Source organism: Puma concolor, chromosome F2, assembly GCF_028749965.1.
Source record: "Puma concolor isolate L17-30 chromosome F2, mPumCon1.1.hap2, whole genome shotgun sequence".
NCBI classification, from domain to species: Eukaryota; Metazoa; Chordata; class Mammalia; order Carnivora; family Felidae; genus Puma; species Puma concolor.
The window spans coordinates 14,432,886-14,504,581 of NC_141684.1; the positions used below are offsets into that span (position 1 = coordinate 14,432,886).

Genomic DNA, 71,696 nt, shown 5'->3' on the forward strand with positions numbered 1-71,696 from the left:
AGACTAGAAAATTCAGCTTGAAAGCCTTATTAATATCAAAATACAAGAGTTTTACAGGTAAAATACATCCATGTTCATCTCAGGAACAAAAATCACATAATGATGGAAATATTTTTAAACATATATTTTCAAAACTCTTTCTCCAAAGCATGAATTTCTTTCAAAAAGCTGCCATTTCCTCATTTATTGTCAAAAAATTACTTTTACCTCGAAGGGATCAATTACGTTGACATTATTTTGTCATAAGGTCATTGTCAGATTATCTATCACCAATAGCCATTGTTTTCAATCCCATGGTATGTCTGGAAAAGAGTCCAAAATAGAAGAACGAGGCTTGCTATTCCTTCATTTTCTTGTTGTTATCTTGGGCTTGAATTGTTGGTATCATTTTTTTTTAAGTACAGCTCTATGCCCAATGTGGGGCTTGAACTCATAACCCTGAGATCAAGAGTCCCGTGCTATCCTGACTGAGCCAGCCAGGTGCCCCTGTTAGTGTCATTTCGACCTGCAGTTTCTTTGCAGGAAATAGTTTAAGTCACCTGTATGTTTTAAGAGGGTTAGTATATTAAAATCAGTAATACAGGGACGCCTGGGTGGCTCAGTCGGTTGGGCGTCTGACTTCGGCTCAGGTCACGATCTTGCGGTCCGTGAGTTCAAGCCCCGTGTAGGGCTCTGGGCTGACGGCTCAGAGCCTGGAGCCTGCTTCTGATTCTGTGTCTCCCTCTCTCTCTGCCCCTCCCCCGTTCATGCTCTGTCTCTCTCTGTCTCAAAAATAAATAAACGTTAAAAAAAAATTTTTAAAAATCGGTAATACAGTGTATAAACACATTTCATCAAGAATATGCAAACTGTAATATGTCACCATACATTCAGAGCAAATTAATGAATGGTGGCTGGCCACCACCAACCTCTAACTTAGGGTCCCCGTTCTTGGAGTGTCCTTGCAGACTGTGTGACACAGAATCATCTGACTTACTGATTCGGTGATGGAACCAGTACGAGGCCATATATCAAACATTAGTAAAGTTCAGTATATTTCCATTTCTGAAGAGAAAATCTAGACAGAAATTGAAGTTGTACTATTTTCTTCAGGGATATTCTTGCACATCCCTAGAATGTATACACCCCTCTTTGGAGAGGACAGCACTAAGCTGTCTCATGCCAACAGCGCCACCACGTGGTCACCAAAGAAAACCAAGATGCCTGCTTTTCCTCCTACCTCTGTTCCCATTAAAGGGAGCCAAGCACTCACCCCCTCTTCTGTCTTTCCCTGTCTTTACTGGGAAACTCAAATTAAGACAAACATATCATTTTAAATGACATCTCTCTCTTGTTTCATATATATTCCCCGTAAATGTTCCCCCTTCTCACTCTTTTTTTCCTGTGAGCTGAAAATTTATCATCGCTTATAAGCATAAAGATAGTATTAGCTATATGTCAGCATTCAAGAAAATAGAAACCATCCATTTTTATCTAAAATGAAACAGTAAGTTCCAGTATTCTCAATTTCAAAAGCCTTCACAGATTTTTAGACATCTCCTTCAGAACTCCTATTCTTCACTTAAACTACCCATCTCTTCATCTTCCCCTAATTACATCTATTTGCCTTAAGCATTAGCATCCTGTCTTTTTCTTACTCAAGTTTAATATTGTTCTGTTTCAGGAGTTTCCAGTTCCTAGTAAGATGAGTGAGCACAATCCACTCTTTCTCTTTCCCCGGGCACAGCTACAAACGGTCAGAATACACGAAAGAGCTACTCGGAGGCTCTAAGAAGTGAATAGTAGCAGGACGACTGGGAAACAAGGTCAGAATTTGAGCTACCACCCATCCATGTTGAGTTTTTTCATTTGTTTTCCCTTAGGTATCCCTCCACCTGGGTACGGTGGAGCCTGAAACCAGGAAGTGAGTATCAGTACAGAGAGCTCCAGAAGAAGCCCTCAATTTGGTGTCGAGACGTGAAAAGAGAACTCTAGTTCCGGAATAAGAGCGTATATAAAGCTCTCACATTTCTTTCCCCTTCTGTTTTGCATCCCGGTCCCCAAGCAACACACCATGGTAGTGGTGGCAGAGACCCTCCACGGGAGCCCACTGAATGGCGAGGGCCCTGGGGTGCCCTACTCCTCTGGTGGAGGTGGAATTCCAACAAGTTCCAACAAGGTTGGAATGCCAACAATTCCATTCTCCCTCTCTCTCTCTGTCCTCCCAGAAGTTGGCCCAGGCCATGGGCATAGTCGCAGAAATGTGTGGTGGTGGGGGGGGGGGGGGATTAACAAAAACCTCACTTTCCAGCTAAAAGAGCAAAGGGAACAAATAAACACCAGTAGATTGCAAAAAGGAAACACATGAAGAAAATCACCCCCATGAAGTTACTTATAAACTCGAATGCATTCCCTCGACCTGCACATGCATGGAGGTGATCCTGACCTGCATATCAAAGAATTTGAGAACTGAACACACAGGACTCTGCCCACATCTCAGCCTGATCCCTGAATGCCACACACATGGGACTGATCTAATTAGACCTGCAAAAGCTTTTCTTTTTTTTTTTTTTAATTTTTTAAAATGTTTCTTTAATTTATTTTTGAGAGAGGGAGAGAGGAGGGGCAGAGAGAGAGGGAGACACAGAATCCAAAGCTGGTTCCAGGCTCTGAACCATCAGCACAGAGCCTGACACGGGACTCAAGACCACAAACCGTGAGATCATGACCTGAGCTGAAGTCGGATGCTCAACTGACTGAGCCCCCCAGGGGCCCCAGACCTGAAAAAAACTTTAAAAACTGAACTGACACTGGAAAGATAGCCCACAGAATAAAGGTTGGAACCTGTAGCCTGAACCTAACAGGACAATTACCTGATTTAAAAAAAAAAAAAAAAAAAAACTCTCAATCCACATAGGAGAACATAATCAACACACAGCAACCTCAAGATGACACAGTGTTATGGGATGAACTGTGTCCCCACAAAATTCTTATATGGAAGCCTTGACCCCTAGTATCTCAGAATGTGACTGTATTGGGAGATAGGGCCTTTTACGTGTGATTAAATTAAAATGAGGCCCTTAGGGTGGGCTCTGATCCAATCTGACTGGTCCTTATAGGAAGAAGAAACGACACACAGAGGCACAGGGATACATGTGCACAGAAGAAAGAGTGCCTGAGCCACCATTAGAACACAGCCACATGCAAGCCAGGGGGAGAGGCCTTGGAAGATCCTAAACCTGCCGGCACCTTAGTCTTGGACTTCCAGCTTCCAAAACTGTGACAAAATAAATGTGTGCTGTCCAAGCCCCTAGTCCGTGGTGATTGTTATGGCAGCCTTGGTAGACTAATACACACAGATAGTATAATTTTCTGACTAGAGGCACCTGCATGGCTCAGTCGGTTGGGCGTCCAACTTCAGCTCAGGTCATGATCTCGCGGTCCGTGAGTTTGAGCCCCGCGTCGGGCTCTGGGCTGATGGCTCGGAGCCTGGAGCCTGTTTTGGATTCTGTGTCTCCCTCTCCCTGACCCTCCCCCGTTCATGTTCTGTCTCTCTCTGTCTCAAAAATAAATAAACATTAAAAAAATAAATAAATAAATGCCACAAGCAATAGCAAACATTCTTGAAACAATTGAAAACTAGAAAATCTCAGCCAAGAAACAAAATATCACAAGAAACAAATGGAAATTTTAGGAATAAAAAGTACAATAGCCAAAAACTGTATCAATAAGCTCACTGGATGGGCTCTGAGACGACAGACAAAATATTCGGTGAACCTGATGACAGATCCATAAAAATCACCCAATCTGAACAACAAAGAGAAAGGAGATTGAGCAAAACAGAGTCATAGGGACCTGCAGGGCCATAAAAAACAGGTCACTGGAGTCCCAAGACAGCATGGTGCCAAAAAAATATTTCAGGAAATGATGACTGACTATTTCCTCAATCTGGCAAGAGACTGAAACCTACAGATTTAAGAAAACTAAGCAAAACCCATAAAGGATAAGCCCTCAAAAATCCAGGTACTTTGTGGGGGACCTGAGTGGCTCAGCGGTTGAGCATTCCACTTCGGCTCAGGTCATGATCTCCTGGTTTCGGGAGTTCGAGCCCTGAGTCAGGCCCTCTGCTGTCAGCACAGAGCCTGCTTCAGATCCTCTGTCCCTCAATCTCTGCCCCTCCCCCAGCTGTTCTCTCTCTCTTTCTGTCTCTCTCTCTCTCAAAAATAAATAAAAATTTAAAAAAAAAACTATAAAAAAAATCCAGGCACATCATCATCGAACTTTGAGAAACTAACATAAAGAAAAAAATATTTAAAGCAGCCAGAGAGAAATAATGCCTTACCTACGGGGGAACAATTTGAATGACAGATTTCTCATCAGAAACCAAAGAAGAGACAAGAAGTGGAGCTCTCAGAAACGAGACCCAAAGCACAACTCATAAAAAAAATTATAAACCAAACTTCATTAAAATTAAAAACTTCTGTTCCACAAAAGACATTGTTAAGTGATTGAAGAGACAAGCTACAGACTAGAAGAAACTAATTAGATATCTGACAAGGGACATGTATATGTAGGTATAGAAAGAACTCTCTCAACACAACAGAAAGAAAACAGAAACCCAATTTTAAAAATGGGCAAAAGGACAGAGGATAGCGGGATGGCAGATACGCATATAAAAAGATGTTCCAGGGGCGCCTGGGTGGCGCAGTCGGTTAAGCGTCCGACTTCAGCCAGGTCACGATCTCGCGGTCCGTGAGTTCGAGCCCCGCGTCGGGCTCTGGGCTGATGGCTCAGAGCCTGGAGCCTGTTTCTGATTCTGTGTCTCCCTCTCTCTCTGCCCCTCGCCCATTCATGCTCTGTCTCTCTCTGTCCCAAAAAAAAAAAAAAAATAAATAAATAAACGTTAAAAAGATGTTCCACATAACTAGCCAGCAGAGAAATATAAATTAACAGCATCAGAAAGATGCCACTACATGTCTATTAGAATGGCTTAAAAAACAACGGTAATTATTTTGAATTATTTTGAATTAATTTTAATTACGTGGGATAACTGAAATGCTCGTTTGGTGCTTGTGGAAGTGTTAAAATGGTACAGCCACTCCGGAAGACAGTTTGGCAGTTTCTTACACACATACGTGCGTCATACGACTCAACAGCAATTTCACTCCTGGGCATTTTCCCTTGAGAAATGAGACCTTGTAATTCAGGCAAAAACCCTGTACCTGAATGTTTACATCAGCTCTATTTCAAATTGCTAAAAACTGGGAAGAAACCAAATGTCCTTCAGTGGTCATGCAGATAAATAGACTGTTGTATGTTCATATAACGGGATATGATGCAACATTCAAAAGGAATAAACCGGGGGCTCCTGGGTGGCTCAGTCGGTTAAGCGGCCGACTTCAGCTCAGGTCATGATCTCGCGGTCCGTGAGTTCGAGCCCCGCGTCGGGCTCTGTGCTGACAGCTCAGAGCCTGGAGCCTGTTTCAGATTCTGTGTCTCCCTCTCTCTGACCCTCCCCCATTCATGCTCTGTCTCTCTCTGTCTCAAAAATAAATAAACGTTAAAAAAAAAAAAAAGGAATAAACTGTTGAGATATTTAATAACATGGATAGACCTCAGTAGGATTATGCTGAACAGAAAAAAACCAACCTCAAAAGATTCTATTTACACAATATTCTTGAGGTGACAAAATGATGGTAATGCAGTGATTGGTCCTTTGCCAGGATTAGGGGTGGGGGAAGCTATTTGAAAGGAGGGCATGAGATAGTTTTGGGGGCACCATAACTGTTTGGTAACCTGACTGGGGAGATGGCTACATCAATCATACATGTGTTCAAATTCAAAGAACTATGTACCCCAAAACAGTCCATTTTCCTCTGTGATAATTTAAGAAATAAAATTAATAAATGAAAAAATATATTCTTCTGTTTTATGTAGTTATTCGTTTGGTAACATCACCACTTTTCCAAAAATGTCCATTGTCAGATATGACTTACAGTGTTGGAGAAATGAGCCTTTGGCAACTGGCCTGGAAATGTAAATACAACTTACCACAATATTTTCAGCAAATAATAATAATAATAGTAATAATAATACATTTTGGGTTTCCACCTTTACTTGACAAAGAAGGACGACTTCAATTCAAAGTCAAAGAAGCAAGATGGGGCCAAATTAAGACTAACATGGCGGGGTGGGGCCAAAAAGAAAGCTGTGGGCAGAAAACATGTTCAGCGCCAGTGAGTGGGGGGGGTGGGTCCTCAGGGAGACAGGAAAGGACAGATGTCCTAAGAGGGAAAACATTGGGCCTGCAGGGAGGTTGAGCTCTTAATCAGTGGCTTATTTACCGGGCCTGCAGGGAGGCCTTAAAGAGTCTGAAGAAACTGTTTCAAAAAGAAAGAGATTGATATTTTCAGTCACCAAATGTTAGTATGGCTACTCTAGGCCAGCTGTCTCCCTCTGCTGGGGCTGTCTTAACAGACCACCACAGACTGGAGGACTTAGAAACGATGGAAACCCATTTCTCATAGTTCTGGAGGCTGGGAGGTCCAAGATCAAGGCCCCAGCAGATCCTGTGTCTGGTGAGAACCACTTCCTGGTTCATGGACGGCATCTTCTCGCCTGGACTTCACGTGGCAGACGGGGCGAGGGGGCTCTCTGGGGTCTGTTTTATAAGGGCACTAATCCATTCCTGATGGTACTACCCTCATGACCGAATCGCCTCCCCAAAGCCCCACCTCCTCCTACCATCACATTGAGGGTTAGGATACGAACACAGGAATTTGGGGGACAACATAAGCATTCAGTCCATTGCACCACCACTCAGTAGTTAAGGGCTTACCAGAGCAAGATGCAGTAAATTCCAGGTGTAACATCTTTTTATTTTTCTTTTTACCGCAAATACTGACACAGTATGTGTGCCCAGTGGATGAGGACTCCAGGGAAGTACCCAAGCAGCTGCTACCACTGAGGCTTGGCTATGAGCAGAATGTGTCAAGGACAAGGGCAGCCTACCTGTTGTGGTGATCCTTCTGCAGAGACTGTTTCAAGGTGCTTCCTGTCCACAAGGTCAGAGCCAGGCTTGGGAAAACCAGCCGATCTTTCCTGGCAAGAAGTTTCCACGTGGGGGCCGGGCGCGGAGGTTGGCTTTGTCCAGCTCCGTGAACCCGGAGGTCCTGGAGGGCCTGAGGGCAGATTCCGCCAAAAGACTGCACTTTGTGCCGGGGTTAGCCCTGTCCACGAGAGAGCAGCCTGGAGCCAGAGCTGGAGGCCAGAGGGAAAGCCCTGGAGGAAATGAAGCTAATCCTGCAGGCTGCCGGCTTCCCACGCAGGCGCAGGCGTTGTCGGAAGAGGTCATCCGGAGGACACGACTTCCGGTTGACCCTCGAGCAATCAGAGGTTCTTACCCCCTCCTCTGTCCTTGAAATACACACTCAGCCCACCATTGCCACACTAGGAGCCACTCAAGGATGCAGCTGGAGGGAGGGAGGTGCTGGCGGGTACCATGACTGAACCCCGTTAAGGCCTCCGTGTAAACCGCTAAGATTCTGGCTGGCAGGTGCAGAGATCTACGCTCTTGGCACCTGGGATGATCCCCTGCCTGCCTCCTAAGTTCCCCTGCTATTTAAACCCATCACCTACTGATCTGGAGTGGCCTGCCTCTTTCTTCCTTCCCCGTGCCCTCCCTGTGCAGAGTCTGGTTTCGAATTTTACCTGGAGATCTGAAGTTTCAAACCACCCCAAAATCAACACACATTAGAAGAGATATTTGGCCTGGGGCGCCTGGCTGGCTCAGTCAGTTAAGCGTCCACCTTCAGCTCAGGTCGTGATCTCACGGCTTGTGGGTTTGAATCCCCAGCTGGGCTCTGTGCGGATAGCTCAGAGCCTGGAGCCTGCTTCGGATTCTGTATCTCCCTCTCTCTCCGCTGCTCCCCCCGCTCACGCTCTGTCTCTCTCTCCTTCAAAAATTAATAAACATTAAAAAAAATTTAGAAGAGGTGTTTGGCCTGCTGTGGTGTCCTGGTGCTTTGGCCAGGAGCAGGTGGGGACCAAGCGGGCCAACAAGGCACCTGCCTGTGAACTGTTTTCCTCTAGCAGCAGCAGGTGCTGAAGGCAGAGGGGCCAGGGAGAGCCCAGGCCTGGCCCCGACAGAGGAGCTGCTGCCCAGACCGGGACTCTGTCCAGACTGTTTGACTCAGTGCAGACACCCACGGACCAGGGTGAGCTTCTGCAGACCCCGTGGACACATTTGATTCTGTAAGTGGCCTGGACACTCCTCCATTGAAATAGTAGAGTTTAAATCCCTTCATGTGGGGGCGCTGAGTGGCTCAGTCGGTTAAGCCTCTGATTCTTGGTTTTGGCTCAGGTCATGATCTCACAGTTTGTATGTTCAAACCCTGTGTTGGGCTGCACGCTGATAGCACAGAGCCTTTTTGGGGATTCTCTCTCTCTCTCTGTCTCTGTCCCTCCCTGCCCATCTCTCTCTCAAAAATAAATAAATAAACTGAAAAAAAAAAATAATAATAAATCCCTTAGTCTTGAATGTGAGCTGAAGTTAGTAACTTCGTGACTCCTTTTCAACAAATAGATGTGGTGTAGGTGATGGTATATGACTTAAGATCCTAGGTCATAAAAAACATACACCCCTGTGCCTCTCTCTGCTCCCCCCACATTGTGCTGGGGAGGAGACAGCCACCGTGCCATAAGGCTTTTCAAAAGCCCTACAGAGAGGCTTACACAGATACGCATCGAGGCTTTCCATCAACAACCAGCGCCACTGTGAGTGGAGTGGACAACGTGGAAGGGCCACTCTCCAAGTGGATTCTCCAGCTACAGCCAAGCCTTCAAATGACCACAGGTCCAGCTAATATCTTATTGCACCCTCATGAGAAACCCCAAGCCAGTGGGGCACCTGGGTGGCTCAGTTAATCATCTGACTCCTGATTTCAGCTCAGGTCACGATCTTACAGTTCATGGGTTCGAGCCCCGCATTGGGGTCTGTGCTGACAGCGTGGAGCCTGCTTAGGATTCTGTCTCTCCCCCTCTCTCTGCCCCTCCCCCCGCAAGGTAAATAAACCTTTTAAAAAAACAAAGGAAAAACAACAACAAAAAAGAAACCCCCAGCCAGAGCAGCCCAGCCAAGCTGCTCCTGAATTTCTGAGCCACAGAAATGGTGAGGGATAATAAATGAGTATTGCTGCTTTTAGTTCGTAAGTTACACAGCATTAGCTAACCAGAGCCTGTCTGCATCAGCCTGCCTATGTGCTACCTTAGTTAACTCTCTTAAAGCGCAACATCTCATTTTACAGATGAGCAACCTGCTGCCTGGAATTATTGAAGAACTTATCACATGGTCATGGAGCTAATTTACAGCCACGCTGGATTTCACACTCAAGGCGTACCGTACAGGTCATACGACTGAGTGCCAGGCACGGGACAGAAACACAGACACGAAAACAGGTAAGTGGGGCGTCGATCGGAGAAAGAGGGTATGGAACAGGAGGAGAAGGGTCATGGAGCTCAGCTGGAAGAAATGGAAGTGTTAAATGAGCAAATCCAGTAGGGTGAGGAGTAAGATCTCAGGCAAAGAGAAAACCACAGCAAGAGGAGAAAAAGGAGAACAAGGGAATGGTTTGTTTTCTTTTAATGGCAAATGAGGGGACAGCAGAGACCACAGCAGGAACCAAAGTGGAGAAAGAGGCTCTGGCAAAGCTAGCCTGCTTATTTTCTGTTACTCATTTTCTGTCACCCCTGGCAATAGGACCTCCCCCCTATAGTAATGGCATTTAAATGAGAAAAGTGTATGCAAACGAAGTAACTTGTTATTTTATTGGTGCTAATGTTCACATTCCTCAAGTTAGCTCCACCTTATCCAGAGACAGGAGTAGGAATCTGAGAGTTTTGTCCCAGAAAAAGAATGAAACCAAAAAAGGGAACATGGAGACTATGACAAGGGCCTCCCAGGAAGGTCTCCAGAAGCCACGGATCTGATTCTTTCCCCCATAACCCTGGTAAGGAATCAGGGTTAAGTAATAAATTTTGCAGTTGTCCATGCGTGATCCATTCTGGCGTTAATGCTGAGGGAAATCCTAGAACTGAGGCCCCGGGCTGGCCAGCCAGTCACTCCCAGCGCTCTGTGTAAGGGGTCAGAATCTTGTAGGTGCCCTGCCTGCTTTGGCCATTTCTACAGAGAATTAGGCTGCCCATGAAGAATGTATTAGTTTCCTAGGGCTGCCTTGCCAAGTGGCACAAACTGAATGGCTTAAAAGAACAGAAATTTATTATCTTAGTTCTGGAGCCCTGACATCCGAGATCAAGGGGTGATCAGGGCCATGCTGTCTCTGAAGGCTCATGTGGGAGGATCCTTCCTTGACTCTCCCTCGCTTCTGGTGGTCCGCTGGAAATATTGGCTTGTAGTTATAGTCCTTCAGCCTCCATTATCACGTGACCATCTTCTCCATGTGTGTCTCTGTGTCATCTTATTAGGACGTCAATCGTGTTAGATTTGAGACCACCCTAGTGACCTCACCTGCAGAGATTACATCTGCAGAGATCTTTGTGCATAGTAAAGATCGCATTCTGAGGCGTTGTGGGTTAGGATTTCAATATAAGAATTGGCTGGGGGGAAGCATTCAACCCATGACAGAAAGGGAGCAGAATCCAGAGTCAATGAAAATAGACCAACGGAGAAATGACCCCAAATGAATAGCCCAAGTTGACTCACACCTTATATGTACCCACCTGCACTCCCGTGACAGTCCTTCCTCTGTCTCTTCACATCACTTGCAGTCCCCACAATATCACAGTTAATCTGCGAGATAAGGTGCCAGGCATCGAATGAGAAGATTTGGCTCAGCATGACTCTGCTGCTGACTGAGTGTGTGACTTTTCCAAGCTGCCCACCTGATCAGTGACCTTCAAGTGAGTGTCCCTCAAACACGTAGCAGCTCATGGGTCACTTGAGCTTTGGTGAGGCATTCACACTGGGCAGGAATTTCAACATGGGAGACACCTACTCCTTAAACGGGTGCTGGTTCCAAGATGTATCTCTTAGCTCCCATCATGGCATCTGCCACTCAACCTTACAGAAAAGAACGGGCAAAGGGAGCATCCACCCACAAATAGTTACAGGACAATCTAGAAATGGCACACACCCTCCTGGGAATATTCCATTGTCCAGAACCCAGCTATGTGGTCACACTTGGAAACCAGGAAGGCTGAGAAATGAGGTTTCTAGCTGGGTGGCCATGTATTCAGCTAAAAATCAAGAGCTTTGGGGCACCTGAATGGCTAGGTCAGTTAAGCATCTGACTCTTAATTTTGGTTCAGGTCATGATTTCATGGTTCATGGGAGCCTTCACATAAGGCTCTGTGTTGACAGTGTGGAGCCCGCTTGGGATTCTCTCTCTTTCCCGCACTGTCTTCCGATCCCCCATTCTTGCTCACATGCTCTCTCTCTCTCTGTCTCTCAAAACAAAAAAATAAACTCCAAATAAAATTTTTTAATAATAAGGATAAAAATCAGAAGTTTATTATTAAAAGTAAAAAGGCCGAATGGATATTAGTGGAAAACTGTCACATACTTTATATATATTTTTTATATTGTGAACATTTTTTGTGTCGTCATCTTTAAAAATATTTTAATATTTTCATAGTTTAAACCACTGTTACATAGTCGTATAAAAATTTACATCATTATTTCCTTCTTGTTGGACATTTATAATGTTAATTTTTTCACAGTATAAATGCTGTCGGAAAGAACAAACTCACTTATCTTTTTTTTAATTTTTTTTAATGTTTATTTATTTTTGAGAGAGAGAGAGAGAGAGACTGAGTGCAAATGGGGGATGGGCAGAGACAGAGGGAGACACAGAATCCCAAGAAGGCTGTGCTTTGTCAGCAGTGCTGACCACTCAGAGCCTGACACAGGTCTCGAACCCACAAACTGGGAGATCATGGACTGACCCAAAGCCGGACACTTAACCAACTGAGCCACCCAGGCACCCCCAAATTCACTAATCTTTGTGCAATTGTTTGATCATCTCCTTAGGATGAGCTTCTAAAAGGCTTCCTTGAGGCCCCACGACCCAAGTATTTGTTACAGGGACCAAATTAGCCTGAAAAACTGCTGATCCAAGTTCTGAGAGAAGTGAATCTTCCACGTTCTTGGTACACCTCGTGCCTCCCCCATGCCGCCTAGCTTTGGCCAGCTCTTCTAGGCCCAGAGCTGGTTAGGAGCACCAAGGTACTTGGGAGATAATTTGTTTGTAGCTGGAGGTGCCATTGCTGGATGTGTTGAAGGAGTCTGATGTGAAGGACTTGCTTTGAAATTGTGTGCCAGGCACGTCTAGGCCGTTGGTATGTGTTCTCTTACTCATCAACTCTATTTGATTTTGTTTAACATTTATTTATTTTTGAGAGACAGAGAGAGACAGAGGGTGAGCGGGGGACAGGCAGAGAGAGAAGGAGACACAGAATCCGCAGCAGGCTCCAGGCTCCAAGCTGTCAGCACAGAGCCCGACGCGGGGCTCGAACCCACAAACCGTGAGATGGTGACCTGAGCCGAAGTTGGCGCTTAACCAACTGAGCCACCCAGGCGCCCCCCGCCCCCGTCCCCCCTCCCCCCCCATCAACTATATTTATATACTGCTCTACAATTTGTAAATACTTAACCACACATGATCTCATTGGCTGGCTCCAACAGTGACTTTTCTGAGACACAAATCTGATAACTACCACTTCCGTGGCTCACACACTTTGAACTAACCATGGCACTCTCAGATTCAAGTCCAAATTCCTTAACATGATTTATACATCCCTATGACTGCTGTATCAATTAGTTTTTACTAAAGAAAAAAAAACACTCAAAATTTAGCTGATTAAAATAATAGCCATTTATTTAGCTCATGATTTTATGAGGCAGCCACTCGGGCTGGGCTCAGCTGGGTAGTTCTTCTCATGAGCTTTGCTGGGCTCACTCGTGCATCTGTGGGTAACTGTAGGAAGCTTATATGCAGGCATTTTTCAAGCCTCTTCTTTGCATCATATTTATTAATTTCTCATTGGCCGAAGCAAGTCCCATAGGTGATTCAGATTCAAGGGATGAGATGGGAAAGTCGATGACCCCTGTTGATAAGAGGAAAAGAACATGTGGCCATTTTGCCCTCTACCACGACTTCCTTTTCTTTCTTTCTTTTTTTTTAATTTTTTTTTTTAACGTTTATTTATCATTGAGAGACAGAGTATGAGCAGGGGAGGGGAAGAGAGAGAAGGAGACACAAAATCTGAAGCAGGTTCCAGGCTCTGAGCTGGCAGCACAGAGCCCAATGTGGGGCTGGAACTCACAAACCGAGATCATGACCTGAGCCGAAGTCTGACGCTTAACTGACTGAGCCATGCAGGCGCCCCAACTTCCTTTTCTAGTCTCCTCTCTTTGGGTCCCTTTTTTCATCTCCACAGACTGCTCCAGCCAAGCTGACCGGCTTATAGCTCCCCATCCTGCCTTGTTCTTCTAGGCTTCCAGGCTATGGTTCAGGCTAATGCCTTGCCTACTATGCTCCTGCATTATTCACCTAGCTTAGTCCAGCCGGGCCCCATCCCAGATGTCCCTTCCTCCAGGACGCCTTCTCTCATCTCTAGATAAGAGTAGGTCTTCTTTTTTGGCATTCTGTGTGCTTCCTCTTCCAACCCTTACCAGGCTCTGTTACAAACGTCTGTTTTCTTGTCCCTTCCTCCCACAAGACGGTAAGGGACTTGAGAGCAAGGTTTGTTTACTGTTGCATACTTGATACTTAGTACCAGATAGTAGGAGCACAGTAGCTATCCATTGGTCTACTGACTAACTGCATATGAATGAGCAGAAGAAAAACAGATACAGGAAAGCCTTTTGCACATCTGTAAGCACCAGACGTATCATGAGGATAGAATCTTTGAGTTGGAGGGGACCTTAGTTACCTTCTTGTCTCTGCATAAACCCTTGGCACAACATGGTTAAAAACTGCTCTTCAGTCCATCGGGCACAACCATAGGGAGGAGAAAGTCGCCTGTTCATCAGAGCTCATTCTATTGCGAGCTGCTTTCAGGCTTAAAACTCCCTCTTTCGGGTTGAACCCAAATCTAGTGCCTCCTGCCTGTTGCACGAGAGGAGCCTCATGGTAAAGATGAGGCTTCTGTCTGAAGCCTCAAAGGTAAAGATAAATCCATCTCCCACACATCAGGCCTCTTCATCTGAGATCTAGCAACTGTTGCTCTTAGCCCGTTCTTACAGCCCTCACCGTCCTGCCGGCCCCCCTCTGGACATGCCCAAAGTGTCTCTGCTTCTCTTGGAAAGTGACATCCAGGGCTGGTCAAGATCTGCCCCGGGGATTGAGAGACGCATCTCTCTGTGAACCAGTCATCAAGACCGTGATGGCAGCAGCAAAGTCTAGGAGTGCTGGGAATCGCAGCTCCCATAGAAACGGAACTCAGGCGCAAATCAAAATATTAGGATGACATTTCTAAAAAGCACGGTTTCATCTGGCACCGGCATGAGGACAACCTGAGTCTTTTTTCCCCCCTTTTTTCACGCGTTCTTACCATTTGTATCCAGGTCAACCCCCCCCCCCCCCAAAACTCAAACCTGCCAGATTTCGAATACGTGTTTCTGGTAGAAAGTGGCAAGGGATATTGAGGTACATTTCATTATGAACAGATTGTAAGCTTTGGAATGAAGCAAACAGGGGATCGGACAACTAGGTCCAAAATGCAGTAGGTGTGTGCATTAAGGAAGGGACTGAAACTTCCTAAGGCTATGCCTTTCCTCATCACCCCCCCCCCCATAATTGTTAGGACCGCGTGCATATTTAGAGCTCGTCAAGGGTCACGCTGAGTACACTCATGCATTTTATGCATTTTAACATGTACCCCACTCTAGGAAGAAGGCTCCAGTATTATGCTCGATTCGTAGAAGAGGAAATGGAGACTCAGAATGTTCGTAGAAAGTCATTTGCTAGACTCTGCAGAGCTCGTAAGGGGCAGTTCTGGGCCGTAATCCCCAGCTTCTCCAGCTCCAGATCCCCTGCAGCCGTGGAGTACTCTAGCAGCCTTCGCACCTGCATCCCCACCTTGAAAGTCAGAGCCGTGGGTGATTCCTGCCAGTGACGGTGACGGAGAGGAGCTGCCACGGCTCCGTGACCACGGGGCTCCCACGGCAGCTTTGCGCCACCCTCAGTGGTGAAGGCCTGGCAAAGGCTCCGCTCTGCGTAATACTACGTCCGTCTCTTGAGGGTTTTGCAGCAGTGACCAGCTTTGTTGCTATATTGGCACACTTTCCCAGAAATAGATTAGAAAGCAGGGAAAATTTTAAAAACGGGGGTGGGCGGGGGAGAAAACCCACTCTGATGTGTTAGTTTGCTACCGGCCTTAACTCCGTAATAAATAAAGACTGCAAATGGGAAGCAAAGGCATGAACTGAAAATAAGCTGGGTGAATCATGGCGTGCAGTTTGTACAGTGTATAAATATTCATGTTAAATTACCTTTTACTCCGACACCATGGTTCTCCTGTGTGCACTTAGGGCTGAGTGGTTTCCGTAGGCCTTAGTTACTGACACAAATGCGTGTGACTTTTGTGAGAGCTCAAGGAGTAACTAAGGACTATTAGCACAGGCCTGAAGAATGTAGGATCCCGGTGTAAGCCCCAGAAGCTCAAGCACCCTCTCTGCTTTTGGCAAGAGAACAGTAATCCATCTCTTGGTCTTTCCTAGTCAACGGAAACTGAGCTGGGGGAAAAAATCCTTAATCTTAGCAACAGCGGGATCTGGTATTTGAGCTGCAGAGCTTAAAGAAAAAAAAAAAAAAAAAGCCTTGTTGAAAAGTTCAAATCTAGGTAACTAGTTTCTGAAAGAGTCTTTTGTACGAATTGGAGACAGGCTGCATGGGGGAGGAGGAGTGAGGGCCATGCAGGGAGGTCCCCACGCTTTCCTGACTGCTGGGTCTGTTCCCTTCCTGCGAGGAGAAGCATGGCGGCCCCAGGAAGGGCTGGTACCGACTGTCACAGCACTCCGTGGAAAAGCCAACAGGGGGAGTGAGAGTGCCAGAGGTTCAGCTGGCTCAGAGGCCCACATTCCTTCCCTTGTTCTCCTCTGGCCTCCCAGTGACCTTGGGGTTAAACTCCAGTCAAGTCCAATGGCCATGATAACACTTATCTCACTCTGTGCAGCGTGAGCGGCTTCCCACCAAAGGCCACACTCTCCGTGTGAGCTGTTGGAATTTCCTTACAAGGACACAGAGAGATGTGTCGCAGTCTTACTCCCCCCCAGCCATCCCCAAGCGTCCCTACCTAGGAAAGGGAAGTGTGCGGCATACGTAGTTCGTGAGTGATGTGTATGTTTATATCATGCTGGCTAAGTGTCTTCGTGGAAAAAGATTCTACACAGATTGTGTTATACGGACCGGCAGGGTGACTTTCACGTGTTAAACCTGCCTTTCTCCTTTGCCTCATGGGTGCAAATTCATTACATCGGCATTTCCTTCAAATAAGGGTATAGAATCCATGAAGTTAAAACTTTCTAAGTATAGCTTTGGATGTTTGTTCCAGTTAATTCAACAAGCACTTCCCGAATACCTAGGATGAGGCAGGGATTACATTCAGAGCCAGGAGTGTGAGCATATCTGGTGCGGAGAAGAGAGGAGACTCTCGAGTCGGACCTGATTCACATTTGGGCTCTGCTACTTGGACCTTGGAGACCTGAGGTAAAAATGCTGAAACTTTTGGTGTCTAAAGTTTCTTCACCCATAAAGTGTGTTCACAATGCCCTAGAAGGCAGATGGGAGGATTCAACGAGAGAGCATGTCTGGAACCGAAGAGACTTTCTGCATTTTGCTGGTATTAAATCCCAGGTGCTACCTGCACAGAGGGCACAGCCTAACAGGGGGCCTTTTGGGCAGATCGGAGCATCTCAGGGTGCGAGTCTTGAATAGAGCGTGACTGCAGTTCTAGGGAAGGACAGACACAGGGAAACTAAAGAGAGAGATGCTGGTGTGGGGCAGAAGGGCAGCCTTCCAAAGAAAGGACCGGCAGGAACAAGCGGAAGGAGGTGGGAACCTGAAGGCTATGTTCAGAGAAGTCGTGTCAATCCGTGACACTTGGATATAGGAGGATTGGGAAATATTTCTATTTCCTGTTGGTGTTAGAGAACCTTCGTGGAGTATCTCTTGCTCCCTATGACTGGAGCATTTATGGATGTTTATAATAAAATATATAATTAATAAAAGTAAATAAAACATAAAATAAAATAGATTTCAAGAGACAGAGTCATATATTGAGTACCCACGGGTCTTTTGCATACATGATTTCCTTTCATTCACTCCAAATAATGCATGAGAAAAATATTGTTATCTCACCTTAACAAATGAGGAAACTGAGGCTCACCCAAGTTCACACCATCAGTGAGAGGTGGAACTGGGGTGCCAAACCACCTTGACTAATGAACTCTGGCTGTAGGCAGAAGCAGGGCGGGCAACCTTCTCCGTGCAAAAAAAGACTCACCTGTTTTCTGCATGTTTGTTAATCTATAGAATATTCCTGGGAGGTAAGACACAGAATTCACAGAAATCTTAGGTACCACGGCTTGTTCATGCTCACACAGAAAGTTAAGGCAGAAGAAGGACCATATGTAGGGTGCCTGGGTGGCTCAGTCATTAAGCATCCAACATTGGTTGAGGTCATGATATCATGGCTTGTGGGTCTGATCCCCACATCAGGCTCTCTGCAGTCAGCACAGAGCCTGCTTAGGATCCTCTGCCCTCTCTCTCTCTGTCCTTTCCCTGCTTGTGCTCTCTCTCAATCTCTCTCAAAAATAAATAAACACTTAAAAAAAAAAAAAAAAAAAGGACCATGTGGAAGGTCTGTGAATACCAAGACCGGAGATGGATGTATCTCTATGAGTCAGCCTCTTTGATGATAAGAGCTCGTATCATCTTCATACATTACATTCCACACATTCTGCACCTTGGCAAGTGAAGTCCCCATGTTCTGCCCCTCCAATAACCCAAATAACCCTTATTCTCTTGAGAACCATTGCTTTAGTGATTAGTAGCTTAAATCACATTTTCTCTGTAACAGCACATTTCCACACAACCTGAAACGGCAAAGAAAAAGATGAGAGAAGCACAGAAAGTGGGGTGGGTTCAAAGAAGTGTTTGAGCATCCCTCAGCACAGGAGACACAACACTTAAATTTTCCTTTTAGACCCACAGAAGCACAAACTCATCATTCCTTGGGCTTGGGGAGGGACCACATGCCTAACCCCAAGTATTCCAGTTGGGCCCTGCTTCGTGCACTTAGCCCTAAAACGTCACCAACTCTTGAACCTTTGATAGAGAAAACAGAAATACTAACAGTCATGGTTAACTGTCCATAAATACTGAGTGCCAGGAACGGTGCCGAAGGCCTGAAGGTCATTGCATGATGTAATCAGCTCAGCCATGCTGCGAATTGCTTTGTGCTGGACATCTTCCCTTCACCCACCACGGCCACCCTCCCCACCCCCCCCTCCACTTTGCTCTCCGCCCTGGGAGGCTGGTGGGTACAGCTAGTATCACCTGCTCTCAATGCCCTCAGCTTCTCCTTGGGTTTGGCCAATAGGCAGCCTCGGGAGAACAGGGTTTTGGAGAAAGGAAAGTAGAAAGGTCAGGTTCTCTTCCTGTGAGGCCATTTCTGGTAGACTAAGGTCTTGGCTTTTCTCAAAGAGGCCTTTTCTAAGCACCTCTTCCTCCTTCTGATTCCTGTCACTTGTCTCTTCCCTCTTTCCTACTAGCTTGTGTGTAGCCACAGCTTTATGCAACTAACCTGAGTTACCTCACTAGCTTGTGTGGCTTCCACGTATTTATAGCTTCTCTTTTTGTAAATAAGCCCTGTTTGAATGACCCTAACTTGAGGGTGGCGCCTATTTCCCATCAGGATCCTGATAAAGGTACTATTATTACACCCATTTTACAGACAGGTCTCAGAGAAGTAAAGCAACTTGTCCAAGACCTCACAGAACTGGGTATCAAAACCAGATCTACCTAAGTCCAGAGCCCACGTTCTTAACTGCTCTACTAGAACAGCAACAAGTGGTTCTGGACAACGCAGGCCAGCTGGGAACCCTGGGGGATGTGGCCTTGAGCACCTCCTCATGGGAAAGTGCGGTGGGCAGAATGGCACAGGGCAGACAGTGCGTACTTGCCAGCCTCCTTACCAGGCAGGGAGGAAAAGAAAGTGGGCAAAAGACAGACATCCTCACTGGGCCTGCTGCCCCCGGAATCCCAGACTCACTCTACGATGCCGGGACAGACCACATCTGCTGGTGCAGAGAGGCTATGAGGGGACAGCAGACACATTTAAATCCTGGTTGGGAATCGTATTCCAGACCCCCATCAGCCTTTCTCTAAGGGTCCTGGCTGAACCAAGAGAGGCTCCCACTGGGGCCCTTGGACGAGGACAGGCTATGGTTGATTCTTTATTCCAAAAGGAAAATCAGGGGCTACATTTGATCCCCAACATCTCATTCATTCACTAGTCCCTGGGAGAATTCATAGCCAGAACTAACTAAAGATGCTGCTTGCATCTGAGCAGGTCTGACCTCAGCGTGCTGGTTTCTGTCTTCCACCCCAGGAAGCCAAATGATCTTTATTTAATTCTGCAACATTGAGCCTCCCTCTGCAGAGTGAGGAATTTATCATCTCAGGCCTCAGATTAAGTGAAAAGAATGTTTTAGCCAAAATAGTTACATATATGCATTTCCATAAATTACTTTACCATAACTTAGGAAGAAGTCTACTTCCTCTGACTAAAGCCAAAAAGATTTTAAGTGAGGATTCTCAACAGTGCCTTCTTCCAAGTAGTTCTGTTACCTCTGACACCTATCTTGGCAGCCGCTGCCCTCAATTACATTGATAGGTCATCTCCTGCACTAGAAAGTGAGGTACAGATCATGTACCTCCTTCTTCTCTCCATCCCTCGCCCAACACAACGCCTGGCATACAGCAGGCACTCAATACATATTACAGGAGGAACACACACGGATGCCTCAGAACACCCTGCAAGAGCTGCCGTTGGAGTGCATTCTGCGATTATATGTTGACTCATCAGCCTCATCGACGAAGGGAGACACCATATTCTATTTATTTTTATAACTTCCCTGTTTGGAATACCATGACTGCTCAAAATACATTTTGCAGGAAGAATGGAGACGGAAGACGCAGCACGCAAGAAATAAAGCTTCATTGTCTTTGACCCTCTTGCATTGCGTGGAGATACTTAGACAGCCCTTGGGGTTGGGGTCAGAGAGTCATATCCACCGTATGCCCCCATCATTCCAAAAAGGGCTACATTTCCATCACGGGGTTGCCTTATGGGGAGGACAGTGGAAAAGAAGAGTCTGATAAGCAGGATTCGGGTGGAGCTGGTCACAAGAGTAGCAGTTTTTTCCCTCACCCAAGTCTACTCCGACTTATTCCTGAGATCTCGGGTCAAGTGCCCCTTCCTATAGGCAACTATCCCTGGCTCTCCAATAGCAGTCGTGTTGCCCTCCTGCAGAACACGTCGTTCTGTAGGGAACTGTGTATTCCCTGGCATGACCTGTTTGGTGACCGCCTGACTCTCCTGAAAGTTCCATCAGTTGCAGCTGTTTTGTTCATTATTCTAGTCCCAGTGTGAAGCGTGACATCTTCCAACAAGGTGTCTAGTAAATAAGTGCTGAATTAATATATGAATGAATGAATGAATGAATGAATGAACAAATTGTCACTCTGTGCTCAACTCCTATTGGACCACGTTTTCTCATTCCTGTCCAATGTTCTTCCTCTTAATACTAGCCATTTTAAATATTGTCTTTTATGTGCGTGTAGGAATTGAGGTTTTCTGTGAACCAATCATTCTTGCCCACCCTCACATCTGTTTACATGGGTGGCCTCCCCAACATCTTGGCCGCCTCATAAAATAAAACCATAAAAATCAACAAATCAGGAGACTACAGATGCTGGCAAGGATGTGGAGAAATGGGAACCCTCTTACACTGTTGGTGGGAATGCAAACTGGTGCAGCCGCTCTGGAAAACTGTGGAGGTTCCTCAAAAAGTTAAAAATAGATCTACCCTATGACCCAGGAATAGCCCTGCTAGGAATTTACCCAAGGGATACAGGAGTGCTGATGCATAGGGGCACTTGTACCCCAATGTTTATAGCAGCACTTTCAACGATAGCCAAAGTATGGAAAGAACCTAAATGTCCATTAACTGATAAATGGATAAAGAAGTTGTGGTTTATAGATACACTGGAATACTACTTGGCAATGAGAAAGAATGAAATATGGCCTTTTGTAGCAACATGGATGGAACTGGAGAGTGTTATGCTAAGTGAAATAAGTCATACAGAGAAAGACAGATACCATATGTTTTCACTCCTATGTGGATCCTGAGAAACTTAACAGAAGACCATGGGGGAGGGGAAAGGGGGAAAAAATGTTACAGAGAGGGAAGGAGGCAAACCGTAAGAGACTCTTAAATTCTGAGAACAAACTGAGGGTTGATGGGGGTTGGGAGGGAGGGGAAAGTGGGTGATGGGCATTGAGGAGGGCACCTGTTGGGGATGAGCACTGGCTGTTGTATGGAAAACAATTTGACGATAAATTATATAAAAAGAAATAAAAAGAAGAAAAAATTACAAAATAACAATAAAGAAATAAAAATTCTGGGGCGCCTGGGTGGCGCAGTCAGCTAAGCGTCCGACTTCAGCCAGTTCACAACCTCGCGGTCCGTGAGTTCGAGCCCCGCATCGGGCTCTGGGCTGATGGCTCAGAGCCTGGAGCCTGTTTCCGATTCTGTGTCTCTCTCTCTCTCTCTCTGCCCCTCCCCCGTTCATGCTCTGTCTCTCTCTGTCCCAAAAATAAATAAACGTTGAAAAAAAAAAAAAAAGAAAGAAAAATTCTTATCCTTTAGGGAAAATAAATAAATAAATAAATAAATGGGGGGGAAGGCATAAACTCTAAACTAGTGTTGTTGTTGTTTTCTAAAGCAGTGGTTTTTAAACACGCTTTCCCTAGAAGACCTCTTTTAAAGTCTGCACCCAACAAACTGTACTATATCCATTCAATGGAATATTATCCAGTGATAACAAGAAATGAGCTATCAAGCCACAAAAAGACATGGCAAAAAACTTAAGTGCATAGTGCTCAGTAAAAGAAGCCGATCGGAAAAGTCTACATGTTGTATGATTGCCACGGTATGACACAGGGAATGCTATGGGGACAGCAAAAAAGGCGGGGTTTCCAGGAGTTCGGGGAGGGCTGACTAGATGGAGCACAGGGCACTTGTAGGACGGTGGAACTATTCTCTATGACACTATAATGTGGAAACATGACATTATGAGTTTGTCAACACTCATAGAATGTACAGTAATGAGTGAACCCTAATTTAAACCATGGGCTTTAATAATAATGTATCAGTATTAGTTCATCAGTTGTAACCAATGTACCGCACTAATGCCAGATGTTAATAATAGAGGAAACGGGGGAGTGGAGAGGAAAGGGATTATGGGAACTCCGATTTCTGCTCAGTGTTTGCATACATCTAAAACTGCTCTAAAAAAGTCTACTAATTTTTAAAAATCTGCATCCTGGCTGGTCACTCAATATATAAAATATAAGAACAGGCGGATCCTGGCTGAGGTAGGAGTGCAGTCCTGCCTACTTTATACCCACAGGCACATCTCAGATCTTACTCTCCTCCTTGTGGGTCCCTGAGATACCACTGTGGAAAAATCCCCATTGTACTAGGCAGTTACGTGAACTCTTCCCTGGCTTTGCCTACCCCCCGGCTGCCATCCCCATCCCCAGCACCACAAGTGTGCCCTAAATAGTCTGAACTGGCTCCTTGCTCCGTAGCCCAGCCTGGAAACCCACCTCAGGCCCACGGTGCTGTTTTAGAAAGGCACGTGGTTCTCCTGTGGCTTCTCACAGGCCATAGCACAATTTGCCTGATTGAAACTCCGTTCTTCTCATTTTGGCTCTTCCATTGCATGGGCTGAGAAATCCCAGTTTGGGCCCAGCCATCTCCCAGAAAAGGTCTATCCAGGACCCGTGGGTATGGGAGACCACGGAGGAGTGTGGAGAGAGGATACATGGATTGTAAACTGGGTGTGCGTGAAGCCAGACAGTTTTCATGTTCCAAAGTCACCGCCAAGACTCCTCAGCAGTCCTACTTATAAACACACTCTAACTGCTAACAAAGAGTCCAAAAGATTTGAACTCAACAACCCCTTGAAGGCAAACCAGAGCCTGTTAACTAGAAGCGGTGACACCACAATTACTGGCAAATGTTTGCTGGGCAGAAGGGGAGGCCGTGAGATGCCGCAGGGCACCGAGACCGTTAGGGCCCGGTTCCACCAATTAATGGAGTGCTTCTGAGTAGTGGTTGTGTCTGGGAGAGTCTCTGAGATGAGCCCCCGGCTGCACCAGCTAAGTAAGGCCCCTGGAAAGAGGAGAGCAAGCTCATGCCGTTCTGCAGCAGGGAAGCAGGCGACACAGCATCTCTATGGCTACCCAGCAGAGCCTGCCACAAAGCCTTTCAGGAATCTCCGCTATTTCTGGAAACTGGATCGCATTCCCCAAAGGCCAGCATTCCCACACTGCATGTGCCCTCAGTGGTTGCTTCTCTTGATTGTCCCTCACTCCAATTAAAAAGGCCAGAGTGGGCCCTGACACTCCGCTCCTGCTGGGGCCCCTCAGTGACACTCACCTGGAAAGCCATGCAAAGCAGAGGCAATCCCAGCAATTTTCATGCCCATATACTCACAGATCATAATGTGAAACGTCATTAGCATACTCTCGAATTCTTGACGGGAATGGAGGGGGAAAAAAATAGACCCTCACTGATATGACCAATGGGCCACTTAAGGACTCAGGTCTTTCTTCTTTTGCTCTTCTGGGTTCTGTTATGCCAACACAATCTCAGGGGCAGGTGAGTGACAAGACAATGTACTTGCTATTGTATATTTGCCACAAAGAACACCCAGTTAGAAAGAAACCTTCCCACTGGGGCCAGCAGTGGATGTTGGTCTGCATTTTTTCAAAGAAAATAGGGGAAATGCGTAGATTGGTTTAGTGTGTTTGGAAAACGATAGAAACTGCATTTATTACAACCAACCCCCCCTCCTGACCAGCTAACAAAACAAACAAAAAAATATCCACAGAAGAGTCCGTGAGGCTTTCTGTTCAAATGGCCCCTAAAATTGTCTGTGCAACTATAGCGGTCTTTTCTGGACAGCAGACCTCTATTATTCTGGAAGAGACACCACTTTGTTTCTAGGGTAGCGTCTCCAAAATTGCTCTATCAGCACCCCCTGTCCAAATATGCCATTTAGAGGCAACTGCCAGAAATGGTACCCTTATTGCTTAGCCAGAGGAAGGGCATTTCACCGAAAGTAGATCAATCAGAGTTCTTCCCAGTGGCATTCAGAATGGCGCTGAAAGGGGAAAGACCGTTTTCCCTTTGCTGGGAAATTGAGAAAAGTGATTCCTGGAGCTGAGGGCAGGTGTGGCTCCAGGCTGAGGGGAAGGCTTTTGCCTAAAGGAATGAGGAAGACAAGTAGAGAAGAGCAAGAACGTGATAGAGAGAACCCTGTGGATACCCAAGTCTTCGGCTTAAGGTCCACGTGGGAGACTTAAATCCTGTCTCCTCGTATACACAACCTGCACAGTCCCCTCCCATGCTGATACGCATCTTGGCCACAGGACTCGCTGAGGCTGGTGGGACACCAGCAAATGTGATACGAGAGAGGCTTGAAACGCATTTACATGTTGGGACCTACTCTCTCCCTTGCTGCTTTTAGAACTTGGTCAGCATGTGAAGAAGCCCAGGCTAGCCTAAGGAGACAAGCGGCTCAGCCAATAGACAGCACCATTTGCTGGACATAAAAGGAAGACCCTCGTGGATCATCTGGCCCCAGTTTTGTCACATGAGCGATACCAGAGATCAGCAGAAGAAGTATCAAGTTGAGCCCAGACCAAAATGATGGTTCACGGAGCTATGAGCAAATGAAAGGGTGGTTGTGTATTTCTCCGTGTTTTAGAGTGGTTGTGTTGCTCAACAATAAATAACTTGTGACTCTCTGGGACCTTCCTGCCACCATGTGAAGAAGGTGACAGTAGGACCAGAAACCATGTAGACAAAAGATCGCAGGTATCTCAAAGATCTCAGCTACGCCAGCCATCTGGCTAAGGTCACAGATGCAACACTAAGCCCAGCTGACACCATATGGAGCACAGGTGAGTCTCTCAGATGAGTTGCCAATCTACAGATTCATAAACAAATAGATGCTTACTTAAACTTTATAGGACAGCAAATTTTGGAGTGGCTTGGTTTTCAGCAAAAGCTAACTCGTATAACTTTCTCGAAGCCACCCATTTTTGCCTTTCTCCTAAAGCTACTGTCTTCTCCATTTTGCCCAATCTGCTGTGCAAGACTGTTCAGTGCATTCTTCATATCCAATCACTCCTCCTCCTTTGTCTGAAAAATTGATTTTGTGTAGGGGAGGCAATGTATCGCCTCTAAATACTCTGTCCATTTCCCTTGCAGCTAGAAGTAGTTATATGACACACAGTTGAAGCCTTTAAGAGGGATATAACAATTGAGGAGGTAGACCATATCCCTTCCACTTTCCCACTTCCTTACTAGAATATAGATGTGATGACTGGAGCCACAGCAGCTCTTCTAAGACCAGGTGTTTTTACAAAAAGGGAAAAAAATCCCAAAGATACCAGACCTGATATTGTTGAGCCACTAAAGCAATGACAGTGACCATCTACCTCCAGAATTGTTGTCCGAGAAAAACAGAAAATTGGTTTCAAGACACTGTTTAAAGTGAGCTGCTGTTTCACACAGCCAAATCTGATTGTAAGAGAAAGGAGTTAGATTTCTGTCACTTGTGACCTGACCAGTCCTGATCAGGTCTTTCCCCTACGGAGTCCTGTGGTCGGCTCTCCAGGTACCTTTAAGGTACATTGCTCCCCCTTCTCTCTGGCTCATGTGCCAACACAGTCATTTCCCTCTTTCACCTTAAAACAGGAAAAATAGGTAAATATTTTCAGAAAGTACTTCATTAAAACCCAAAGAAAAACACAAATAATTGCAAGAAATATAAACAGCATGAAATTGCCCTGTTCCTATCACATCTGATCCTCAGCTCAACAGTTAAGCTTTATGAGCCCCCTACTCTAGTCTCTTTATGGCAGTGGTTCTCAAAGAGGAGTCACCAAACTAGAAGCATCAGCATCACCTGAGAACTTGTTAGAGATGCAGATTCCCAGGCCCTACCCCAAACCTACGGAACACAAAGCTCTGGGGATAGGGGCTAGCAACAAGTGTTCGAACAATGCTTGCAGGTGATTGTGATGTAGCCAGGGTTGAGAGCCATGACCTCATGATAAATATTTGCCAATATAATAAGACAATAGCCCGAGCTCCTTTATTTTCTCTTTTTTAAATTTTTTCAATGTTTATTTACTTTTTCAACGTTTTTTTTTTTTTTTTTTTTATTTATTTATGGGACAGACAGAGACAGAGCATGAACGGGGGAGGGGCAGAGAGAGAGGGAGACACAGAATCGGAAACAGGCTCCAGGCTCTGAGCCATCAGCCCAGAGCCTGACGCGGGGCTCGAACTCGCGGACCGCGAGATGGTGACCTGGCTGAAGTCGGACGCTTAACCGACTGCGCCACCCAGGCGCCCCAATGTTTATTTACTTTTTGAGAGAGAGAGAGAGGGAGCACAAGCGGGGGAGGGACAGAGGGAGAGGGAGACAGAATCCGAAGCAGGCTCCAGGCTCTGAGCTGTCAGCACAGATCCTAATGTGGGGCCTGAATCCATACAACATCATGACCTGAACGGAAGTCAGACGCTCAACTGACTGAGCCACCCAGGAGCCCCCCCACCCCCACCCCAAGCTCCTTTTCTTTAGACAGTATCGGGTAAAGCCTAGGGTTTGGAATCAAAGAGAATCTGGTGTCAAATTGTGAGTCTGCCATATTAGCTGTGACATCCGGGGCCAGCTGATTAACCCCTAACTTCGTTATGGTCTCAAGTTCATTCGCAGGTAAAATTCACTACTTGTTAGGATTGTTTAAGACCTGCAAAATGCCTACCCACCATCCGGCCCAGGGCAGGTATTAAATAAAGTCAGGTAACTCTGCCTTTAAAGCCTGCACCTTGGTTCTGTGGCCACAGGTCAGTCCAGCAACAAATGTTTGGTACCTGCAGCCAAATTACTTTCAAAACTAAAAAAGAAGTTCCATAAGTCCAGTTCAAATCTCCCAATGCTCCTACTAAATACTCCCCTTCCAGCCACGTGCCAAGACGGAGAGTCCACCTCATTTCTTAACTGATTTTCTGGAATTACCGGCACTCATCACGCCCCAGTGGTCTGGTCTTTCCTGGCTGAGGTTGGAGAAACAGCCCCCCTCTAGGGCATTTCCATCCTCCACACCTCAGGGGCCTTCCTTCAGTCTACTTCTTTCTGATGAACCCTAAACAGCCTTTAACTGTATTATAAATACTTTGCGAGTTAATCACATTCAGAAACAATCATCTGCTCGGAGGAACCAATTCAGGAACAGTGGAGTGTAAGAGAGACACTTGACCACTGTTTATTTTTTTTAATTTATTTTTTCTTTAAGTTTACTGTTTTGAATAAGGAATCCATACCCATGATTAAAAGATTCAAAAAATATAAAATTAAAACATTCAAAAAATATTATGCAAAATTATTCTCTTTCGTACCTCTGGCACTCAGATCCCTACCCAGAGGCAACTATGCTTCCCAGCTTTGTGAATGAACTTTCAGAATAGTCTACGTAAGGAAAAATCATAGGGAAAAATATGTAGTGATATATATATATATGCGCATATATATACGTATATATACACACACATATACATTACTCTGTTTTCCAAAAAAGTAATATATCGTACATACCGTCTGCACCAAGAATATGGAAAGCATGGGCAGAGGAAGACTGAGTAACAGAAGACAGTCGTAATCTTCAAAGTCCTCTATGGGGATGCCGGAGAGTTTGGATGATATCATCTGCAACGTAAAAGAATCTTATCCTATGTCTCTTGTGTTTCTGGCTACACACACTCTCTTGATGATTGTATCTGTGTGTGCATGAGTGTGCACGTATGTGTGCCTTACTCTGCAAACCCACAAACACGACCACGCCATCTTTAGGATCAGCGTTGTCAATGACGCCGGCCTGGTCACTCATCCATTGCAGGTTAGACTTCTAGGCTCCGGGATGAATTGCCTCTTGAAGGCCCTGTGCTACTGACTGGCTCCCTATTCACTTTTCTCACACCCAAGGCTGTGTACTGGGGACTCACACGTGACATTGCTCAAGCCTTAAAGCCCAGTCTGCCTGACTGCACACCTCCTCCTCCTGCACCTCTGACGCCACTGAGGAGCAGCTGATGGGATCTTAATCTGTCTCTCCCCATGTTTTACAGTTGGGGAAAATGAGAGGCAGGCCCAGGCCCAGGGAAATGCCCAAAGGCACACGGATAGCAATATACCCTGGCTCAGGACACTGGGATCAGCTTGGGCTTTGCTACACAAGAGCTGTGTTTTCTTGGTTCTGGGGCCTCAGTCTGAGTATCTGGGAAGGGGATGATAATAATTACATACAGAATAATTAAGATTATAAAAAATATATATGCAAAACACTAAATAATGTACACTCTAGAATAATAAGCTTTCCAAATTTTAAGTTGCACCCCGATATTTTTTAAAGAGGTTCAAAAACAAACAGAAAAAATTGGGGTGCTTGGGTGGCTCAATCAATCAGTTAAGCAGCAGACTCTTGATTTTGGCTCAGGTCATGATCTCCCGGTCGTGAGATGGAGCCCCGCGTTGGGCTCCATGCCGGGCATGGAAGCTGCTTAAGATTCTCTTTCTCCCTGTCCCCAACTCGTGCATGCACACTCTCTCTCTCTCTGTAAAAAATAAACAAAGGGGCATCTGAGTGGCTCAGTCGGTTGAGCATCCGACTTCGGCTCGGGTCATGATCTCACGGTCTATGAGTTCAAGCCCTGCATCGGGCTCTGTGCTGACAGCTCAGAGCCTGGAGCCTGCTTCAGATTCTGTGTCTCCCTCTCTCTCTGCCACTCCCCCGCTCATGCTCTGTCTCTCAAAAATAAACTTAAAAAAAAAAAAAAAAAAAGAAGTGGAAGGTATGGGAGAGACAGCCAACTAGTTCCTGGAGCCCAGTGAAGGCTTCCTTCCCTGGAGGTGTGATGAGCAACTAGGAACACCGGACACTTACCTACTTGCCGTTGACGGTGTAAAGGGAGAGCCAGGGCGTACGTGACTGCTGCCCCAAGGCCAAGCACGAGGTGAAACAGAAACTCACATTTCCAGGCATGTCTCCTCAATCATGCCCAGGGATCCCACGGAGCTACTCAATGCCACCGCGTGCTGTGGTCACTTTCATTTCTGGGCTTCCAGATGCACAGGAACACAAGAGTCCCCCTCCTCTGCACCCAGGCCGGTCCTTCCACCTTTCATACTCAGGCCCGGGCATGACCACTAGATGAAGTCTCCAGAGAAATAAGCCTCTGAGGATAATTTGTCAAGCACGCGATTTGGCGGCAGGGCAGGGAATCTTTCCTGACTTCTGCAGATAGGGGCTTACATCACAGCATGAAATTTGTTTACCCTTATCTTAGCACACAAGAACAAATTATCTCACCCTTGTTATAAATCCAGCAGCACTGCCTCTGTGAGGACGTTTCCACGTAAATCTCCAGCAAACTCTACTTGGCTGACTGTTCCCTTTGTCTGCTGCCTTTTCCTGGCCCCAGCTCACAGGAACGTTAGCCTCACCAGTGGACACGCTGGTTTTCATCTGTAGAGATAACAGAAGAAAAGAAGGCAATCCAGCCATGACTCTGAAACCCGACAGAAACCCCACCAGGCAGAGCAGAGCGTGTGTCCTCTCTCCCAGCTGAACTGCCATGGGTCCCTGACCCAGAGAGTGCCACCAAGCCCCAGTGAGATCTGCCCTCAACCTTCTGGGAAACCAGAATTTCCCAGTTTGCAGGGCCCCTTGTAGTCTTACTTGTTCAGGACGGGGGCTAGTATGAACAGATGGTCCTGAGTGGGGTGAAGAACCTGTCCAAGTGGGTTTTAAATGGCCTCAGCAGCCATTTAAATAACGTGGATCAAACAGGGGAAGGGGGCCATACAGCTAAAAAAAAAAAATGTGACCGTTGACGGGGTTTTGGGGTGATGGTGGGATTCGGAGCCGATGGTCAAGAAAGAATGCTTGAAGATGTCTTTGGTGCAAAAGGTGACTTTATTAAAGCATGGGGACAGGACCTGTGGACAGAAAGAGCCGCTTTCTTTCTTCTATACAGCTTCAGGTTCAGAGGGGGTTAGGGACAGTGTAAGTCTCTAAGGAATTTTGGAAGCAAGGTTTCTAGCACCTTGAGAAGCTAGCTGTTGGTAGGAAAACATCATTTATTACTGTTTAGTAAAACCTCAGTCATGAGACCCTTCAGATGTATATCAGGGGCCATATGCATGGAGTATAATTGCCAGCATATACTTGGGAGTTAAAGATAAAGGAGGTTTGCAAAGGAATTTTTATGTGTTTGAGGAGACTCACTGGATCCTGGGAGGGGTCAGGATAATGTTAAGCTAAAATTCCCTTTTGCCCCTAGCAAAGTGTCATCATCGAGGCAGCTGAGCTCCTAGAGGAAGGTCACTCTGCCTGTTTCAAGGACTTGTCAATGGGCTGTAGGCAGTAAGGAAATTTAATTTTTCATTTGCCTTTGTTTCTGCATCACCATGGCCAGCACTCACACCCCCTTACATCTTGATGAGGGTGTTATTAGGGCTCCAGGAAACGGAGTCTATAGGTTGCTGGAGATTAGGCTATGGATAAGATTGCCTTTTTCTTGCCCTTTACTCAATTATCCGTAAACTGAAAGAGACTCCTATCAGTTTAACCATTCATTTTCTGTCCTTTCCTTTGTTCTTAGGCAGCGGGAGTGCCTGAGGAATATCACATATATTTCACCCTCGGGGGGTTGGCGGGGGAGGCGGGTAGGCAGCGGTGCTGGCTTGTGCTTTGCCCTCTGCTTGCCTTATGCTCCCTTATCAACCATCAAAGTAAACGTCCTTGGCCTGGATGCTTAGGCCTCAAAGACAATAGGCTGGCTTAGAAAAAAAAAAAATTTTTTTTAATCATTAACAATAACAATAGCTCAGAGCCATTACCTTACAATGCAGGGCTCAATAGGACTCAGCTCATCTGGCTTTAACTCTCCACGTGTATTACCTGGCAGGGCTCACAGTAGCCCAGAGAGGGGTGCACTGTTCACACTAGGGAACTGAAGCACAGAGAGGTTAAGTGAGATGCCCAGGGTCACACAGAAGTAAGAGATAAGAGCTTGATGAAAGCAGGTGGTCAGACTTCAGAGCCTATGTTCTGAGACAGTGCTTCCTACATGCTAACGTGCACAAGAATCGCCTTGCTAAGCTGCAGGTTCTGATTCAGTAGGTTGACTAGGAAGTGGGGGCCTGGGGGCCTGAGAGCCTGCATTTCCAATGAGCTCAGCTCCCAGGTGAGGATCATGCTGCCAGGTGAAAGACCACACACTGGGAGGAGGGGCAGTCTGACCCAGCACTGATGAGGGAGCAGAGGCAAGCTAGGGGCAAAGCACAAGCTAATAACACCCCACACCCAGGTGTGGTATATGTGATATTCCTCTGGCACTCCCGCTGCCCAAGAACAAAGGAAAGGGGAAAAAACCCAAATGATTAACTGATCGAGATCACAGTCTTGCAAGACAGGAGTCTCCATCAGTTTATAAATATCTTAGTGAATTACAAGAAAAAGACAATCTTATCAATAGCCTAATCTCTAGAAACCTGTAGACTCAGTTTCTGGAGCCCCAACACCACCTTCCCCTCCCTAGTGATATGGGGGAAAAGGCAAGAAGGAAGGGTCAGGTAAAATTAAATTTCCTTATAACTGCAGCCCATTGACAAATACTCGAGGCAAATACAGAGTATAACATTTCTCCGGGAACTCCCTACCGTCATAATGTTAAAGCCTTACTAGAGGAAAAACACACTTAGCTTCACAATAGCTAGGCCTCTGATATCTTATGAGTCTCCTGTAGCATAAGAAAGTCCCCCTAGGGGCTCCTGAGTGGCTCAGTCGGTTGAGCGTCCGACTTTGGCTCAGGTCATGATCTCACGGTTTGTGAGCTCGAGCCCCACGTCGGGCTCTGTGCTGACAGCTCAGAGCCTGGAGCCTCCTTCAGATTCTGTGTCTCCCTCTCCTTCTGCCCCTAACCTGTTCGTACTCTGTCCCCATCTCTCTCAAAAATTAAATAAACATTAAAAAAAAAAAGTCCCTCTGGAGGCCTCCCTTTTGACCTCACCTCCCCCAACTCCATAAGATATAAACAGTGCAGCCCTTCCTGCCCACAGGTCCTGTCCCCTGCTCTAATAAAATCACCTTTGGGGCGCCTGGGTGGCGCAGTCGGTTAAGCGTCCGACTTCAGCCAGGTCACGATCTCGCGGTCCGTGAGTTCGAGCCCCGCGTCAGGCTCTGGGCTGATGGCTCAGAGCCTGGAGCCTGTTTCCAATTCTGTGTCTCCCTCTCTCTCTGCCCCTCCCCCGTTCATGCTCTGTCTCTCTCTGTCCCAAAAAAAATAAATAAATGTTAAAAAAAAATTTTTTTTAATAAAAAAAAAAAATAAAATAAAATCACCTTTTTTGCACCAAAGATGTCTCAAGAATTCTTTCTTGGCCATCAGGTCCGGACCCCCATCACCCCAAAACCCCATCGGCACTCTAAAGTGGAATGGGAGTAGGTCCACCAACTGTTACCTGTCCACAGGGAAAGAACAAAAACTGGGAGTGAACCACTCGAAATTCTGTAACCATTTGACAACTATTGCATATCTGTAAATCTAATAATCACTTTTTAAAAATTAGGGCGTGTACTCCTGTTATTATTTTTACTTCATTCTTCTGGTAATTGGTATCTATGTTCTTTTGCAAAGGTACCACGCACAAAAAGTTAGAAATTATAAACAAAGCAAGCCAACAAAACAAACAGCCTGGTCCTTCCCCACAGATAATGGGAAAATTCCTTCTCGCAATTACAAAACTGTACTGACTCCCCAATCGATGGGAAGTCTAGGACCATGGGATAAATGTCTGTCTTCCCCACCTCAATTTCGCTCCTCATACGTTCCATTTTCTTGTGGTTTTTGGAGCAGTTCTGGCATATCTAGCCTCTCATGCAGAGGAAAACTGCCATCCATAAATAAAACCCCTCAAGTAATGTGAATTCTGTTTTGTGCCTTCCTACTAGTTTTAGAACATATGCCCAGTCACTCAACCTCTCTGAGGCTCCTTTTCCTCATCTGTAGAAGAAAGCCCACCCACCGTGTGGCAAAACGGGGTGAAATGCTGTAAAGCGCGCACAGGGCTTAGTGCAACACCTGGAACTACCATTAGCAATCAATAAAGACCAGATACAATTATTATGGGGGGGGGGGGGAGAATCTGCACGAAATAAATTCATAGCGGGTAGTCAATGACTCCACCAGCATTTTTGAGAAAAATACCCCTGACACTCTGCTAGGCACCGGGAAGGCAAGATGCTGTGTTTCTCTTAATAAAACTAAATTAATTTCTTTTCAACTAAGGAGAGTTGGCACCCAATTTCTCACAAAAGTCTACAACTACATGGAGATTTTAATCCTAACCACGAGGCAAGAAGAGTGCCCCGAGGCACTGCAAGATGTGCGATCACCAAGCAAAAATGTAATTATTTGTATTCTACTCCAGAAACTTAGGCAGGTAGGTGAACTAACACCGTTTAGGAAGATTTTCAATAACAAGGAAGGAAACAAAGCAGATTTTATTTAACCTTCGGTTAAGCAGAAATCCAGCTAACTAGAGATGGTCAAGGTGGAGTGTTCCTAGTTAAAGGCTGTCATATTCTGCCACTAACTCATTTACATAATGACCCAGGAGGGAAGAGCCCCTGGGGCTTGTGGACAATGGAAGGAAAGAGGCTGAGTGCAGTATTGGTAAATGTTGATCCAGTCCCTGACCATTTGGGCAGGAATTTGTAAATCACGAGGTGAGGGAAATTTGCCAGCTGGGAATGGGAATCTTTTCGACCTTGCCAAAATGGCAGACTTCTTCACGCTCAGGTTTGGTGTTGTGTTGAAGTGCCTATGGGGATGTAGCGATTCGGTACAGCACACTGAAATCCAATTTATTTATCATAGTTGGCATGTCCCCAAAGCTCTAATGACTCAGACCCTCCCACAGTAATACGTTCATTTGTCAAATTAGTCAGGGTCCCCAGGTTGTTTCTTTTTGCCTCTCCCTGGGCTATCCTGATATAGAAAGTTCAGGTTCCTTTTCCCAGTGGGGCCATCTTCGATCAGGCTGCCACTGAAATCAGTATGGGTGTGCTAAGTCCTAAGAAACCAGTCTGAAAACCTTGAGCTAGCTGCTCTGGGTAAAGCATGCCCCACTTAGAGGAGGAGGAAGAGGAGAAAGAAACACTTAATGGCTGCATTTTGCCTTACCAAGAAGCTCCTTTCTCTTGTTGTGACATCAGTGGGGCAAATAGTGGTTGGAGCACCGGGGTTCCCGGTCCAGTGAGACTTGTATTCAGACCTGTCTCGGTCCATATTCTGTTGGTTGGCTGCTTTGCCAGCTCTCTGATAGGAACGGGTCCCTTTAGATGGTGCACTTTCCTCAGCTATAAAGTGAGTATTAGACTCCTGATAGAACCTGCCCTGGGAGGTTGTGAGAAGGGTTAACCAGATAATGATTACAAAATTACCACAGTACCTGGCACGGAATGAATTCTCCTGCTATCTCAGAGATAGGATCTCATCGTTTTGCTAGTTCATAGTAAAGAGTAGTATAACACACCGTCCCAAAAGATGTCACTTTGGCACAAGGATTGAGTTGAAAGCAACTGAGAAGAAGCAGATATAAGAAAAGTTCTCTGCCCTCTACCTCTCTGCCTGAAAACAGAACATAAATCCCCCTTGTTAAGGTGTCCCCTTTCCCCGCTTCCTGTACCACTGGAGTTAAGATGGCACTGAGGAAATTTCCATTAGTTTCCCCATATATTTGCCTTGCCACAATTTGCTTTCCCTAGAAGCTCAAAGTCCTTTTTTGTCACGTCACTTCTCTACAAAATTACTATACTTTGCTAAGATTTTATACAAGCCCAGGTTCCAACCACCCTTTTGATCTACTCATCACAGAGCACTCCTGTGTAGATGCGTGAAGCACACGTTAATAAGCTTTTATTTGTTTTTCTCTTGTTAATCTGTCATTTGCCAGTCTAATTTGAGGACCCCAGCCAATGAACCTAAGACAGGTAGAGCAAAATCAGTTGCTTCCTCCCCTACAATAGCTATGTACGGAGTGATTATAGCTTCTCCAGTTTGCGAACGCTAGGTAAACATAGCTATATAAGCTTATAGAACTTACCCTTTGGGCTCAGTCTCTAAATATACTTCGTCTGGCATCCCCAACTGCGTTTAGGACTCTTAAGACAAAGGCTTAATTCTATGCATTCATTAATCTGTTACTTAAAAAAAAAAAAAATGTTTACTAAATACCTCCTGAGCTGTTCAGTAGATGCTAGTTGGTGTGATGGAGCCGTGAGCATCCGAAGGGCAAATATTAGGTTTTGTTCCCTCTGCGTAGCAAGGGAGAACAACGGATGGCATAAAGTAGGCATTCAATATGGATTCCTGGAGCTGCACTGCCAGGCACAGGGGCTCACTGCCATGTGGAGCAGTGCACATTCAGCCCCTGCCACAGGGCCCAGGGCAAGGCTAGCCCACAGGCGGGTCCTCACCATGTAGAGGGAGAACGCCATCCCATCTTTCGCTCCCGTAGTCTAGTCCGAGAACTCAGCCACCAAACTGGCAATCAACCCCAATGCCATGAACTTTAGCAAAACCCTTTCTTGATATTTGTTCTCCTTAATAGGTCCTTATTGTATTCCTTTCTTTTTTTTTTTTTTTTCTTTTCTTTTCTATTTCTCCTACTTCACCCATTTTACTCCATCTACTTCTTCCTGGTTCCCCTTCACACCTGGGTTTTACGAACTAAGCACACACTTGAAACTCAAAATCATTTTTTGGAAGAAATGCTTCTCCTGAGTCACATCAAATGAGAATATCAGGCTAATCCAAAGAAGGGTGTGTTTACTCAGCACATATTTGTTAAGCATCTACTGTGTGTAGGACACTATACTGGACAACGAGGGTTCAATAGTGACACATCAGTCTAGATTCCTTGAGACACAGGCAATGATGAAATAAGCAAATATAATCACTACTGTAATAAGTGTTATGTAGGAAACAAACAAGCTGAGCAAGGGTGAGGTGTGTAACAAGCTAGTTAGCAAAACCCCCCTCTAAGGACTTGACTTAATTGGAGGCATAAAGAAGACAAAGGATTTAACTTTGTTTAGAGTGGAATTCTAGAACATTCCAGGCCCAGGGAATGGATCTGTCAAGGCCTGAGGTAATCACAAGCCTGGTGTCGACAGGAAACCAAGGACTGACGTGGCTGGGACATACGTAGTGGGCAAGTGGGAAACTGAGAGGACATGATGTCGGAAGGGTGACGAAGAGTCAGATTCATGAATGAATGCAAAGGTAACAGGTGAGGGCCTCATCACCCACAGGTGGGACCAGGGGGAACGTGGAGTATGAAGACAAAGGAACTCTGCCATACTGGTTACTATCTGGGCCTGCTGGGCAGCTAGCTCGAGGTTACCCCTACTCTGTGGCACTGTTTTATGTCTGACTCTTGACTCCGCAAGGCACTAGCTGTGTTGCCATGGGCAAGATCCTTGAGGATAATGATAACAATGCCTACCTCGTAGGTGAAGGTCTTAGAATGGTGCTATGCATAGTAAGCATCTCACAGACGTTAGCTGCTACGATCTTATTTATTTGTTTGTTTATTACCACCTCCGTGAATTCTCCATCATTTGAGGTGTATGTAATCATCAAGCTCAAAGGCTCAGAAACCAACTCTGACAACTCACGGAAAGTGGAGGGACTTATGCCCACAGAGTCAGAGGCATAAAGCCAGCCCCTCACCTCTCAGCTTACTGATTGACAAAAGGAAATATAATTATTAAGTCAATTTGTATTCTTTGTAAGCATGTCTTATGTGAGTCCCCAGATGCCTCTCAGAAGGTTGCTTAGCTGGCAGGGAGTAGCACATGCTCAGTAATGTTAATGGCTGGTGTCCGGGCTCTGTAAAAAATATCTTTTGTTTAACCCAGGAGATCTAAGATATCACAATTTCAACATGTAATCACTCAGAAAAAAAAAAAAAAAAAAAAAGTAAGATATTTAAATTTTTTGTGTCATAGTGTAAGATTGGTGTGCATTTTACATTTACAACCCATTTCAGTTCAGACCAGTTACATTTCAGGTGCTCAATAGCCACATAGGACAGGTGGCTATCATGTTGAACAGGACAGAGCTATGATTTCTTGGTGAAATTAGCTGCATTACCTGTGCTTAACTTCTTAATCCCTCTGAAATTCAACTGTCTCGTAGAGTGCCTGGCACACATAGGTGTTTAGTAGATTTTATAAGTAATTGCTTATCTCTAAATTAAGAACAATCCTTTCCATGTGTCAAACACAGTTCTGGAAGCTGGGGATACCTCAGTGGACAAAACAAGGATCCCTGACTTCATAGAGCTTATGCTCTAATTAGGAGAGATAATAAACAAAAAGCATTAATAGAGAAATTAAAGTAGAATCCTAAAAGGTGATAAATGAGTTGAGTGATCAAGAAATTGATCAGGAAAGAATAAGGGGTATGTATGGGAGGACATCTGGAATTTTAAATAGAGTTGCCAGGCAAGGCATACGAAGAAGCTATCATCTGAGTTAAGACCTAGCACACCATGAAGATATCTGGGGGAAAATGTTCCAGGTAGAAGGAACAGCAAATGTTAAGGCTGTGAGAGAGGAGCATGCCCATCACAGGAGAGGAATAGTAAGGTGCCTGTGTGTCTGGAGGTGTGCGTGAAGAGGTGCCAGAGAGGTAATGGGGAAGGTGGGCCAGGGCTTTCGGGACTATTTTAGGGACTTTGGCCCTTCTCCAGGGGAGATAGGGAGCCACAGGAGGGTTTTGAGCAAAGGAGTGATCTGGTTTGGCTCAGAGTCTCATGGGATTGCTGGGGGCTGCTGGGTTGTGAACAGATTATAGTGGGGTGAGTTCCCCATGGGGTTCCCTTGGTCCCAGGCCTAGAAGTGGCTTGGGGAAAGTAGACAGAAATTGACCAACCAGATTTGTTGAGCCCTATGCCCCAAATCCTGGGTGGGTGGTCCCCCTAATCTGTCCTGAAAAAAGCCAAGCTGAACAAATGCTGCCTTCCTCTCTCATGTCATCCCTTTTCCCTGGAAGCATGAAGAATGCCCAAGGAAAGAAAAGGGGGTTGGGTTCGCTGTGCTAAAGCTTTTCTCATTATTGACAGCCTTGTCTCCTCTCTAAATATCTCATCCTCCCCATTTTGCACAAGAAGTGCAAAATAAGATTCTTAGAATTTAGACTTTTTTTGAAATCTCTACATTTGGATTTGCAGAGATGCCAATATTTGGATTTATGGAGCTGTAATTTAAGCCAGTCTCTCCCCTGGAACCGCCTGGTGAAATGCATCTTTCATGAGGCTTCTGCAGGAGCCCAGCTACAAGCTCAGACTCCCGAGCACAAATCAAACTCTCCGGTTCAACATCAACAGTATGTTGTCAGGGGCCTCCCAAAACAGCAAGGATCTGGGGGGGACAGGCCTCCGTGTTTTCCCACTGGTGAGCCCTCTTCTAGAAAAAGGATTCAAAGCTTCCTCGCAGTTTGGCCACAGGATGAATGAATGCCTGGAGAGCTGATGGTTTGCGGTGGGTGGGGTGGGTGGCCGCCCCAGAGTCCTTCTCGGGGCATCTGGTCTTCATACCTACCCACAGGGCAGACTAGCTGTGGCCCAGCCTGCTGGGGAGAGCCCGCTCTGATTGTCTGGGGGCGGCGTGGGGGGAGGGGACGCAAATAAAATATGGGAGCCGAGGAAAAGGATGCCACTCCCACTAGGCGGCCTCTGTGATTCCTTCCTTAATCTGAAGGTCAAGGAATAATTGAGTTAAAGTGCAAAACTCCTGCAGGTTTTAAAGCCCAAGAGAGCCAGCCTAGGAGGGTGGGAACAGCAGCTCACAGGGGAAGAGAGACCTAGCCCTTGCCTCCTGCGGAGGAGCCCATTACAAAAAGAGAAAAAAGAATGAATGCCAAAGCAGGTTATCTGTGTTGTCTTTTTCATGGGCTGGCCCTGCTCATGCAGTTGCTGCTGTGTGTATACAACCTCACCTCTGTGAGGTAGGTCTGGACTAAAACACCTGACTCACCTTGCTCCTGTCCCATCCCTGCTCCACCCCCCCGGCAACACCCCACGAAAGCCCTTGATTCAGGGAGGGCAATGACATCCATGTAGGGCAGCCAGCTGTCCCAGTTTGCCTAGGATACGGGACTTCCCGTGCTAACATAGGGATCGTCTCAGGCACACCAGGACAAGGTGGTCACCCTACATCCAGAGGACATACCAGCCCACACCCTGGCCAATGTCTGAATGAACATATATGCTGCTGTTCCTCAGGCAGCTTGATGCAGCATGAAAAGTAGACTTGGAACCAGCTGGATTTGGATTTGAATCCAGCTTCTCTCACTTACAGTCAGCAAGATTCAGCTCCCTGGGCCTTCGAGTGCTCATCTGGGAAATGTGAAAACACAGGATTAGTATGGAAATTTAGGAAGACCATTCCCACGACAAATGGTTATCCTTTTCCTCCCCGTGTTAAAATCATCATCTGGCTCTTACATGATGTGTGAATAATGCCTGGCATCTCCACCGTCTTTAGGGTTTACAAGGTCCTTCCACATAAACGGTCTCACTGGAGGATTCGTAAGACAAGGAGTAGCATCAGCCCCATTTTAGAGACTGGGAAAGGAGGCCAAATGGAGAACAGAGGCTCCAAGGTCATATACCTGGCAAACAGGACGCCAGCCCAGGTCACCTGTTTCCATTCTGCTACCGCTCACTTCTTACGATCTCAACAAAACCTCAGCAGTGGGTAACAGGTGCAGGTAAGTCTGGGAGTTTCCCCAAATAAGAAGGTGTGGAAGAACCTGTTTTCCAGCAAATTCTCTCAGCTATCTGCTGCCACTGTAAGCCTGGGGCCCAGCCCGGGGGAACAGGCAGAGTTCCAGACTGCCTAATCAGATAATTCTGCCCTCGTGCTCCTGTTTTCTACATTCTTGGAGTGAGCCATTCAAACCACTACACCTGAAGAGTCTGTGCCCATGCCTTGTCAGGTAGAAATGTCAGCTCTCGATTATTCCCTGCTGCTCTGGACAGGGATACTGTGAGAGTGACTAACTGGCATTCAACACAGCTTGTTTTTATTGAGCGCCTCCTCCAAGAAGGTGTGTGGGATGTGACATTTTGGGTCACTGCCGGGCTGGGGGGATGAAGCTATGGTGTGGCTGAGAATCCAAATCCAACGAACATGTCTTCAGTGAGTGGCTGCTCTTTGGGAAGATGCCTTCACGGGGCTTCATCCTTTGCCTGCCAGGCTCCATTTGCATGGAGTGCCTTTTCTCACGCAGCCTGGCCCCTCTACTGGACGTGCGTCCTCTCCCATACTTTTCCGGTCCATTTTCCAAGGGCCTTCAAACTTCAAAGCCTCCCACCTCTCTGACTGTACCTCCCAACCCAGCCCCTTGCTCACTGGCTCCTTTCTTTCTCCTGAACATCCCAATTCCTTCCCACCTTGGTTAGGAATGTGAAGGGAATGCCAAGGCCAGCTCAAGTTCCCCTTCCGCAGGAGTCCATCTCTGACCATCTTATCCAAAGTAGGTCACCACCCCAACAGCCTCTCTGTAGCCACAGTTAATCCCATTACCCTATTTTAGTTTCTTCATGGCCCTTATCTCTCAGAAATCCTAATTCATTGACTTACTTGCCACCCCTCCCCCTGTCAGTGTATAAACGCCATCAGAGAAAGGACTTTGTCTACTGCGTTTTATCTCTGGCACCCAGTAAAATCAGCAAAACTCAAGAATTTGTCAAATCTTTAAACAAAGTGGTTATGAGCACAAGCCTCGAAGTCAATGGGACCTGTGAAACTGTCCCGCTTGCTGGGAGAAGTCATCTAGCCTATCTAAATTTAATAGAATAATAGAGTCAAGAGCTCACCGGTCATTGTCATTATTAATCTAGAGTTGTGTCACCGCCATGAGTCCAACACCCTTGATGGCAGGCATTTTGACACTCATTTTTATACCCACATGCCTTGAAACTTCTCAGCACCCTCTACTTCCTCTTCCTTCAGGACATGTCATACTGTCCTAAGAAGTCTACTTATTTCTCTGTCTCCTCCACTACATTGAGTTCCATGGGGACATGAATATGTATAAAACCTGGTTTGGTGCCTGTTGAACTTGTAGAATGAATATGTGGTGTGTAAGACAAGGAGGTACCTAGTAGGTCTTCAAGAAATATGTTTTCAATCAAGCTCTCCCTAGAAAAGACATTTTAAGTACATGAATTAAAGAATAACACCAGGTGGTATATGATCCACTGCTGAATTATATATAATGAAGTGATAAAAGGGATAGTGGTAGAATTTGAATGGCAGAGATGGCCAACACAGAGATTCTCTGGGCTGATCAAGGAACCAGGTAGGTGAGGTGGTAGCACAGGATTGGGGCCAACTGGCCCCATCTCCAAGGCAACCATCACTTAGTTCTAGCTCTTTGATGTTATCCTGGAACATGGGCCTGATGGGCTCATATAGTTAGTTTTTTCAAGTGAAGTTGGAAATCTAAACATGAGATTTCCCAAGTGTAATTAATTAAATGATTATTGGAGATGAGCAAAGTATGTTTGGGAGCCCTATACAACCTCTGACCAAGATGATGAGATGGCAGTTGGGGCCCCCAAACAGGAATTAACAGAAGCTACCCAGGAGGCAGGTGATGGCCAAGGTTCCAGCAATGCATCCATCAAGCATTTATTGAGCACTTACTAAGTACCAAGCATTGGGATATAAAAATGACTCAGCACAAGTTTTCTCTGAGACTTTATAGTTGGTCAGTTGAAGAAACATTGCTGAGCCACTATCACATACATGAACAGATCTCCTCAAGACAAGGGGACAGACATCTAGACAACGAGGTGTGGTTTCCTAATTATTAGATCTTTGCCCCAAAGTGCTGGCAGCAAACTGTCATACCACCGCATCCTTCTATGGATTCTCCCATCCCTAGCCAACCTACCCAGTAGCAGCTAAGAGCAAAGTGGCCTTATCACTACTGGTACCTGTTGGACTTGTAGAATGAACGTGTGGTGTGTAAGACAAGTCTCCCAGTCTAATAGACATAGGATGAGTCACCATTGCCTCTAGAAGCCTAACTCCTCCCTATAAAATGGGTACCTACATTGACACAAAGCTTTCAGGTAACAGCAGCACCTCAGAACATGTGCCTAAGGCTGTTCAGAAAATATTTAAATTTAATCTTCACAGCAGGCACACAGAAGTCTCTTTTTGGTCTAACTTATACTGTGATTTTAGACTTGCTGAAGGACTAACTTCCATCACAGCCCCACCAATATTGATCGTTCGGGCTCAAAAGGACCTAAGTAGATTGATTTTTTTTTTTTCTCTCTCTCTCTCAAACTAAAAAGGATCGCAGTAGCGTTAGTATATGCCTGTTTCCACTAGTTGGTATGCACACTGAATAAATAATAGTGTTACCTGGAAAAATTTAGTTAAAAGAAACAGTGATGGAAAACAGGGTAGAAGAGGTCTTAAATTGCATTCTTAATTCCACCACGCATTAGTCTGGTGTTCCAGTGACTGCCTGAGCTTGTCTATTAACAATGCCCCACCCCCACTCCAATCTAGACCTATTATTTTTTAAAAGACAAAGAACATTTTGGTAACCTGCATCTTAGGTACAAACAAAACAAAACACAAAACACACATACACAAAGAAACAAAAAGCAAAATCAGCATGGAGGAAGTGTCCCCTTGTAGTGAAGGTTAATAGGCAATGCTCCTCTCCTGTCACTTCCTTCTGTAAACCAGCAAATAGGAAATACATTTAGGAGGGGCCTCTGCTAATTTGTTTTTAATTTAAGGACAATTAGACAATCCCTATGTCCCCTAGCCCCAAGAAAAACAAGGAGAGCTGAATGCTTTCTCTCACTACCGGATGACCTGGTAACATTAGAAACAAAGAGATTATGAAATCAACTTTGTGCTAACTTCCAGGGACATCTAATAAATGGAGCGCAGGGCTTGAAAGCAAGCCAGCAACTTAGTCTTTGTTCTGTTTTATTCTGTTTCCTTTCTGTGAACTTTTTTTTCCCGTTCTAGGAACACCTCTAAACTGAGCTGTCCTAGCAAAACATTCTTTTCTGTGACCTCTGGCAAGAAATACAATCTAGAGAAGAGAAGAGAAGAGAAGAGAAGAGAAGAAAAAAGAAAGGAAAAGAAGCAAATGTCTGTTTACTACCTAGTGACTATTCCTCCCTCTCCAGGTACTCTAGGAAAGAAGAGAAGAAACACAACAAACACCAAACTCTTATTTTCTCTCTCTCTCATCTCTGCATTGGCAGGTGGCGTATGCCTTCCAATTTCTTTTTAAAGCCATCAGCTGGGAAAAATACAAACTGAGCAAGCAGCAAAGACCCCCACAGCAAGCCTTTGCTCTAAGAAGGCAAGTAGGATTCCCAGGGGCCAGCGCAGACGGCGGCGATCAGTGTCAACCAGCCCGCCCGCCCGCCGGTTGATTACTTACCAGTTGGATTTAAACCCGCTCCGACGTGGGGGCGTGGTCTGGGCGGAGCCTCGCGGCCCGGGTGGGCGGGGCGGGGGCGGGGATCCCGGAGGCTCTGCGCCGTGTGGGAAAGACCTGGGCTCCGGGAGCAAGCTTCTGTCTCTTTAAATGCCAGGGGCTGCGCTCCCGCCCGGGGAGCCCGGAGCCGGATCTACAATCCCGTCCCTCCCGCTCCGGCGCTTGTTGCTCGCCGGGTCCGAGCCCGAGCTGCTGCCGCCGGGCAGCCTGGCTGCTTCCTTCTCCGCCTTCTCGCGTCCCACCTACCCCCGAGAGTAGGTTGAGGGGGAACAGCAGTCCCTGCAGGAGGGAGGGGGTCGGTGTAAACAGGTATTGCCCCCCACCTTCATATCTTGGGGCGCTACGTACCCGCGGGGGCAAGACATGCGTCGCTTCCCGCTGCCCAGCCTCGCTGCCACCCGCGCCTGGAGAGGAGGGATTGCGGATCCCACACCTGCAAACTCACCCTAGAAGTCTCAAGGTGCGGTTGGGGGGGAGGGAGGGGTAAACTCCCCAAGGCCTCCACCTCTCTGCGGGTGAGTTTTCGCAGGTAACCCGAAACCCTAGGGCAGGCGCGCGGGGGAGGGGCGGGCGAGACGGGTGGAGAGAGCGCCGCAGGTGAGCCAGGTAGGGTGGTTCACCTGCCCCGGCCGATCTGCGGGATCCTCGCCGGTTTCCCCGAGGATGGAGGCCTGGGGGGGCGTCTCAGGGGCTAAGTTAGGGCCCAGGGGTGAAAGGAGGATGAAGAAAAGGGGGATTGGAGTAAAGTTTCTCGTCTTTACTCCCTCCTGCCTGGGCTCGGCAGGTAGGGCGCCGGCGGAAGCTGTTGGAGCTGCTGATGCAATGGGCTTTTGCCCGGGCGAGGTGAAGTGCTGGGGGCGGGGTAGAGCTAGAGTTGCCCGGCCTCCTGTGACCGTGACCCTAGAGGTGGAGAAATGAGGGAAGGCTCGCCGCAACCGAGCCTCCCCGAAAAATGGCTCCAGCTGCTGGGCCCCCAGCCATTCTTCCTTCTCTTAAGAAATCGTCCCTTTCACGGAGGGTCCTACATGGCTTCCTTGCTTTCCTCTTCCAACAGGTGGCCTCAGCCCCTGTCCGGGGACCCGTGCCAATGACCCTAGTGGTGGTTTCGCTTTCTCCCCTCTCGGCTGTGTGAACGTGTATCCGCAGCGTGATGGGCAACCAGGTGGAGAAACTGACCCACCTAAGTTATAAGGAAGTTCCCACGGCCGACCCGACTGGCGTGGACCGTGACGACGGGCCTCGCATCGGGGTCTCCTACATTTTCTCCAACGACGATGAGGACGTGGAGCCGCAGCCGCCGCCCCAGGGGCCGGATGGCGGCGGCGGCGACGGCTTGCCCGACGGCGGCGACGGACCGCCACTGCCGCCGCCGCAGCCGTACGACCCGCGGCTGCACGAAGTGGAGTGTTCCGTGTTCTACCGCGACGAGTGCATCTACCAGAAGAGCTTCTCGCCGGGCTCCGCGGCGCTGAGCACCTACACGCCCGAGAACCTGCTCAACAAGTGCAGGCCTGGCGACCTGGTGGAGTTCGTGTCGCAGGCGCAGTACCCGCACTGGGCTGTATACGTGGGCAACTTCCAGGTGGTGCACTTGCACCGGCTGGAAGTGAGCAACAGCTTCCTGACCGACGCGAGCCAGGGCCGGCGCGGCCGCGTGGTGAACGACCTGTACCGCTACAAGCCACTAAGCCCGGGCGCCGTGGTGCGCAACGCGCTGGCACACGTGGGCGCCAAGGAGCGCGAGCTGAGCTGGCGCAACTCCGAGAGCTTCGCCGCCTGGTGCCGCTACGGCAAGCGCGAGTTCAAGATTGGCGGCGAGCTGCGCATCGGCAAGCAGCCTTACCGGCTGCAGATCCAGCTCTCGGCGCAGCGCAGCCACACGCTCGAGTTCCAGAGCCTGGAGGACCTGATCATGGAGAAACGGCGCAACGACCAGATCGGGCGCGCGGCGGTGCTGCAGGAGCTCGCCATGCACCTACATCCGGCCGAGCCGGACGAGGGCGACAGCGATGCGGCGCGGACTACGCCGCCTCCCGGGCGCCCCCCTGCGCCCGGACGGGAGGAAGAGGCCCGAGAGGCGGCGGTGCACTGAGGCGCGAGCCGAGTGCTGAGCCTTGAGAGGGAGCCGTTCGCCGCGGCCGCCACCCCCTCCCTCCTCTCACTCCCTCCTCCAGCACCTTCGGGGCCCCATCTGGGCTCCTGGGCCCTTTGGGAAAAGGAGAGGTGGCGAATTGCGCAGCCAGCTGTGGCTTGAGCTTTTATCTTGGACGGAGGAGGAAGAGGGAGCAGGTAGGAGCACTTTGGCCGGGGCGGGGGGAGGGGGGCACGTCCTGCCTGCCCGCTGGCTCTTTCTTTCTTTCTGAGGTGGGCCAAAAGGTGGACTTGCCCGACACTTCATCCCTGCTGGCCCTGGCTCCAAAATCGACCCTTAAGCACTCGCCCTCGGGGGTGGAGGGAAGTTCGGAGTACTGGGGCCGGCCGTTGCCTACCCCCCCCCCCCCGCCCCACTTCCTCCCCTCATCTGAAGGCCTGAAGGGTGTCCTGTACTGCGGCCTGGGTGGCGGTTCCCCGCCAGCTCCGAGAGCTACAGATCTGCTACCGCCACTCCCCAGGGGTGTGTGTGGTACCTGGGAAGCTGGGGATTCCTGGGGTGTAAGGCCAGAGACCAGGCCCAGGTCCGGGAGCAGCAGACTACAGCAGGGCAGGCCCCGCCTGTGAAGGGTGATAAATAGTTGGGTAAACTTGGGCTACAAAACAAAGACTTTGCTACCTCCCCCCTCACACCCCCGCCCGCAAGTAATTCATCATCTGGCGCTGGCTTCTAGCAGAGTCTCCTGCTCCTTCCTGCTCCAGCCACCACTTCCCAGGTTCCAAGTAAATCATTGTCACCGACCAGCGAGGGGAAGGATTCAATTATGGTTCTGTTTTGCCGCCTTTGTTTCTCACCTGCTATCGTGGGCACTTGGCAGCCTCGTTGTTATCAAAGGAGGGAATAGCCCTTTGTGTCTCAGATCTAATTAAACCTGCTTGGCTGTGTTCCTCGGCAGGTCACCCAGGGGGCTTGGCTGGTGCCACCCCATAAAGTATCCACTACAGAAGCAGCCAAATGGGGTTGCCCTGGCAGGGATTAGTTAATCTCCCACCCATCACCCTAATCCCCTTCCTGAACAGTGAAGGTAACCTTTTTTAAAATGTAAGGCTTTGGTGGTGGGCCTGTAATTTTTTTTTTTTTCCTCCTCACTGTTCCTCCCCCTCACTTTCGCTTTTATTCTGCCCCGGATAAAATCTTAGGCTTGAAGTGGGCTCAACGACAAGGTGTTTGTTTCGCTAGCCACACCTGATGCAATTTAATTCAAGATGCAAAGTCTTGTTCTGTTGCAGCAGTGTCTTTGATCCTTGGAGAACACCCCTTCAGAGCGCTTTTGCAATTCAGAGGGGTGACAGCCATCACAAATTAAATGCCACCTGGTGTAGTCAGCACCAAATCTGGTGACAGTCCTAAGGCACTGGTTAGGGTTGTGAGATCTGTCAGCCACAGGCTGGCCTATACCGTTTGGATCTGCTGCTGATCCTGTGTGCTTTACTGTGGGACTTTTAGAGCATTTTTACAACCCATCTCTTGTATTCCTCTGAGCTCTTTGGTAGTGTATGCCCTTGATTTCACAGTTCTTCTCTGCTGCAGATTGGCATTGCTAATGCCGTCTCAAAAGTTGAGTGAAGTTTTTCTTTCTCTTGGGAATCCTTATAGATGACACTAAACAAGTCCTTTTGTGAATGAATTCTCACAGTTGGATTGGAATTCTGTGTGAACATCCTATAGTGGTCCTTGGGCCTTCTGCCCCGGGGATTTCTAACTCATGGCAACAAGACTTGAAGGATGTCCTGGTATACTTTTTTCAAACTTGGAAGCTGAGGCCATAATTTTTAACAGCCTAGACCGTCGTAGCACCTCAATATGAAATAATTTAATTTCAGGGACATTAGCTGTGTTCCCTGTTCTCACAAGGATCACCAAACAGGTCCTGTCACTTTGCTAAAGATGAACCACACTCAGCCCTGGTCTGGAACTTTGGAGAGCTACCAGTCACCTGTGGAGATGTAGATCTAGTTTTCCATGCTTAATAATGTCACAGTTTCATGTCTACATTCTTTTGCTCATGGAAAAGCTGAGCAAGGTAAGAGACCTTTAGGAGAGCCTAACATACCTAACAGATCTGGATTTTCTTTTATGCTTAACGCAGTAGTCGAAAGACCAATGTGCGGACAGCCAGAAGGAGAACAGCAGGACGGCACTTTCTAGCAGTTTTGGGCTGGCTAGCCAGCTAGCTCTTCCACTCCCCCATCTCTGTGTCCCTCCTTTGCCCTCAGTTGGAAAGTGAATGTCATTGGTCACATGGAGGTAACAGCAGTGACAGTCTGTTAAAAAGGAACTGCTTTTTTGTTTTTAAGTTTTTATTTATTTATTTTGAGAGAGCGAGCACGAGTGGGGAGGGGCCGAAAGTGAGGGAGAAAGAATCCCAAGCAGGCTCCGCACTGTCAGCGCGGAGCCAGACACAGGGCTTGAACCCTCGAAGCCATGAAATCATGACCTGAAGTGAAACCAAGAGCCCCCCGGGCGCCCCAAAGGAACTGCTTTCTGTGAGAAGTCTCAACTTGAAGGAAGAACTTGTGAAATCCGCACCCATTGTATCATTCTGCCTCCAGAGAAGAGGTTTTTGTGAAAATGAACCTGACGAGAAAATCCATCTACTCCGGATACGGCTTTCCCATGTAACGCATGTGTCTTTACTGGCTACCCGAGAAGTGAAGCGTGTAAATACAAAGAAGGATTTCACTGGAAGTTTTGTTAGGGTTCTAATGCTTTAAAGGAACAACCAACCAACGAAGGCTCCAAGAAAGGGGGACTCCATCGACTCCGCTCTCTCCTCAAGGTGGCAGTGTTGTGGATAAGTGAGTTCTTCATGTCCAGGCTATGGCTGCATCCGGCACTTTAAAAAAAAAAAAAAATAGATATATTTAATAATTTCTGTTTCTCCCTTGTAATAAGACTTCAGAACTGTTTTGCGCTGTGAAGTATGTATGTTCTCTGAAAGAAAGAAATAATTGATTCTGACGTTCTTGAGAAGCTGTGGCAGGGATGAACAGGGCCGCGGACCGGACCGAATACTAAAAAGTAATGAAACAAATTCTATTTTCTTATTTGAGCAAATATTTTATTGAGACTGCTTATGTATGTCAGAGAAGCCCACAACTTCAGCGACACGACTTTTTGTATTGAAAGAACTACTTTTTGTAGCTTTTATTCCACATGTGGTTTCAAATGACTTTGTAGCACTAAAATGCCTAGCAGAAGACTTTACACCAGACCTTTAAGAAAGTTTTTAGTTTTTATGAAAAAAATGACACTTCGGTGGTTAACACTTCTCGTGTCTTTGGTGCTTCTGGCCCTAAGAGCACCACTAGACAACACGACAACCACATGGAAACATATTTTTGGAAGCAAAACTTTAATTTTATATGACATATGCTATGGAGAGTGAAGAAAATTTAATGCTACTTGTTTTCTATTTTTTTTTTCTTAAGATGGAATTCACTGTGTCGAAGACTCTTGATAATTATGTGATTGTCTAACCATTTTTTAAAATATAAATGAGAATAATAAAATCTCTTGTGATCATGGTCCTTGAATGGTTTTGTTTGAAAAGTTATGTTTTATTTGTGAATTTTTTTTTTTCAAATCGTGGTAGCTATGAACTTGACTGGTTTATTCAGATTTTCACTATGTTCTCTTCTTAGCTCTAATTCCTGTGACCCATGGGGAATTCCTTTGACTAATATGGTAAATTCTCTGTGTGTTTTATTTCCTGGTGAATTGTGTAAACTCTATTTTTGTTGAAGATTGTACGTTAAATCAATGTTACGTTCTCATACCACTTCTTGAGAAGGAGGTTCCGATTTGAAATTGTATCATTTCCTTCAAAATGAAGGGCAGTGTTTAGTTAAATAAAAGACTGATGACCTCTTTTGAACTACTTCCTCTTCACTATCTTATTAAAATAAAATCTGTCAAGTCCTTTTGAAAAGCGCTCTGAGGGTTTCCAATAAACCATCCATTAGTGTTAACTGAATTTATATTTTTTTCCCACTTGTATACCTTCTTCTGCCATATGCGGTCCAAAATCAAGCTGCAATTTTTCTGCGACTGTTAGTGTGTTTCATCGTTACGTTGTTCAGTAAACATTTTGATGAATTCATTTAGTGACAAAGCCCGCCCTACGTTTGCTGTGTGAGAATTTCATCACCCATTGCTTCTAGGTTATCAGTGTTCATGAAAAATGTCTCCTAAACATAAATTTTCTGAGCGCATTGATTTTCAGAATCAATGGGAACATTGCTGATCACTACGCTCCCTTGTTGGAGTCTACACTGGGGCATTTTGGTATTAAGATCAGTTGCATCTTAAGTAGTTTCAGAGTCTCAGACAAAGGGAGTGTGCTCATTGGGTAGCTGAATTACAGAAAATGGGCAAATGTGACCATATGGCCCTGTTGGCATAGTAAGGAGGCAGGTGCCAGCAGTTGGTAGAGGAGCAGATGTGGCATCTGGGACTGGTGTGTGGGAGGTGGCCAGCACCTGAAACCATTGCCACAGACCTGTGAGATTCAAAAGCCTGGGCTTTGTCAACAGGCTCCTATGAAAAATGTAAATAGGAAGAAAGGTGAATGCAGAAGGGAGTAGGAAGCTCCATGGCGGGGAGCCCATTTATCCCCAGAGTGGGAGCCCTTAATTTATCATGGTTCTCACTGCACAAAGTAAAGGGAGGGGACCCTAATACAGGATGTGCATTTATACTTGGGTGCTGTTCCCATTTCCTCTAAGTGGACTGAGCCTGCCTAATGTAGGAAAATGACATGTTTGGAGGCATTTAAAAGGACCTCCAAAATGAACAGGCCCAGAAAATGTGCAGAAGGGCTTTTATTTCCTTTTACTGAATTAACTGGGAAAACTGCTTATTGAACGAATGTAGCAATTTTATCTGCAGAGTAGATGCAAGAGTGATTAGGGTATATTTGCGAGCACAAGATACTACTAGCTGTTTATGAAGGGCTGGAGGATGTTGAGCTCTAGTCTAGGTACTAGAACACAGGTTACAAGCAACACCTTGAGAGATAGTCCCTGCCCTGGAGTTTGTTTCTCAGGGCAAATCAATTTCACACCTATGTTTAGGACAGATTCTAATCAAAGATAGCCCTGGAAAGTGCTGATGGTTGGTAGGTCTTCAAAGAAAGCAGATGGGTGTAGGGTTTGTTTTTTTGTTTTTTGTTTTTTAATTTTATTTTTTTAAATTTACATCCAAATTAGTTAGCATTTAGTGCAACAATGATTTCAGGAGTAGATTCCTTAGGGCCCCTTACCCATTTAGCCCATCCGCCCTCCCACAACCCCTCCAATAACCCTCAGTTTGTTCTTCATATTTATGAGTCTCTTCTGTTTTGTCCCCCTCCCTGTTTTTGTATTATTTTTGTTTCCCTTCCCTTATGTTCATCTGTTTTGTCTCTTAAAGTCCTCATATGAGTGAAGTCATGATTTTTGTCTTTCTCTGAGTAATTTCACTTAGCATAATACCCTCCAGTTCCATCCACATAGTTACAAATGGCAAGATTTCATTCTTTTTGATTGCCGGGTAATACTCCATTGTGTATATATACCACATCTTCTTTATCCATTCATCCATCGATGGACTCTTTCCATCAATTTCTATTTGGGCTCTTTCCATGCTTTGGCTATTGTTGATAGTGCTGCTATAAACATGGGGGTGCATGTGTTCCTTCGAAACAGCACACCTGTATCCCATGGATAAATGCCTACTAGTGCAATTGCTGGGTCCTAGGGTAGTTCTATTTTTAGTTTTTTGAGGAACCTCCATATTGTTTTCCAGAGTGGCTGCACCAGCTGGCATTCCCATGGGTGTAGGTTTAGTTGAAGTACTCCCTTCGGAGAATTCAGACCAAAATTGTACAAATGATGGCAAAAAAGAGGTAACTAATAAAATACTCTCAAAGTACTTAACCGGGAGGCTTCTAAATTCCCAGTGCCTAACCTACAAAGATAAACCAGATCCATAGTTTCTGTCCTCAATGTAACTTACATTCTGACAGGTAAGGCAGGTAACTACTTGCCAAAAAGGAATTCACAGTAAGGAATTTCATTTCAGTCAATGGGAATGTACAGGGTATATAAAAGAGGATCTCTCCATCAATGAGTCAGTGGAGGCTTCCATGAAGAAGCATTTATGCTGAACTCTGGAAGAGGTGCAGGAGAGAGCCAGGGGCTTCAGAGTGTGCACAGATTACATTAATTCGGTGGGGGGTGGGGAAGTCTGGGGAGTGAGCAAAAGAATGTTGAGTGCTCTCAGAATGGCTTTGCTTCATACTCCAGTAGGACAAAGCAGAGAGAGTTTGAGTGAGTGAATGAATTTGGGGATTGAGTTTGCTAGAGTAGAAAGCCTTCCTATCATCTAAAGGTACTGTCATAGCTCTGGTTTGAATAGGGTCAGGCAGCAGTGGGTTTAGGATGGAATGCAAAGTGGGAGCAAGTGAGTGATACTGTCTTTCCCTCTCCCAGAACTCAATTGCCAGCCAGGTTATGAAGTAGAGTGAATTTCGGTCTTTTCCCTGATGCTATAATAAGTCTTTGACGCCTTGCTTGTGAAGTGTGGCCATAAATGACTCAGAAGATGAGCTCTGCTACTTTTGGGGAGAAACTTGTACAATAATGTAATTAACCCCCAAGATTTGATTGTCTTGATAGGTGCATTTTTTTTTTAAACCTCATAACTGAGGATTCTCAGTAGTTGGGCTAAACTGGAGAGACTCTAAACTAGAGAGTCTGACCTAGGTAACAAAGAACTGAATAGTGGTTAAGGCCTGACTGTCAAACTACCTGGGTTTCTCTCCTCTGCGCTCTGCTTACTATGAAGCTCGTAATCTTAAGCTTCGTGGGAGAAGTTAAATACTTGCTTGGAAGCTTTAGTTTATCTTCTGTATGGTGTGGCTTATGACGGTGGTCAATTCATTTCAGTCATTCTTGAAAAATAAATATATAGTGTGTATAATAACATAATCGGACTAAAATAATAGTATCTACTTCAAATGGCTGTAAGCACAAAATGAAACATGCACATAAAGCGCAGATCAATAGCGATTATGATTGACTAGAGAAAATCTAGGATATTGTATGTGTTGAAAACCTTATTCAGAATGAAGTGACTCTCTGGGAGAGAGATCTTCCCTTTAGTTCTGGAGAATTTCTCAGCTAGATACACGAAATTGGTAAGGTAAAGAGATAACTAATACTTTAGTTGTCTCACTACTGCTATAGCATTTGAAATGTTTTCTTGAGCTTTGATTTTTAGTAGATGAACCGTTTAACTTGTTAATACGTTTTATTACGTTTACTCATTAATTCAACAAATATTTCCAAAGAACTTTTAAGGTACTAAGGTGTTGGAGAGCTGAGGAGGAATTAGAAGTGATTGTGTGGTGAGAATATTAACACTGATGAGGTCACCTTGTCCACAATGTCCAGTTTGAATCATCACAACAGCCTTTCTGGACAGATGCTCAGATCTCCATTTTATAGTTGAGGAAACAGGTTTAGAGAAATGAAGCGATTTGTCCATGGTCATATAGCTAATAAGCTACAGCTTCTGGCCTGGAACAGGAATGCTGGTCTCCAAAGCCCCAGGCTAGGACTCCCCCACTAGAAGGTCATCTGGTCACTCCCCACTTTTGGCTGCCCCTCCCTCCTTACCCAAAAAGAATATATAGAACATTCTTCTGCTCTGACATTTGGCTTGTTGCGTTATCTGAGTAGCAGGTAGATTTTCATCCTGTTGCAGCAACTCTGAGGGCAGTGTGACCCTGGAAGCCAGAAGAGTCAGGAAGAGGAGAAGCAGCTCTCACAAGAGAGATTTTACATCCTTATAATGAGTAACGATCACCAGCCCTGGGTGAATGTTGACCATCTCTTAATTACCTCCACCCTCCCTGTGGCTGAGCATTGTGACAGTCCTACTGAAACTGTCCCTCTCTGTGCTTCTGTGACTCCCTTTCCCCCTTAAGGCCAAAGTCAGGTCACACAGGCCGACTTCATATCATGGCTCCAGCCCCTGGCCTGCTATGTGGCCAGTGGGCAAGTGAATAACTTCTTGAAGCCACTTTGACTGACCTAAAAATTGGAGCTAGTAGGACGGTCTACTCCATAAGTCTGTTTACCAGCTTACATGAGATAACGTGAATCAAGTGCATCATGGAGCATGTAGGTATGGAGTGGTGGCCATATTGGCTCTGTCACAAATGGTGTGGCTACAAGTATGATATATGACCTTGAACAAGTCCCTTTACCACACCAGGACCCTGAATTTAGGACTCCCAGCAGCAGTCCATGACAAGATTCCAAGTACAACTTTATCCTTTGAGATGGTTCTAGAAGTTGCTAGTTGCTTTAATTGATTACAATTAATGAATAGTTATTCCTTGGCCATAGCCCTAAACCTCATTCATGTAAAAAATTAATATGTAAAAAAATTACTATGTAAATGTAAAAAACTAATACTAGGATGACTGAACTTCAGGGAGTACTTTTATTATGAAAAGTAGAGACTATATAATGTTTTTATGAACCGGCAAATTTTGTTACAATATTTAATGTTAGAAACCAAATCTGGGCCATTGATGAGGTAAAAGGCAATGATAAGAGTAAATCTGTATCTCCTTTAGAAATAGTATTTCCTAGAATAAGTTTTTTGTTGCTGTTCCATTTGTAATTTTTTTTAATTTTGCTCTTTGAACACTGATTTTTTTTCTTTTTTTTTGCATGCTAGGGTACACTTTGCTATCTGGCTCTACTGTTGGTGGATACATCAAAGCCCATGGAGAGAGAATTCTCTTGTATCTCAATGGATACACATGATTTATTCTACTTTATTCTAATGGGGTCTATTTCTTTTTATATTTCAATAAGAGCAAGGTTGTTCATAAAGCCATAAAGCATCAAACGGTGGCAGTTCTTTGTGCTGACATCTCTTTTAGTACTTAAAAAAAAAACTTAATAGACTTTATTTTTTTAGAGCAAAATTTATTTTTTAGGTTCACAGCAAAATTGGGTGGAAAGCACAGAGTTCCCATATCCCCCCTCTCCCAACCACAAAGCCTCCCCCAGGGTCAGCATGACTATCAGTTTCGCACATTGTTCCACTGGATGAGCCAACATTGACACATCATTAGCAACCATAGTTACATTAGGTCTCACTCTTTGTGTTGTGCATTCTATGGTTTTGAAAAGTATATCCACCATTCTAGTATCTGGGAATAGAAGACATGTCTCCTTCCTTTCTTTCTCTCCCAAGCTAAGAATTGGACTATTTTCAGCTCTTTATCAAGCCTTAAGGGACACTTCTCTGCAGGACCCTTCTGTTTTCTTTGCCATTCCGAATGATGCGTCTGGCTAGCATTGTGTTCATTCATTCTTTACGTTCATTCATTCTTTACGTATTGAGGCTGACCAGGCAACCTGCTACCCACTGGGGCTAGAAAGAGGAATACCATGAGGTCCCCGTGTCCAGGTGCCTACCCACATTCCGCTGAGCAAGACAGGCACATAGTAAATAGGACGGAGAATGGGCAGGCTCCAGGCGTTATAGCAGCACTGGCAAGGGGTGGGGGTGTTAGCAGCTAACCCCATGTGGTGGGGTTAGGGAAGGGGGGCCAGAATGAGCTTCCTAGGCAAAGTTAAGTAGATAGGAGGAAGTCTTATCAGAGGAAGGTTCTGACATAATCCTGCTCCCATCTCATCAACCCTTTATTTTGGGAGCAAAACACACATCTGTCTCTGTACGAGGTTGGGGGAGTGGGGGGACATGAGAACAAATACCATAAATTGCTTAGTAATTCCTTTTTTTCTTTTTTGTAGCGCGGATACAGATTTCAGCCAACCAGGGCACATTATTGAAAGCTCTGAAAGCATAATTGCACTGCGTTAAAAGTGTTCTGTTCTCTTTAGCCCCATCCTCCAGCTACCTTTAGGCATAACCAAGCAGTTCCAACACAGTTGAGGTTGAGGCTGCTTTCTCTGTGTTTCGAGGGAGCTGAGAGGCTCTCATTGGAAAGGGAGTGGAGATCATTGCCCGGTGCTGGAGTCAGGCCTGGGTTGTCAGCCCAGCACCTCCCCTTTCTGTGCCACTTGGGCAGATGTCCTCACCTGGCTTGGGAGACCGGGCTGTATTCATTTGTAAAGGGGGAATGATGTGTTACCCACCACGCGGGGTTATGGAGTACCTGGTAATAGACAGAAACCACTGGGAAGTAGTCCTGGGAGGAAGCTTGATGCTCAGGGATTGGTGGCTGTCATCCATTTTCCCCTTTTCCCTTTTGCCCTGTGTGCACGACTCACCCAAAACCCACAGATGAATTTAGGATTGGAGCAAGTTGAGCCAAAGAAACTTAACCAGAGTTAAGATGGTCAGAGATGATGTGACATTTAGTTTTGTAATGGTTAAAACTCTCTGGCTCCAGGTGTTTGAAGAAAATCATAAATAGATGTGCACATACATGTATGCTCACATGCACACACATCCCAACAAGCCAAGTGCATCATTTCATCGGAATCTTTAGTTTCTCCCCAACCCGACAACGTAGGAGGTGAAGCTCAGGCTTTGACATCATCATATCCTCATAAAGCTGTAACTGTTTTAGTACCTCCTGGGTTAGTGCCTCTCTCTGCCTGCCCTTTAAGCCTATGAATATTTTTTTATTAATATAATTTTATTACTTTTTTTTTTTTACAGTTCAAAAATAATATGTGCTTAAAAGAAGTTCAAATAGCAAAGTCTATAAAGTAAAAGAAAGGACATCTTCCATTGCCTTTTTTCACCTTGTTCCACATGTGACCAGGGGTTATCAATATTACATGTGTTGTGTATTCCTTCTAGAATTTTTTCTATGAATATTCAGATATGCTTAGCTGCCCAGTTTTTTTAATTAGCTCATGCTACCCATATTACTGTGATAGTTCTATTTTTCACTCGTTAATAAATCCAAACCTTCTTCATATTAGTACATAAAGTTTCTAGAATGTTCTTTTTAAATACCTCTTTAATATTTCATAGTAAAAAGTTTCTGTTTCTTATTTATGCGTTTTTTCCTTAATGTGCATTTCAACTATATCCATTTTTTCTTAATTATAAATGATACAAACATTTTTGCTATACATGTTCTTGGCATGTATGGGAGTGTTTCTTTAAGGAAATTTTTTTAAATGTTTATTTTTTGAGAGAGAGAGAGCGAGAGACAGAGTGTGAGTGGGGTAGGGGCAGAGAGCGACACAGAATCCGAAGCAGGCTTCAGGCTTCGGGCTGTCAGCACAGAGCCTGATGTGGGGTTTGAACCCACAGCTATGAGATCATGACCTGAGCCAAAGTCAGATGCTTAACTGACTGAGCCACCCAGGCACCCCTGAATGGGAGTATTTCAGAAGGACATAATCATTGAAGTGAAATTTCTGGATTAAAGGTTATGCAAAATGTAAATTTTGATAGGAATGACCACATGACCCTCTAAAAAAGATTGTGCCAATTACAGTAAAGCTGTTTGAAAATATTCGCTTACTTACAGGTGAAAAATAGTACATTGTTGTTTGAGTTTCTATGGGAGTTTTATTTTTTACCGCCCGAGCTAATCTCATTGGTATCTCCAAGAATTCAAATCAGCGGTTTACAGTGTTATTCCATTACAAACATTCTAATTCTCTCCAAAGCACTTGGTTATTGAGTGGGCCTGACGAATTCCAGAGTCTAATATGTGAACTTGAGCAAACCAAAACTGTGCTTTTAAAAATGTTAATCGGAGTGTGCAACATGCTGCTTTACACCCTTTAGTGGCTTCCAGTGGTGCTTAGAATAAAATCTAAGTTCTTTACCGTGACCTGTTGGCCTGCACAATCCGGCCTCTGCTTAGCTGCCAACTTCACTTCTTATCACTCCTTCTTGCAGCTGTATTCCAGCCTCACAGTCCCATATTTTTTTCCCTAAACACACCAAGGTCTTTCTAACTTGCTTTAGAACAGTATTTTCAGACACTCTATCGACCTGCAATAAGAAATGAACTGTGTCATAACTAAATGCCTACATATATGTGTGTGTGTGCCTGTGTATGTATATATATGTGTGTGTATGTACATATCTGAAACTAAATTTGACCAAACAATTCCTAACTGCACTGTGATACCATGTCGCAAGATGGTGCAGAATCATGGTTCCCCAAAGCTGTCTGCACCCTAATGTTTTCTGACTCGTTGAAATCCTGAAATTGAAGATTCACTCGTAAGGGGAAGAAATATCCAGAGCCTCATAGTTTCACCTCTTTACAGATCACTTTAGACAAACGTTTCATTTGAATGCCTGTCACCTCCTTAGCCTTTCCTTCAGAAGTGCACATGTTCACCACACGTTTGGAGCTTACAGACCTGGGCGAGGCATGATAGGGAGATGTGAATTGTGTTAGGAGGCATGTATAATGCTTCAATAGTCATGTTGGAAGAATCAGATAAAGAGTTGAAAGACACTTGAAAGTAATAAGGATAAAATGAGACATTCAACTGTGAGATGTAGCTAGGGACAAGAGGACATTTGAGCCACCTTCATCATCTCCCTCTAGCAATGAAAACACTAATGTAACGTGTTGATAATGTTATGCATTGCTAAAGCATGTTTCACAGGTTATTGAATTAAATCTCTGCACCCTCTCTTTAAGATACGATTACTATTCTCCTTGAATAGGTGTAGAAATTGAGCTTCTGAGAAAAGGAAATAAAATGTTCACTGAGCACATACTATACTCCAGACCCCATGGTTGCAGCCTTACAAGTGGTATTTCATTTAATCTCCAGTATAACCTGGGAGGTTGCCACGGTGATTCTTATTTTAATATGAAGTCATGATTTGTCCAAGATGGCCGACCTGTGAAATGGGCCAAACAAGATTCAGCCCACAGTTATCAGACTGGAAATGCGAGCATTTCCAGGTCACACAATCACAAAAGCTTGTCTTCAGATTTCCTCGGTGCTGCTGAAAGTTGGCGAGGTGGAACATTCCACCTATACCTTCTTCAGTGGCCCCTGGTACTCTGAAAACTGAGTCAATGAAGGCAAGAAACTGAACAATCCAACTGACAGATGACCAAGAGCTGAGAGAGGACAAAGCCCTCTGTACAAAGGGCTATGATTTTTTTTTTTTTTTACTTGAACTTATTATTTGGGCAGAATTTCAAAGTTGCTTCAATAAGCATAATGCAAAAGAAACACTTATCTACCCTTGATGCAGATTCATCTTTTGTCAGCATTTTGTTCCATTTGCAAAATGGGAGTGGGATACATGTTTTTAATGTCATTCTTGCCAAGGACTCCGTGAGTCTAGCAGCTCTGTTATTCCTCATAAGAAGTGTCCTGCCACCCATCTCTCTTACTCGTCCTTTCCCACCCATGTTCTCAACTTCAGTTTTGCACTATTGCCCAGGATTTCCTGCTCTCACCCATTGGAGGTGCATGGCTGGCTCTGGCATGGGCCAGCAAGAATCCAGATCGCTGATCTACCACTTACTACTATTGTAAGTTTCAGAGAGGCAGTTTCCTCGTCGAAAGAAAGGGCCTGAGGTGGCCCCTTCCAGAGTGTTTGTGAAGATTATGTGGAATCATGTGAGAGAAAAGAAGTTTTGCCACAGCACCAAGCAGAGTAAATTCCCCTATAAATGCAAACTCACATTGCCAAGGACCCCTATTTCATCCTGTAGCCATTTGAACAGCCTAGCAGATGTTAAAATCTTAAAACACTTCCATAGCAGTTAATAAATATCTGCTTCCCCAAAACCTGCCCCTCACCCCCTCAGCACTCCCACTTTCCTGGCTACCTTGCCCCTGCCCTGGGACCCCCCCCCCCCACAACATCCCCAAAGACTAACAGGTACATGCCTGCAGAGTTGGGGCCTCCAGCACTCGGCTGAAGTTCTATGTGCACCACTTTGATTGGTTGATGACTGCTGAAAAATGTTAATATCACTGCAGAATATTAGCTTAAGTACCTATAAATACTACCACCCCCATTTACAAATGACGAAGGAAGTTGAGGGAAGGAGGGAGTAACTTTGCCCAATGTCACACAACTGATAATGACTTCAGCCTGAGACTATTTAATTTCCAAAACCTTATCCAGTCCCCACAGAGTAGAGTCCCAGCCTCCAGGCTGGGTTCAGCACCTGTGACCTTGAGCAGGGGACTTCATCTCCTAGAGGGGCAACAGAGTGAGAATGATTCTCTGGCTTCCCTACTTCTCCAGGCATGGAAAAAGTGCTGATTTAGGGAAATTTTCCTTGTCTTTTTGTTCATGGCAAATATTAAGTTCAGTGGTCAGTTTTAGTCCAGAGATCAAACTCAACTTGTTAATTATTCACAGAGTTGATGATAATTCTGCTCTTCTCTGGAAACTGTTGAACCAGTTGGAACAAGCCAGAACTACAAAGCTGGTAAAACTAACTTTTTAAAAATAACTCGTTGAGGCAGAACATAGGAATATTTTTAGAGACAGAATGTGAGCCAATGAAAGCAAAGACACAATGAGAGGAGCATGTCCTTGGGAGCCAGAGAGACTCTTATTAGTGGTGTGCTATTGGGCCAGTTATATAATAAGTAATCTGTATTTCATCACTGGGAAAATAAGAATAAGTCCCTTGAAGACTTATTTAGAGTCGAATACAATGGGTGCAAAGCCCTGAGCTCAATGCCTAGCACCAAGAGTGAGTCAAAATATTTACTAACTTGGATTACAGGCGCCTAAAGAAACCAGTCATGGTGAATCAGCATCCCAGAGGCTCTCAGGGGCCCCCCAGCAGGCAAGGAGTTAATGCTTCCTTACTGGATAATGGGGGCAAGGAGGCCATGTACCAAGTAGAACAGAGATCTTTTAGCTACTGTACTCATGTGTCCTGACTGAACAACAGCCTTGGCTGGCAGTAAAAGAAAGTGCTCACCTACCATTCAGTCTAGCCTTCATTATGTGAGAAAGAGGGAAGGGGTAGAGCTAATGATTCGGGGGTGGTTTTTCCCAATGGCACCTGAGGGGTAAAGGGAAGGTTGAAGCCCTTCTCTCTTTCACTTCCCACTCTTACTTCCCACTCACTCCCCAGAAACAACAGCTAATAGCAGATTCTTATATCTTTTCCCAGAAATTAATCAATTAGCCTTCTTCCTTCCTTCCACACAAATGGAATTATAATATAATAATGGATAATATTTATCACATACTTGCTATGTGCCTGGGAAGATTTTAAGCATCTTGTATGGACTATATGCCATGTAACCCTCATGACAACTCTGTGAAAAAGGTCCTGCTTTTATTTTCATATTTTAGATAGGAAAACAGGCCCAGAGGGGTTAAATCACTTGCCTAAAGTCACACAACACTTAGGGATGGGAAGAGAACCCAGGAGGTTAAAAAAAAATCTATCTTATTCTGTTTTGTGCCTGAATAGTATCTATGGGAATGAACCGTAGTTTGTGTGACTTATTGTTGGATATGGAAGTCGTCCAAATCTGTTCTAACAATCACACGGGCATCAAACAAGTTTGTATATGTATCTTTGATGTCTGAACTCTTAATCGATGTCTGCTTTGTGCCATGCACTCTGGGACACTCTTTATATGTATTTGTCATTTAGTGCCCACAACTACTCCATGAAATTAGGAATTCTCCCCTTTGCAGGTAACGGACATTGAGACTCCGAACAGTTAAGTAACTTCCCCAAGGCCCCAAAGTTCATGATTGGCAGAAAGTGGAATTGAACTCAGGCTCTGAGTTCAGGACCTGTAACATGACTGTTACTATGGAATATACATGGATGTATATGTATGGATGGCTGTGTGTGAAAATGCCCATGAGGAATTCACATGTCTACAAGAATATTCTCCTCTTAATACCATTGTCCTTTTATAGTTTTTCATGTACTAATTTCACTGAGACTCCATTTTCATGGAGTTAATAATACCTACTGCTATGGACTGAATTGTGCTCCCCAAAATTCATATGTTGAAGCCCTAACCCCCAGTGTGATGGTGTCTGGAGGTTGGGCGTTTAAGAGGTAATTAGGTTTATGGGGCGCCCAGGTGGCTCTGTCGATTAAGTGTCTGACTCTTGATTTCTGCTCAGGTCATGGTCTCACAGTTCGTGAGTTCAAGCCCCACGTTGGGCTCTGTGCTGACAGCATGGAGCCTGCTTGGGATTCTCTGTCTCTCCCTCTCTCTCTCTCTGCCCCTCCCTGCTGTGCTCTCTCTCTCTCTCTCTCAAAATAAACATTAAAAAAAAGAGGCAATTAAGTTTAGATGAGGTCATGATGAGATGAGTGTCCTTATAAAAAGAGACACTGGAGACCCTGCTTCCTGTCTCCACCATGTGAGCATACAGCAAGAAGGTAGAGTCCTTGCAGAGACCCGACCACACTGGCACCCTGATCTTGGACTTCCAGCTTTCAGAACTGTAAGAAGTTTCTGTTGTTTAAGCCACCCAGTCTGCGGTATTTTGATATGGTAGCCAGAATAACCTAACTTATGAAATTGTTTTAAAATTAATACAAACAACTATGGAGTTATCCTATGCCTGGCATTGTTCTCAGAGCATCGCACGTACATTAGTTTCCTAGGGCTTCCATAACAAAATGCCACAAACTAGGTAGATTAAAACAATGGAAATTCATTGTTTCACAGTTTTGAAGGTTAGAAGGTCCAAAGTCAAGATGTTGACAGGACCAAACTCCTTTTGAAAGTCTCTGAGGGATGTTCTTCCTTGCCTTTTCCTAGTTTCTGGAAGCCACAGGCATCCCTTGGCTTACGGTAGCATAACTCCAATCTCCACCTCTGTTGTGACATGGCATTCTCCCCCACATGTCTGTGTCGTCACTTAGTTACCTTTTTATAAGGACACTGGTCATATTGGGGGAAGAGCCTACCTTACTCACGTCTTACTGTCATCTTAACTAATCACATCTACGATGTCTCCATTTCCAAATAAAATCCCATTCTGGGATATTGAGGGTTAGGACTTCAGCATATCTTTTTTGGAGACAACAATTCAACCTATTGTAATACATATTTTCTCATTCAATCTTCATAACAACCCAATGAAGCAGATATTAGTATTATTCCCATTTTATAGATGAGGACATTGAGGCTCAGAGAGGTCACATAACTTGTCCAAAGTCACATAGCAATTAAACAAGTGCATGTGCTTATGCTTCGTGGACAGAATAGACACTCGGGAAAAACTGTGGGTTTGCTTTATTTTGAAATGCCTCCCAAATAGCAAAAACCTTTAGACTAATATCCCTCATCAAGATAAATGCAAAAATTCTTCACAAAACATAAGCAAATCAAATGCAGGCATATATAAAAAAGGATAACACATCATGACCAAGTGGAATGGAATATATCAGTGATAACTGATTTAAGTCTTTGCCTAGTGAGTCCAGTGTCTTGGGCTTTCTCAGGGACAGTTTCTGTAAACTATTTTTTTTCCCTGTGTATGGGCCATACTTTCCTATTTCATTTCATGTCTTGTATTTGTGGCTATTGTTACTGAAAACTGGACATTTAAAATAATATGGCGTGTCAGTTCTGAAACTCAGATTCCTTCTCTTCTCTGAGCTTTGTTATTGTTGCCACTGTTTGCTAATTTAGTGACATTCCTGGACTATTTGTGTAAAATATGTATTCTATGTCATGTGTAACTTACTGAAGTTTCTATTCATTTAGCCTAGTGGTTAACTGATGACTGGACAAGAGGTTTCCATAAAATTACTCAAACTAATAATCTTCCAGCCTTGTTAAGGTGTGTGTGTGTGTGTGTGTGTGTGTGTGTGTGTGTGTGTGTGTGTAGAGTTATGTTTTCAGTGCTCTGGCAGGCAATTTACAACTCTAGTTTGTAGTCAACTCCTTGCTCACACAGAGACTCAAGATAACCAGAGGTGAGAGTAGGACTTTCTCAAGGCTTTCCTGGGCACACCCAACAGTCCTGAATATGCACATGGGCTTCTAGACTCCCGGGAATATGCTGGAGCTTTTCAAAGATGCCTATGATATCTCATTACCCAGTTTTGCTTTTCTTTTTAATACTTTTGGTTTGCCACTTATTAGCTCCAACTGTTAACACATCCTCAGGCAGCTGTGATATTAAACAATTGCCACTGATTATATTTGACAAATACTCTGCGGGTGGGACTCCTCAGAAAGCACGCTCTGATTAGATCAGATAAAGGCATTCTTGAAAGTGGAGCTTTTCCGTGAACTGCCAGACAGATCACATGGCGACAGTTTCTAGGAATGGGACTTCCTAGAAGCTCCAAAGCCATTTTGCTTTCTTCAGTAGCTGCTAATCTGCTATTTTTCACAGCTACTGTAATTGTGAGGCTATTGGCTTTCGGTGCTACTGAAGTGCTGGGGAGAGGGTGATGGGCTTAAGTCCCGTTAAAATGCCACGATACTCCCTGTCCTTGTTGAGATTCGGCCATTTTTCTTGAGTAAATGCTGCTGGGGTTGTTGCAAGCCACTGGTGATTTTTCAGTTACGAAACAGTTAATTTTGACAGTTTTCACTAGGGTTCTCATTGCCGTTATGGAGAAGCGGGTTTCAGAGGTCCTCAATCAACCATTTCAGAACAACCAGTTGTATATCCACTTTCTATAGTTACGTAACAAATTAGCACAAACTTGGAGGCTAAACCAACACCCATTTATTATGTCATAGTTTTCATAGGTCAGAAGTTTTGGCACAGAACAACTGGATTTTCCGCTCAGGGTCTTATGAGGCTAAAATCAACGTGTTGGCTGGACTGAGTTCTTTCTGAGTCTGGGCTCTCCTTTCATCCTCCTTGAGGTTGTTGGTAGATTTTGAGTTTTGGTTGCGGTACTGAGGTCCCTGTTTCTTCGCTGGCTGACAGTCCATTCATCTCCTCAAGGCCACCTTCAGGTCCTAACATGGCCTAGAAATTTACTTTCTTTGAAGCCAGCAGGAAAAGCCTCTCCTTGGTCTGTTAAGATAGAGACTTAAGCTACATAGTCTAATCATGGGAGTGACTAGCCTATCATATTCACAGGACATACTCACACTCAAGGAGGAGGGATAATATAAGGTACATACACCAGGGGATGGGATTCTTGGGGGCTGTCTTAGAATTTTGCCTACCATAGTCTTAATTGTAGGGTTTTGTGTAGCACTGTTTTATATAAATCATACCTATAAATTAACCTAATGTAATCATCACAACAGTTCTTTGAGATAGCAAAGAAAGTGTTCCAAAACGCATTTCAGAGATGGGAACTTAAAGGCTCAGAGAGACCATATGACTTTCTCATGGGCGTACAACTAATGAGAGGCAGATTAAATCCTCTGATTCCTGTAGAACACCCGCTGTCCTTCTGCACACCTGTCTGCCATGTTAAAGCTCAGGCCTTTCTAAGTTTTGTTTGTCACGCGGCAGTAAGGATGTTAGTATCTGAGGCCCCTTAAAGGAACTTTGTTCCCGGCACAGTCTCCCCCGGGCTCCTGCATCTCCTGCCTGTGTATCTGGGGAGAATACTTGAGCATGGAAAATAGTATTAACCAGGAGTTTTGATAAAATGGAGTTTTCAGGGGTGAATTGCAATTTAAATAGCTGAGAAATTCCATTTACTCCCAGCAATGTATTCTGAATGCTCCCTCCGGCCCAGCTCTAAAGGAGCAGACAGTCATCTCCCGCAGAAAGTAATGGAATTTTTATTTTTGTCTTAGAAGTGCCTTGAAATCAGCAATCTCAAGGCTGGCAACGGGGCCTTCCTCGAAGGCCTCATCACAAAGAATAGCAGAAGGTTCTGAAGGTAGTCAGCCATGGACCAAACTCATTCTCACTTCACTTCAGTTGAATGGTTTTGCAAGTGGTAGAGGAAATTAACCATTTAGGACCAGCTTTCCCACCTCCCTCTACTTAATCTCCTTATTCAGCGTGTCCAATCATCTAAAAGATAGCGGGTTTTCTTTAGTTCCAATTCGATCTTTTTAATGATGCTGCGGCTTTCCATTGTAATGCAAATGGACACTTGTGGCCCTCATCAATCAGTCCTTCAAATGTTCGAGGACAGTGGAGCTGGAATGTTGGTTCCCTTTCCAGATTCCCTTTACTTGGTCCCCACACAAATTCCCCTACTGCTGTGAGAAGGTATCTCTCGTCTTTCCACACTGCCTCAAAGCGGCAATGACTAAGCAGGTGTGTTTCATGCTCCAGAGCTCCCTTTTTGATCAGGCGAAGGCTGGATCCTGCCAAGACCAGAGACCACATCCTTGCTTAGAATCCTCCTCTGCCCACCCTGCTCTCTGCATTTCTTCTCTCTCCAGGGCCTTCTGCAGGCATTGAATCTACATTCACCCAAATCACCGTTGCAAGGGCTGCTTTGATGTCACTGACCTAAGGCAGATAGTAACGAAATTCTGCTGGATCTTTCCTCTAAGTCCAAAATAATATCATAGCCAGGAATTAAAGGTCTTGCTATAAAAAACCATTGGCTAGTCCCCCTTGTCCTTACGAATGTGGAGGTCATTTACCTTTCAGCGTCAATTACCTTCAATGTAACCACAGACCTAGAAAAGGCTTATGAGTAACAGATCTAGATATTGTAAGATAAAAGGCAACCTGTACCTTCGTCATTAAAAACAAAGTGCAGGTGTTGGGGCGCCTGGATGGCTCAGTCGGTTGAGTGTCCTACTTCTGCTCAGGTCACGATCTCATGGTTGGTGAGTTCGAGCCCCACTTCGGGCTCTCTGTTGTCAGCTCGAAGCCCGCTTCTGGGTCCTCTTTACCCCCTCCCTTTGACCCTCCTCTGCTGGTGCTCTCTCTTTCTCTCAAAATAAATAAACATTAAAAAAGAAAGAAAGAAAGTGCAGGCTTTGATGTCTGACAGATATACATTTGTATACCTGGGTAAGCTGGTGACCTTTCCCATTCTCTGGGTCCCGTCTGTCATGCAGGGCTCACCCCATCCATCTCACAGTGTTGCTGGAAAGACAAATGGAACAATTCGTTAAATGAGTTAGTACAAATCAGAGCTTCAAAAACCAAGAATTTTTTTTTTTTTAACATTAAGGTCTGTGTGTGACAGGAAGCATGCTATTTTAGGCCGGGTACAGGCCAACTTCTGTTTCAAAGCTGAGGCTCAGAGAAGATCCTTTTGCTTACACATGAAAACAAAAACTCACCAGCTCCAAGAGAAACAAAAATGAACTTTGATGTTCTGCCTCACCACACTGAGTTCCATTCGGAGAGGAAGGGGGTGGATTGCTAGAACCGGAGGAGAACACGGGCTGCGGTTGTCCAGGCATGGTGCGGTGGGCGTGGGCAGTAAGATGGGGTAGGCATTGTCCCGGAAGTCTGCTGAACCCAAGGAGCTGGGGCGGCCGTGTTTAAACACAGGAGGGGTGGCCAACGTGGAAGGTGACGTAGATCCTCACTGGTTAAACCTGGGGAGCGAGAGCTCTGTCGAAGTCTATACTCTCTGTCATCTTACGTAAGTTGGAAATATTTAAAAATAAAATGTAAAATTGGGGCACCTGGGTGGCTCAGTCGGTTGAGCGTCCGACTTCGGCTCAGGTCATGATCTCGTGGTTCGTGAGTTCGAGTCCCACGTCGGGCTCTGTGCTGACAACTCAGAGCCTGGAGCCTGCTTCGGATTCTGTGTCTCTCTCTCTGCCCCTCCCCTGCTTGTGCTCTTTGTTTCTCAAAAATAAATAAATAAACATTTAAAAAATTAGATGAATAAAATGTAAAATAAGAGTACAGGTAACAACGGGCTGAATGAGAATGATTAAACCCACATTGTGAAATGAACCAGGCATGGTATAATTTACAGTACCCTAAACTCAAATTAATGTTTACCCACCATATGTTTGCATCAGTGAATTTATATACATGTGTGTGTTTATCTCTATGTATTTTTCACATAACACATATAACCACACATGAGTTTAACTGAATCTTCTTACCTGGCATCGGCCCCGGGGTAGTAAATGAGCAAATTCTTGGATCCCGTGTCTCGTTTACAAATGCCTGCTTCTCCCAGATTCCAGGACAGCCCTGTGCCCTCCCCCCTTCTCCCCCTTTGTCCTTTCCGGTTCTCTACATCTCTGAGCTGACACCAGAAGTCTTTTCATTAAACCTGTGAATCTAAAACTGTGTCCTGGCTTAGAAAGCATTCCTCATTTCTTTAAAACCATTCTTGCTATTTAATTTCCTTTCTTCGGTTTCCAGTGAAGTTGAACATCTGTTCTGCTCTTCGTCAGTCATTCCCAGCCCCGCCCTGCCCCAGAGCCAGTGTGGTCCCAGATCTGCTCTCAGGAGTCCTGGGGGGTGGCAGGGGAGGGAGCCTGGAGGTGCTAGACAGGGAGGAAGATGTGGTAGGGGGATTTGGGGAGGTATGAGAACTGAGGTAGGTCGTTCCTGATTCCGTTTGTCAGCTCTTCCCTTAGCATTTGTTCATCTCTAGGGCTAAAATCTCCTTGCAACATTTCTCTTTATTCCTCCAGGACCTATCGTCCCCAGGGTAATTTATTTTAACTAGTACTTCGTTCTCAATTATCCTACCAACAGAAATTCCAACCAGAAGACAAGAACTTCAAAGCTGGACTCCCGCCCTCTTTTGGAGCAAGCAGCAGCATCTCAGGCAAAGTGAAGGGAGTGGCTTCAGTCTTGTTCCTGGGAGAAGACATGCCCTTCAGGTTAGTCACAGTCAAGGCGAGTTTCATGGAGAGACTCCTGATGTCACGTGTGGGTATAAGGAAACCCTGAGGGCCAGTACCAGGGCTGATAAGAACAAGGTTCCTTTGCATCCCCAGGTCCAAGGGAAAGAGGGGCAGAGTGGCATATCGAACAGAAACAGAGAGGGCCTGACCAGTATGGAGAAAGCTGCCTGACATGAGACAGACCCAAAGAGGAAGGAGGTGGCCGTCTCCAGGTGTGACTCAGAATAAACACCCCACCTCACATTCCTCCCTCTTCTGCTGGTGTTGATAATTAGCCAAAGCCTACAAGAAGCCGAATGGCAAGAGAACCCATTGATGAGTTCCTCCAGGCGGCCTCCTGGGGCACAGAGAAGAATGGAGAGTGGATCTGGGCCAGTCACTTGCACACGCCCAGCACAAAGGCCACGGGGACCACATGTCATCGAGTGTTCATACGGCAATCTAAGACTTTTTCAATTAAATGGCAAAGTACTGTACAACGATAATTACTTTGCTCTGATAATTCAGTCACTACTTTGAGTCACCCTGTAAGGGATTTATTATTATTAACTCCCCAGAAACCAAGGCAGACAGCGATTAATTACTGCTCCAACATAGCTAGAAAGACTTCTGAGAAAAAGTTTGTAAGATGCCTCTGTTCAGTCCTTGCTTATAACCACTACACTCTACAAACTTATTCTACCCTCTCCTTGGGCACTTCCTCAGAGCCAGAGGCTTCTTCAGCACCCTAAGGAGCCTTTATGACCTGGTTCCTTGATTTCCCTCCTCTCCAAAAGTTGTCTGAGTCACTGGTCACAGGATTCAGAAATCGGGTCCAGGCGCTAACAGGCAAGACCGGACCCGGTGAAGGCCCGCGGTTGAGCAGCTCGTGGTGGACAGACAGGGCCACAGAACAGTGACCAGGGAACCAGCAGAAAGGAACATAGAGACCAGATGCAGACTTTCACCTGGAGCCTGAAGGTCAGGCCCAGAGGAAAAGCGATAAGGAACATAAAGGTTATACATGCGGTTGGCACCATTCCTCAAGAAATGGGTGAAAGAGGAGAGTGACACATTGCTTTAGTGCAACCACGGCAGCCACGATTTGTATAGTGCTTTAGTGGTTAAGACAGATTCCCAAATATTTCAGCAGCCGATAGTTTCCTTTACTAGACTGTGGGCTTCCTGAGGATGGTGGCTTGTCATTTTGGTGTCCCTACAACCCAGCAAGGCATCTGACACTTAGTAGCTACCACCCGCAAATCCATTTGTTAAATCAGTCTTTGGAAACAGAGCAAATAATGGAACCCTGAGGGTTTTGGTAGCCAATGACATCAGGAACATCATTCTGGTGCTATTGATCTTTGAGTGAAGTGAGAGTCCCTGGGGAGGCCATCGAGTCTTTGGGAGCCTGAGTGTGCTCACACATGAAAGGACAACTAAACGTCCCTACATTTGCAGGATTTCTGGGAAGTTGTACACACACACACACACACGCACGCGCGCACACTCAATACTGTTTTTGCATCTGGCAAGGTAACCATGATGATATGATGACAGTGACCGTGATAACGAGGACACAACCTCCCTTGGGGAAACGTTTTGCTACCTCCATTATTTGAACGAATTTGCTTCCAGACAGTCCCGTCTAAACAACAAACAGGTCTTAAGCTTCCCACTTGAGAAAAAAGCCGACGAAGAAAGCTGTGCAGGTAGCAAGGTGACCTCTGTTATTAAATCAACACAACGGAGCAGGCTTCTCACCCCACGTGTAAGGGTTACGAAGGAAGGTTTAAAAGCCACCCCTCCTCGTCCTCTCTGAGGTAAAAGCTCTTGCTGCAGGGGTTTGCTGAGCCTTCCTAAGCCCGGGGTGACACCAGGTCACGAAATGGTGCTTAAGTAGTTCGTCTCTGGGTTAGTTGTGATTTTTTTTTCTTTATCTTTGTTTTGTTTTGTTTTTCCAGTCAGCTTTCTCAGCCTGTAAAAGTTCGAGTCTTTTTGCCTCCATCATTCTCACCACGAGAGTCTCATAGCTTGCTCTCGTTCCCATGCTTCCCCCACCTCATTCCACCAAAAGCAGTGTGTTTAGTGGTGATATCGGTGAAGACAGCATTTAACAGACAAAATGGCGGACCGACTCCCCCTGGCTCTCTGTATCAGCTCCCTCGCGGACACCCACCTGAGGTCTGACAAGGAGGGACTCTCTCTACAGGGACTCTCCCTACTCTGTGTTCACTGTGTTTCTAACATGAGCTCATCAGTCTCCTCTGCAACCTGGGTGCTGGAGGAGGAGAGAGGAGGCAGGAATGAGGGGCCACAAAATACGAGGCATTTGGCAGCTTTCTTTCAAGGTGTTATTCGCTAAATATTAAAACAAAATGTTCTCATTAAATTCAGCAGCTGAGGATGTTACTTGGTTCCTGTGCATTATGGCGATCCATATAACATGAATCACAGTCAGGAATGCAAGCTGGACTTGAAGCAAACTTCCCTGAAATGTGTAGCACTGGTAAACATTGCTGTTTGCTGCATGAAAGTGCCTGGGGAAGGCTCAGCCGAGGACTTCCCGTAGGGCACATTTCAGTAGCATTGATCCAAGTGACCTTGTCCTCTCTTCTCCTGCACTACTTGGAAGGGGAACCATGTTGGATTCATCGATCCTCTGGTTCTCTCCCACTTGAATGAGTGCAGGAATCTCAGCCTGGAGTTCACTGATGTGCAAAGATCTATACATAGTGTTCATGAACCTTCTGATACTTAGACCAATTTTGTATCTCTGTCTTCCACGGGCTTCTCTTTCTGAGAAAAATTTCCAAGTCTTTCAGGAGAATCCCATGGTTGTGCACATCCTCCAAAACATTAAGAA

The 71,696-nt window shown here is 45.6% G+C and overlaps 1 protein-coding gene and 2 long non-coding RNA genes across 5 annotated transcripts; 1 reads left to right on the forward strand and 2 right to left on the reverse strand.

Annotated features, from left to right (window-relative positions):
• Positions 1-12,845: 12,845 nt before the first annotated feature.
• Positions 12,846-44,675, reverse strand: LOC147571840 (uncharacterized). 3 transcript variants are annotated; one of them, XR_015246854.1, is made up of 6 exons: positions 44,436-44,675; positions 43,934-44,269; positions 32,773-32,891; positions 29,737-29,892; positions 27,966-28,076; positions 12,846-13,101 (listed from the first exon to the last, which is right to left on the reverse strand). It is a non-coding gene; the product is annotated as an uncharacterized LOC147571840 (long non-coding RNA). The 3 variants fall into 3 exon arrangements; XR_015246856.1 differs by lacking the exon at positions 32,773-32,891; XR_015246855.1 differs by lacking the exons at positions 43,934-44,269; positions 44,436-44,675 and adding an exon at positions 34,616-37,467.
• A 465-nt stretch (positions 44,676-45,140) lies between these two features.
• On the forward strand, positions 45,141-50,113 carry LRATD2 (LRAT domain containing 2). The gene has a single exon (XM_025923017.2). It carries the CDS (start codon positions 45,141-45,143, stop codon positions 46,080-46,082), a length of 942 nt encoding a protein of 313 aa, XP_025778802.1. The 3' UTR covers positions 46,083-50,113.
• A 14,681-nt stretch (positions 50,114-64,794) lies between these two features.
• On the reverse strand, positions 64,795-68,807 carry LOC147571841 (uncharacterized). Its single transcript, XR_015246857.1, has 5 exons — positions 68,698-68,807; positions 67,664-67,829; positions 67,313-67,573; positions 67,034-67,112; positions 64,795-65,114 (listed from the first exon to the last, which is right to left on the reverse strand). It is a non-coding gene; the product is annotated as an uncharacterized LOC147571841 (long non-coding RNA).
• Positions 68,808-71,696: the final 2,889 nt, after the last annotated feature.

Coding starts and splice junctions, on each gene's coding strand:
- LRATD2 (XM_025923017.2), top strand. CDS start 45,141: ATGGGCAACCAGGTGGAGAAACTGACCCACCTAAGTTATAAGGAAGTT.